The 70,673-nt window shown below is 49.0% G+C and overlaps 14 non-coding genes across 14 annotated transcripts; all 14 read right to left on the bottom strand.

Annotated features, from left to right (window-relative positions):
- Nucleotides 1–31,185: 31,185 nt before the first annotated feature.
- Nucleotides 31,186–31,257, bottom strand: TRNAQ-UUG (transfer RNA glutamine (anticodon UUG)). The gene has a single exon. It is a non-coding gene; the product is annotated as a tRNA-Gln (tRNA).
- Nucleotides 31,258–31,262: 5 nt separating this feature from the next.
- TRNAE-CUC (transfer RNA glutamic acid (anticodon CUC)) lies at nucleotides 31,263–31,334 on the bottom strand. The gene has a single exon. It is a non-coding gene; the product is annotated as a tRNA-Glu (tRNA).
- A 6,768-nt stretch (nucleotides 31,335–38,102) lies between these two features.
- TRNAQ-CUG (transfer RNA glutamine (anticodon CUG)) lies at nucleotides 38,103–38,174 on the bottom strand. Its single transcript has one exon. It is a non-coding gene; the product is annotated as a tRNA-Gln (tRNA).
- Nucleotides 38,175–38,179: 5 nt separating this feature from the next.
- Nucleotides 38,180–38,251, bottom strand: TRNAE-CUC (transfer RNA glutamic acid (anticodon CUC)). Its single transcript has one exon. It is a non-coding gene; the product is annotated as a tRNA-Glu (tRNA).
- A 250-nt stretch (nucleotides 38,252–38,501) lies between these two features.
- Nucleotides 38,502–38,573, bottom strand: TRNAQ-CUG (transfer RNA glutamine (anticodon CUG)). Its single transcript has one exon. It is a non-coding gene; the product is annotated as a tRNA-Gln (tRNA).
- A 5-nt stretch (nucleotides 38,574–38,578) lies between these two features.
- TRNAE-CUC (transfer RNA glutamic acid (anticodon CUC)) lies at nucleotides 38,579–38,650 on the bottom strand. Its single transcript has one exon. It is a non-coding gene; the product is annotated as a tRNA-Glu (tRNA).
- A 259-nt stretch (nucleotides 38,651–38,909) lies between these two features.
- TRNAQ-CUG (transfer RNA glutamine (anticodon CUG)) lies at nucleotides 38,910–38,983 on the bottom strand. The gene has a single exon. It is a non-coding gene; the product is annotated as a tRNA-Gln (tRNA).
- Nucleotides 38,984–38,986: 3 nt separating this feature from the next.
- On the bottom strand, nucleotides 38,987–39,058 carry TRNAE-CUC (transfer RNA glutamic acid (anticodon CUC)). Its single transcript has one exon. It is a non-coding gene; the product is annotated as a tRNA-Glu (tRNA).
- Nucleotides 39,059–39,309: 251 nt separating this feature from the next.
- On the bottom strand, nucleotides 39,310–39,381 carry TRNAQ-CUG (transfer RNA glutamine (anticodon CUG)). Its single transcript has one exon. It is a non-coding gene; the product is annotated as a tRNA-Gln (tRNA).
- Nucleotides 39,382–39,386: 5 nt separating this feature from the next.
- On the bottom strand, nucleotides 39,387–39,458 carry TRNAE-CUC (transfer RNA glutamic acid (anticodon CUC)). Its single transcript has one exon. It is a non-coding gene; the product is annotated as a tRNA-Glu (tRNA).
- A 251-nt stretch (nucleotides 39,459–39,709) lies between these two features.
- Nucleotides 39,710–39,781, bottom strand: TRNAQ-CUG (transfer RNA glutamine (anticodon CUG)). Its single transcript has one exon. It is a non-coding gene; the product is annotated as a tRNA-Gln (tRNA).
- Nucleotides 39,782–39,786: 5 nt separating this feature from the next.
- TRNAE-CUC (transfer RNA glutamic acid (anticodon CUC)) lies at nucleotides 39,787–39,858 on the bottom strand. Its single transcript has one exon. It is a non-coding gene; the product is annotated as a tRNA-Glu (tRNA).
- Nucleotides 39,859–40,117: 259 nt separating this feature from the next.
- On the bottom strand, nucleotides 40,118–40,189 carry TRNAQ-CUG (transfer RNA glutamine (anticodon CUG)). Its single transcript has one exon. It is a non-coding gene; the product is annotated as a tRNA-Gln (tRNA).
- A 5-nt stretch (nucleotides 40,190–40,194) lies between these two features.
- On the bottom strand, nucleotides 40,195–40,266 carry TRNAE-CUC (transfer RNA glutamic acid (anticodon CUC)). The gene has a single exon. It is a non-coding gene; the product is annotated as a tRNA-Glu (tRNA).
- Nucleotides 40,267–70,673: the final 30,407 nt, after the last annotated feature.

The raw sequence follows: 70,673 nt of genomic DNA, 5'->3' as shown, positions 1-70,673 counted from the left end.
AAAATTTAGTTATTCTACTCGCACCGCTTTGTTTCCTTAATTTCCATTCCGATTTCCTCAAGCTCTCTCAAAATTCGTGGTTTTCTTTTTCACTCAGAGTCCTCTCAATTTATGAGCCGGGTGAGATAAACCTGGATGAGATTTTCCCTGTTCGAATCTGCACCAAACCCTGGACAATCCCCCATCGTGGGTATGTGCCATCGTATTTGAGGCAAAAACAACAACAGCAACACACATAGTAGAGTAAAAGAAAGGTATCACCGAGATTTGAACTTGGATCGCTGGATTCAGAGTCCAGAGTGCTAACCATGACTCCATGAGACCCCAAATTCCGACGCCGGGAGTCTAAAAAGAGAAAAGGAGCTCAACTAATAGCCAAGCACAATTATGTTACCCTCAGTCGGTTGTGCTTTGATGCAACGCACTAAAGAAAAAAAAAACGGGACGTGCGCGGCGTGCACACACAAGAGAGGATCGAGCAAAAGAAAGGACTCATCGAGATTTGAACTCGGATCGCTGGGTTCAGAGTCCAGAGGGCTGACCATTACACCATGAGACCCCAAACTCCGACGCCGGGAATCGAACCCGGGCCTCCTGGGAGAGGGCCAGGCATCTTAACTGGCTACTAGGCCACTTTTTTTTCTTTATTGCCTGACTTTGACATAAAAGCATAAAAATAACCGGAACGCACGCGAACATATATACACAGCGTTGGAACAGCCTAAATCCCACGAGGGGCAGGTATTGTCATGCTAAAACTCCTTGAGTACAGTCAAGGGAAACATGGTTGTAATTTCACCGTCTCCAGCCAAATCTTTACGCTTTCATAGAAATGCATGCATGTCGGTCTTGCATCCGAATCACAGTGATAACCGGCCATTCGAGAGCGCCATATACTGTGGAGGCACAGCAACATAACCTGTTCTAATGGGACATGATGCTGGTTATCCTAAAAGAACGTCTTCTTGGGCGAGTAGGTCACAATTCATCTTAGGTACTAGCGCGAACACACACACACACACACACACACACACACACACACACACACACACACACACACACACACACACACACACACACACACACACACACACACACACACACACACACACACACACACACACACACACACACACACACACACACACACACACACACACACACACACACACACACACACACACACACACACACACACACACACACACACACACACACACACACACACACACGCACGCACGCACTGGCACTGGCACGCAGACCACGGCTCCTGGGCTGAAGGGGTGGTCCTTGACTTGCCATCTGGGACGAGGCTCGTGCGAGGAAGGTCGTGCAGCAGCGTGTAGGGAGGGTCAGCGCCAAGCAGCCGCCGCCTCTTCGTGAGATTTGCGGCCAATGATGGTTCTTGCGAATCTTTTAACTGAGTCGTAGCCTAATTTCACCGATAATTTGTTTTAACCAAAAATCGGTGGGAAATAGTGGCTGTATTGATACGTGGTCAAAGGCGAGAACAACGCAAGAATGCCCCGGGCACAGCACACAGGCCGAGAGCACAGGGCCAGCACAGAGCACAGCACAGAGCACCCAAGCCCAGAACGTGCGCACCACCGAGACACTTCGTTCACTTCCCTTACGCTAACAATATCCGTTGCACGGCCCCCGGTCACAAAAACAGTCTCGGTGTACATTAGGGCGTGGCCAGCGGTGGCGAGAGGTAGGGCTTGAAACGAGAGACGTGGACAACGTCACGCTTAGCTGCACGGGAGGTGCTCTCCGGGAAGGCCGGGGCGATCTCGTAGGTGACAGCGGTAACCGGGCGGAGCCAAAAGGCATAACTCTGAACTGATACAACCCATCAGGTGTCACAAACGCGGTTTTCTCATGTTCCTGTTGTGGGATACACTGGTATCCCCTCCTCGTCCCCCGCGATCGTGACTTACACATGCGTGCTGGCACCCAGGAATGTGCAGAGAAGGCACCCCTGCGACTCTGCTCATTTCCGCCCCAGCACTGACGTGACGTCACGGCAGCGCGCTGCCTTCTGCGGAGAGGGTAGCATGCCTAAGCTTGACGGCAACGATTTGCTGCTAGGGAGGCAATGACCGAGGGGATAAAAGGGGGAACGCGCGGCGTGAAGGGGACTCTTGCTGCCGGACCTGACCTAAGTGCCCCAAGGACTCCTTTCGCTGGCCGCCGGCCCCCGAACACCAACACCGGTCGACGTGAACGACTTGGTGAGCTGCTGAACATCTATTTTACGGATAGAACATTCTTCCGCAGTGTCTTTACCTCGCGTTAGGATAATAAACTATTTCCTAGCGTGCCCTGCCGTTGCCTATTTCGTCCGGACCTGCCGTGGCTGCGACTCTGCGCCACAGGTCGGGGAAGCGTGTTGCGTACTTGAATAACGCTTGCGTGTAGCTGGTACGGAAGCTCGCCTTCCCGACCGGCTGGACGCAGAGTGACCCCATACTGCTCATCCACTGCTGTCTGCTAATAGCCGGAGCGATGATCTGTGGAGAAGAATTTGGCGCCGTAGAGGCAATCAAGGGCGTCGTCGATGCGCAGGAGGGGGTACACGTCCTTTTTGGTTATCTTGTTCAGGTGGCGACAGTCAACACAAAAACGCCATGAGCCATCCTTTTTCTTCACAAGGACGACTGGTGAGGTCCATGGGCTGTAGGAAGGTTCGATAATGTTCTTAGCAAGCATCTTCGTAACCTCGGCGGTAATGACCTGGCGCTTAGCGTGGGAGACTCGGTATGGTTAACGACGGATAGAAGAGGCAGCCTCGGTGTCGATGTGGTGCTTGGCAGAGAGAGCTTGCCCCGGCGGAATATTATTTAGATCCAAAATGCCCGAAAAAGATTCGAGAATGGCTCGAAGTTGAGCAGTTTTGGCGGGACACAGGTCGGAGGGCATCATGGTCGTGAAGGCGTCGGTAGAGAGAGAGGTAGGCTGGGGATGGGCTGCGGGATCTTGAGAAGGGGCGGTGTCGAATGTAGGGACTTGGCACAGTGCGAGGGGGGAAATCGTAGCAACGCAAATGCCGGACGAACTTGACGGACGAACTTGACGCAAATGCCGGACGGAAAAACTTGAGGAGAGAAGCCGAAGTTGAGGGATGGCAGAGACAGTGCGTTCGCCTTGACAGAGGTGATGGTACAGGGCAGAGCAACGTTGCGGGTCGGGAGGAGTCTGGTACTAGGAGCAACGGGGTAGTCGCCATCGGGAAAGGGGAGAGGAGGTGTCAGCAGTGCAACGAAGGAGGCGGTTTGAGACGGAGGGCGAGCATAGTCTGCATTGAACAGGCGGAGAGAGGGATCGACGTGCCCGGAACTGAGTTGTGGGAGCTCAAGTTGTAGAGCACCCTGAGAGCAGTCAATCCGAGCTGAATGGTCGGGGGTGAAATCCACGCCGAGAATGATGTCATGGGCGCAGGTGGACAAAACGGTGAACTGAACCGGGGTACTGTGGTAGGCAACATTGATGCGAGCAGTACATAGCCCGCCGACAGCAGGTGTGCCTCCATCCGCCACGCGCACACAGGACGTTGCAGGCGTGAGCATTTTGCGGAGACGACGGCGAAGGGCAGAACTCATCACAGATACGTGCGCACCGGTGCCAATGAGGGCGAGCACAGGAAAACCGTCGACTGTGACGTCGAGTAAGTTCGGTCGGGTGGTCAGTTGAGGATTTCTCGTGGGGGGCATTGATGAAGCGTCACCTCCAGGGGCTGCATCAGCTAGTTTTTCAAAGCGGAGCGGACGTAGGGGGCAGCTGCCGAAAGACGGGGCGGCTGCAGTGAGCGTGAGCGACGGCATTGGGGCGACGGAGAGCGGGAATTGCGGAAGGAGGGTTCAGACTAGTCGGGCTGTGAGCGGGGCGAGAAGCGGCGCTGAGGGTCAGGACGGTAGTTGGAGAAGCCAACGCGGGGAAGCGAAGACTAAGGGCTGCGGCAATCTCGAGAAATGTGTCCAACGCGGGAGCAGAGAAAGCAGATGGGTCTGTCTTCAGCCATGCACCATTCCGCCGGATTGCGGTAACGGGGCGTGGTGTAGTAGGTGGGGCAGAAAGCAGTGGAAGGAGGCTGGCGGACGGCTGGGTGGCCAATAAGACACACCAGCGAAAAAAGATCCATGTTTGCTAGTTCTTGCTTGACGACGGCCTCAATAAGCGACACGACGGGCAGCGTCGTATCAGGGACATGTGGTGGGGATATCACATATGCGAGGGCCTCCAGTTCACGTCGGACGATCCGCGTGACCGAATCGGTGACGGCAGGAGTGTCCGAGGGCGCGCGGGATGGAGATCGCCTGTGTTCACAAGAAGATGTGGCTGCGTTAGGAACACGGGAAAATGGTTGCGGAATGCGGCTGCCTTTCTCTTGCTCAAATCGACGGCACTCTTTAATAATGGAGTCAATAGTGGAACCGTCTTTGCAAACAAGCAGATGGAAAGCAACGTCTGCAATGCCTTTGAGCACGTGGCCCACCTTGTCTGTCTCACTCATGGCAGCGTCGACCTTGTGGCAAAGAGCCAAGATGTTCTGAATGTAGGCCACGTAGCTTTCTGTCGAAGATTGGGCTCGAGGCGCAAGCTGTTTTTTGGCGGTGAACTGCCGGTCATCAGGCCTACCAAATAGCGTCCTCAACTTCTCCTTAAAGGTGCCCCAGCTTGTTAGCTCGTCCTCGTGGGTTTCGTACCACACTCGTTCTGTGCCACTGAGGTAAAATATGACATTGGCGAGCATTAATTTAGGGTGCCACCTGTTATAGTTGCTGACGCGTTCGTAGAGGCTAAGCCAGTCTTCCACATCCGCGCCATCAGTGCCAGAAAAGGTGCCGGGTAGCGAGGAGGAGCCATGATCACGAAAGGAGCGGTAGTGGGGCTCCTCGACCCGCCGGGTGGTAGCCATGGTGGTAGACCCGGCCTGACGACCACTACGAAGCTGCGTGGTGTGCTCAGCGTAAAATCCGCACCTCCACCAAAGATGTTACGTGGTCCAAGGCGAGAACGACGCAAAAACGCCCCGGGCACAGCACACAGACCGAGAGCACAGGGCCAGCGCAGAGCACAGAGCACCAAAGCCCAGAACACGCGCACCACGGAGACACTTCGTTCACTTCCTCTTCACTAACAATATCCGTTGGAGTATGAAATACTGAGCAGTTCACTTTTTGATTTGTCTTGTATTTCTCTCAACACCGTGCGGTTTTAAATTGGGGAAAAATACGTATGTATTCTCCTCTCGTACGCGGTTGGCAGACAAGCTACCACCTCACACCGTGATCGCGAGCGCGAAATCGCGAAATCCGATCGCTGTGGACCGTGCCCTCGGAAGCAGAGGAATGCGAGAATCTGCTGACACAAGCGGCATTTATTGCTACAGAAACAAAAGACACCAACTAGCAGCAAAAAAAAAAACGGTTGTTCTTCTAAAATGCTACGCTAGAGTCAAGAACCTACGAGCCACCGTAGTGTCTGGCGAATGTTCTCTCGGCTGGGCGATGCCGTTGCTGCAATGCTCGACGGAGCGAACTCGTGAGATTCGCTCCACGAACCTACATTCAGCTGGCGAAGAGCGGGACCGCGCGTGGTCGGTCCTCCGCGCACTTGAAGACACCCGAGACCAAAACCAGATATCACTTTTTTCCTGTGCCAGCGTGGCGCTCGCTACGTGGGCAGAGGCGATGCTCTTCCTTGCTAGCCAGCGCAGCCGTAGCTAAGTAAAGAAGGACGGGGCTTGTTGTAGGAAGGGGTTGCTGAAAAGCTCAATTGCATGGGATGGGCGTCTGCAGAGTCCCCACATCTCAAACACCCACTTTCGCCAGCATTTCAGTGTCTATACCAAATTCAAGAAAGGCACAAAGAATATAGTCGATGCTTCACGGCATACCCTCTGGTCAGCAATCATTGTTGATGAAGTTCGTTGAACACTGACCATGCTCAAAAAAGAATGGCGTTTCGAGACTGCTGCCTTGTTCACAGTGAGGAAATCGGCGGACGCGTCCGGATTTTTGTAGCCCTTGGAAGCGCTTTAAGTGACTTGGCATAAATCGCATGCAAGGTGCCATTGTTCCTCTTAAGCGTGTTAGGCATTGCCTGTAACAAGAGGGACTCGAGGTTCTTCCGGGATAATACGTTCTTTCGAGGTCACTGTCTTCCTCCCTGTTAATCTTGTGGCTACTGTTCTGAGCACACTCGGCGATTGCGTTCGTTGTTATTTTTTGTTTCGCACGCCGTTCCGGTGTTCTCTCAGGCGTCTCGTGAAATAGTTTGTTTTGTCTTACGCTGATGAACAACCGACGCTGTCAGTTTCGCAAACGACGCCAGGAAACTTGCCACGGTGGAGCTGGCCTTTCAGGTGAACACGCTCCTCCCGTATGTTGCTTGCTGTGACATGCGCAATACTTACACTATGCTTGCGGAAAATACGCGCAAGCACCTGGCTTGTTCCTGTTACATAGGATAACAGAGGCTCGTTTAGTTTTTGTTCTTTCATTACTTCTACTTTTATCGGAAGCAGGATGCTTCGAGAATGCGGAGGAGGAGGTGGAGGAGGATCCAAGAGGTGCTAGTCGCCATCGCCAAAGCGTCCACAGAAGCTACTGGAGTCGTGGGCTGAGGACCTCGTCCACAATCCGCTCCGGTGTTCTTTTATATAATAAAGTTTTAATCATCTCTCTCTCTCTCCCTCTCCGGATGAATAAAAGGGGATAGCCAACCCGTATGCATCCGCCGGTTGCCTCACTGTGAAGAAGGCAGCCGTAGCTCTCCCGAAACGTCGTTCTTTTTTCACCATGGTCAATCATCAGTGAACTACCGACAAAGAAGGAGAGTCGACCAGAATTTTAACGAAACTCAGACAGGGGCATCGTAGACTTGGCATCATGGTCTAATAATCTTGCCGTAGTCCAAAAAAAGTTTTTCTTTTTAGGCTTGTGACACAAAGCCTTTTAAACATATCGTAAGATTTCGCTGCTACATTGTTTTTTAGATGTTCCTGTATGTTTAGCCGCATTACAACGTAATTGTACAATATACTCTTACATTACATATGTGGAATTACGATCCAAAATTTATCACGGGGGCGCACGTGCTCGACCGGCTAGAAGAAGAAAAGTAGCGGAAACAAAAGAAGCACAGAGGTCTTATGCTAGAATGTGAATTCACAGCTTTTTTATTTCCGTTTTTATCACCTTTTTTAATCTAGATTCGAGCCTTCCGCACAAAATTATCCAATTAATCCACTCCTTACCCATGTGTGCGTTTGTATCAGCAATGCACCCTGGCCAATACCCCGCCGTGGGTACGTGCCATTCAGCCCTGAGGACATCATCATCATCATCCTCGCAGAGGTCACGCTAATGGCCTCTTAGGCGCCCGCTTTACGAGGCCTCGTTTTTGTTTCCGCGCCACTGTGGACTCTTAAACCGTGTCAGGGCTGGACGCCTCCACCGTACTGGCCCTTTTCCACACCTTCAGGGAACTCTCAGGAGGATCTACTCATCTGATCGAAAGCCGTGGTCGCCTCTGGAGCAATGCATCATAGATCTGCAGTCGAGACTCCCTGGCCCGCACTTCTCAGTAACTGCCTTGACCTTCCAGACGCTTCCATGCACACCTGGTAAATTCCACTCAGTAAGTGACCAGACGCTCAAGAACTTGCTGGTAAGCTGGTGCAGTTGAAATCTAGCGCGCATAGGAAAAAACAAGCGTTTCAGTAGCGTCGAAAACGCCAGTTATATTACTGATGAAAAGACGAGCGGCTGACGGCACTGCGATGAATGCAGGAGGTCCGGAATTCCCGAAAAAGACGGCATTGAAGCCGGAAGAAATGCTTATTGTTCGATCTCTGCAACAACTTCAGATTAATGAACTGGACTGGCAGCAAAGAGACAGAACAAAGAGGCGGCGACATGCTTCAGCGACGAAAGAAGGCTGCTCTGAAGAAGCGGGCACTTCTCGTACAGCTCAAGAAATGTCAATGGAAGATGGCACTGGATCGAGAAAGAAGGCGAAGAGAACGCCGAGGGGAGTCAAAAGGTCGTCGTCCATGGACACGAATGTGATCCTTTCTAAGGCGAAGAAGGTCACCGAGGAAAACACTGCCCCTGATGCTAAATCAAATCCCCTTCCCGCCTATGGAAGGAAGCCGTAGTCATGAAGCCCGGTGGCCAGGAAGGTGACCTGGACCAAGCACTCCTCTTGCAGTCACCGGAAGAAGTAAAAGGATAAAGGACAGCTGGGCGACCAGCGACCCAGAAGGCCCTTCTAGCATTAGGAGCTCAACATGTGTCGTCGGATGTCACAGACTGAGGTGTAGTGATGCAACTTTTTGGTGCTTTAATCGCAGAAGTAACAGCTTGCACGTCCGAATGTCTTGTGAAAAAATTTTTTCACATTTTTTTGTTTCAGCACGACAGGGAATAAATGATTATGAAGCAGCCCTTCTTCCGAGTATCAAAATTTCTCAAAATTTTGGAAATCTTAAAAATTTCAAACGTCATTCTAGCGTTTCTTGCTGGTAGGTGCGTGCATATGGCATCTAGAGTTACAAATTCGCGTTTTATATTGTGTTTCAGCTGCTTCTATACGACTCTGAAACCCCAGGACGTGAACGAAAAACGTCGCAACAGTCTTATGTGAACTAATCTGTGCCACATATAGGTTAATGTACTCTGTGACATTTTGACGCTCTCCATAAAAACAAATCTCTCAGCATTATTCTGGACGCGCTCGAGCATGTCACATAACTAAGCAAACTGGGGGTCCCATACAGGGCAGGCATATTCAAAAATTGGTTGTATGTAAGCGAAATACAGGAGTTGTTTGACATTGGACTGCGCTTTATTAAAATTTCATTAAAAAATTAAGCATTCAGCAGGCTTTGGATGTAATATACTCAACTTGCCTCGTCCACGTTACGTTAGATGTAAAATAAACACAGATATACTTATATTCAAGTACTTTTTGCAAGGCAACATTAGGTAATGAGTAACTTGTTTGTAAAGGGGAACGCTTTCGAGTGAAAGAGATAAATTGGCATTTTGTAGCGTTCAAAGATATTTGCCATTTTGAGCACCAGCAGTGGATGGAATCCAAGTTTCGCTGAAGTTTTAACGCATCAGATGAACTTTCCACAGCATTGCGAACGACACAGTCGTCAGCATATAGCCGAGCTTTGCAGGTAAGATCCAAAATAATATAATTGATTTAAATAAGAAAAAGAAGCGGTCCAAGAACAGACCACTGCAGTACACCTGAGGAAACATTTACATAATCTCAGTGTGAACCATTAATCAAAACACACTGCATGCGGCGCTGAAGATACGAATGAAGCCAATCGAGGACAGTGGGGTGCGGACCAAGACAACTTAACTTATGCAATAATAGTGAAATGAAGTACAGAGTCAAAGGCTTTCTTAAAATCTAGAAATACGCAGTCTATTTGAGAGCCACGGTCGAAGGAAGAAAACAAATCATTACTAAACTCAAGCAACTGAGTAGTACAGGAAATACCTGACCTAAATCCATGCTGAACATTTTTAAAGTTATTTGCAAGATGTCCTAGTTGAAAATCGGGTCTCAGCAGTCGACAAAGTTATGTTCGATGGTCTAAGGATATTTTGCACAGTATGCAGTTGACGGTCCATGGTACGAAAATGCCTTTATCGGTTAGCCATGTTTTCACCGGAAGGGTACCAGAATGAAGTTTAAAGAAAAAGGATTTGATGGTCGGTCTTACCGGCATCTTCTTAACTCGATTAGCACACTTTTGCCTGGGCCTCCGCAGTAAAAGGATCGGTATAAGTGTGCAGGTATAAAGATATCTAGCAAATCCTTGTACAATTTTTTCTTGGGTACAACACTCAGATACCCTGTCGAAAAATGAGCGCTCAAAGTGCGAAAGGCAGCCACAACTTCACGTAAAAAAACCTGTTACAGCACGATTCGTGGCTAGGAAACTGGACGCAACAAATTCTGGTAACACATTGCCTAAGCGCACCTGCAACATTGCGCGCAACAAAGGGTTGGTTTGATCACGTACAAACAAAAATCTTGAGTCAACTTGTTTCAGAAACAAATTAGAAAGTCCAAGCCCCCCCCCCCCCCCCCCCCCCCCCTTTTGACCGGAAGGAACAGATTAGCTCGACTTGTTCGCTCCCAATTTTAGCTCCAAATAAAAAAATAGGCAGTGGCTTAGCTCTGGTTAAGCCTGGATATACAAGCGAAAAGCTTGTAACAGCGAGTATTGGGATTTTCCTCTTCTTACTCTCTTGTTTCCTCTTCTTCACTCGCTTGGCTGCTACTGGCTGAAGATGCGGCGAAGACACACTTTTCGGCTTCTTTCCGACGTCGTTTAGCAAGGCGTACTTCCCGTTGTTCAGGCGTTTCGGCTGCACGTTCAGCCTTGCTTTATCATTTTTTTTCGCTTTTGTGCAGCCAACTCCCAAGCGAGTACTTCTGGATCGGACGAATTTAGTTTCTCTGCTTTTCTGCGTAGTTTAGCAGCAGCCGCACTCTCCTTCCCTTCGATGTCGAGTGCGCACGCCTATTCAATGGCAAGCGCATTATATAGCCTCCTTGCGCATGCACATGACGCACATGTGCAGTGGCGCTGCCGAAAGGTCAGGCGACGGCTGCGGCAGCGGCGAGGAGCGACCACCTGCGCGGCGCGTGACGTCTCTCGTTTTCGCGGATGCGCATAACTCACCAGTTCGGCTCACACGAAGCTCGACTCTGACCCGCGTTGTGAAGCTTTTCCGCTTCAATATCTTTTTCTTCCTTTTTATTGTAGCGGAAGCTACAATAGGCTACCAGTCGAGCATTCGCGGTACAATGCGAGACGCTAGTTGTGCTCATGCGCCATTACATGGCAACCGGGGAGGAGTGGGTGCGCCGCGCCTTTCCTCAAAACGTCACTCGTGCTCCGATATACGCCGGCTCGCGCGAAGCGCGCTGCTGACTAGTGTAGTGAAGCTTTTCGCTTCAAAACAGCAAACACTCTATGCAGCTTCTGCACGTTTTTTTTTGGGTAATGAGCAAGAACTGCAACAAATACCAAATCCTGGCTATTAAAAATACATTGCACACACTTGCGCGCGCGAGAACAGAAAGGTCACGTCCTTTCCATCCATCCGCTTTTTTCCTTGCACCTCTGCGTTATCTCACCCCACAAATTTGTACTGTTCTTAAAGTGCTCCAAGGGTACCCCCAATTACTTCGCAGGGGAGGTCGTCGTTCATTGCATGTTAGCAAACACTGCAGGTGTGCTCTCCCAATCACTGTGCCAAAATCCAAAGCACTTATCCCAGTTAATTTCGCACCCGGTCCTTTTGCAATAGTCCCCCGCCACTTTCATAGCTTCTTTAACGCTTTTTCTTGGTCCGCGCAAAAAAAAAACAGCGGTATCATCAGCGTAAGCAAGCACTTTTACTTGCACCGACTGAAGAGTGAAACCGCAAATCCATCACTGTGTAACAGCGATAACAGAAAAGGCTCAAGGTAGATCGCTAAGAGCAGAGGCGAGAACGGGCAACCCGCTGCCCGGGTAACAGACAGGCAGGGGTTCAGTAAGCTGTTTGGTCTTAATACGCGTAACGCCGTTTTCGCACGCCATCTGTACACCTTGTAATATCACAGAGCCGATGTTGGCATGTTCTAGATTGGCGAAAAGAATTTCGTGTGACACGCGATAAAAGGCCTTTGCAAGGTCAAGCTGCATCATGGCAACTCGGCCCACAAAGGCATCGCCACATTCAAGAACAGTTCTAGCAATGTGCACATTTGTTCCAATGGTGCGACCTTTATTAACTCACGTTTGGTGCGGCCCTACAAGGTCCTTTATAACCTTTTGCAGTCTATTGGCAAGAATCTTCATAAACACTTTATAGTCAACGTTGGTGAGGCTTATCGGCCAATAAGCCCCAATGGACAGCAGTTTAGCCTGGTTCTCACTTTTGGGTACTAAAACCACGTGTGCTGTTTTAGGTGACGGTGGCATTCTCTTTGTTTCATACAATTCGGTGAAGACGCAGTGGATAGCTTGGGTGAGTTCTGCTTTTAAACTGTTATAAATATCACTGCCTAGGCCATCAGGACCAGGAGATTTTCGGCACTCAGCTCTTCAATTGCTCTTCCAACTTCGCTTACGCTGACTGGTACCTCCAGCCCTTGATTTATTTCGTCTCCAAGCTTTGGCATACGAGGCAAGAACATATTTGTCAAACCCTCTTCAAGCCGACGTCGCCCAAACAATTCCCGATACTGCTCACCAAAAGCTAACTGAATCACATTGCTATCATTCGTTACCTCGTTTCCGTACCTCTCCCCGCAGGGGGGCGTCTGCAGCTTGCAGGCGTTGGTGAGTGGTGACACCACGGGTTACCGAGCATCCGCAGGGACATCACCGCAGGGGGATGAGGGTGAACAGCACATCACCACGGACCCGAGCACCCGCGCTTCGCCGTGCGTGGCATCGCCGTGACCGGGGAAAAGGGGTACTGGTGGTTGAGCCGAGGCCGAGCGTTTGGACCTTTAAGTCCCCTCAGCGGAGGCAACCCACCACTTTGGCTCCAGCTTCCTGTAGACGGCACTTCCGGCCTGACCCGACCGGGGGAAATCGGCAGTCGCCTTTTCCTATCCTCCCCTCTATCTTTAACTTTGCTACCCTTTCTCACAACTATTCTGTCTCCTACTCACTTCTTCATTTTTCCTTCTTTCCTGGCGGCGAGGGTTACCCTTGTGTGGCCAACCAGTCTGAGTTGCGTCATATTTGGTTATAGTTAAGGTGTACAGCTGGCGTGGGCAGGCCTTCCTTGCAAGTTCCTGTCCCGTCCCCTAGTTGGGCTTCATGGTGGGTGGCTGGCACCATGACCGAAAAACATAATTTTTTATGGCTTCCCGACTTTCAGAACCTGACCGCTCTCTGAAAAGAGGGCGGAACGAAGCAGACCATTTTTTATCAGAAAAGAAACCTACATTCTCAAAGTTCCATGTCATACACAGTCAACGTGAAGAAAAGCAAGCTCGTATAATATCCCCATTTTCTCGTGTCCAAGTGCTTAACCGATACCTTGGGCCTCGGCTACAAGGTCTCAAAAAGGGCCAGCGGTGACTTACTGCTTCAATCCCATGACAGCACCCAGTGTTCCAAACTCTCAAACACTGCGTCTATGGAGGACATCTCTGTCTCCGTGACCCCCCCCCCTAATCGATCTCTCAACACAGTCCGAGGCGTAATCTCTGAAACTGACATTATCCATCTGACAGACGCCGAAATGCCTCAAGGACTATCTGAACGAAATGTAATTGACGTTCATAGAATCAAAATCCGCAAGGACAACAAGGAAATAGATACCAAACAAATGGTCCTTACATTTAACACCAGCACCTTGCCCGAAACTATCGAAGTTGGATATCTGAAGGTCAACGTGAGACAGTACATACCAAATCCCCGCCGATGTGTCAATTGTCAGAAGTTTGGCTACGGCTCAAAAAGTTGCCGCGGCCGAAAAATTTGCGCGAAATGCGCTTCGAAGGACCCCCATTCTGAGGAATGTGACGCAGCACTACGCTGCGCAAACTGCGAAGGAGACCACGTTGCGTACTCCAGGGCGTGTCCGTCCGGGAAAAAGGAAAAGAAAATAATCAGCATAAAGACGAAAGAAAATATTTCATTTAAAGAAGTGAGGAGGCGATTTGCCCTCACCAATACATTCCCTTCACAGCGAAACCCAACTTCGCTGATGTGGTGCGCAGGGGCGTAGCACAACACATCACTCCGGTGCCTGCCAAGGCCGCTTCTACCGAGGCGATGGCAGGGCCATCCACGCCCCAGGCAGGGACAGCGAAGGCTTCTCTGCCACCCTCAAAGCAGGGAGCACCGGTCCATGTGTCGCCATCCCGCAGGACTCTCCCCACCCCCCACCCCCCCTCAGGGGAGGCCTGAAAGTAACACAACCGCGGCCTCTCCGCGGTCCTCCAGCACCGCTGGTGAGGTGATGGATACAACTCCCTCTCCGCCTGCTTTACAGCGGCGGAACAGCTCTCTTGAGCGAAAAAAAGACAGACCCCTCATAGTGGGTCCAGAGCATAAGTAAACCCCATAACGTTCACACCCCAAAACACAAACATCGCTTTTTTAGTTCAGTGGAACTGTAGAGGCATGTTGAGAAATTACAGTGACATAACAGATATTTTCGGGTCAATGTTGCCCGTAGCCTTATGTCTTGAGGAAACCCATCTAGGTCCACAACATATGAATATCCTGAAATATTATAAAACTTTTAGACGCGATCGCGAGCAGGCAAGTCGACTATCGGGAAGCGTCGCGATTGTCGTTCAAAGTGGCATCCCTGCTCGAGAAATCAAAATAAAAACAAAACTTGACGCCGTTGCGGTCAGCATCGTCACCTATAAAACAATTACTATCTGTTCTATATATATTTCTCCACATCTTACAGTAACAGTTCATGACCTACAAGAACTCATCCATGAGCTTTCAGAACCATATCTAGTAGTTGGTAATTTTAACGCTAACTCCCCTTTTTGGGGAAGCGAGCGCCGTGACTCTAGGGGCCAAATAATCGAAGATTTTATCCTCACAAATAATGTATGTCTCTTAAATACGAAAAAGGCCACATAATGCTCCCCTACCTTGGGGAAAATAACCTGTCTAGATTTGTCGTTTACTTCACTTTCTGTTTCCAACGATTTTAAATGGAATGTCATTGACAACCCGTATGGTAGCGATCACCTCCCTGTACTAATCAGTTTAATTTCTCCACCGGAAATAATCCCCACAAAACCACGACGTTGGAAGCTGCATCTAGCACACTGGGAACTTTTTAGAGCAAAAGCCGCTTTATAATTATAGATTTAGAAAACCTGTGCATTAATCAGAGAAACGAAAAATTCGCGAACTGTATCTTAACTGCTGCAGAATTAGCTATTCCGCAGTCTTCTGGAGTAGTGGGACCGAATTACAAAGTGTGGTGGACAAAAGACTGCAAGGAAGAAAATAACAAAATAGACCTTGGGGTAAATTTTGCAGGTATCCGACACATGAAAATCTCGTAATTTTTAAAAGGCAAGAGCTAAAGCTCGGTACATCCGTCGCATTGCCGAGAAAGCTTCATGACAGAGTTACGTTTCATATATAAACAGACAAATCACATCTAAAAAATGTGGCAGCAGGTTCGAAAATTAAACGGCAACTTCTCACCATTCACAATTCCTTTTCTGACAACACCTGGCACAGAAACAAGCATAAGGGAACAGGCAGACATTTTGGGTGAACACTTCGCTGCAGTTTCCAGTTCATCGCAATATACGCAGTCATCTATAAAACGCAAAAATATAACCGATAAACAGACTTCAAATAGGGGGTACGAAAAGAACAATACAACAATTTAATTACTCTCTAAGAAGTAAACAGAGTACTGTCTGCCGGAAAAAGAACTGCTCCAGGACCCGACCAAATACACTATGAAACGCTTGCCCATCTTTCTGAGCCTGCCGTAGAAGCACTTTAGAGATTTTTTAACACAGTTTGGATATTAGGAAAAATACCTGAGGCCTGGAAAAAAGCTATTATTGTACCGTTTCTTAAACCTAATAAACCCCCAACCACCCCTACCAGTTATAGATCCATAGCCCTTACCAGCTGCGTCGCCAAATCCTTCGAAAGTGCCCTGAATATAAGATTAACTTTTGTCCTTTATTCCTGCGAACTTAGAGATATCCATCAATAAGGTTTTAGAAAGAGATGCGCCGCAACAGATCACCTTGTCCGTCTCGAAAATACTGCCAGAGAAGCTTTTACCCATAAACAACACTGTCTTGCAGTCTTTTTCGATTTAGAAAAAGCATATGATATAACCTGGAGGTTCGCTATTCTTCAGGACTTAGCTGAGCTCGGCATCCGTTGCAGAATGCTGAACTCCCTTAAATACCTGTTATCTAACCGTTCATTTAATGTCCGTCCTTTCGAGGAATTTTGTTCCAGAAAATGAAGTACCTCAAGGGTGTATTTTAAGCACCACCCTCTTTGTTGTAAAAAATGAACTCTTTGTAAAATAATCCCAAGGTCCGTTATGTACTCAGTCTATGTAGACGACCTTCAAATTGCTTGTACATCCTCCAATGTATCAACACGTGAAATGCAAATACAATTTACAATAAACAAACTAGCAGCATGGGCGGGTAAAAATGGTTTCCGGTTTTCCCCACAGGAATCAGTGGCAGTTCTGTTTCACTAAAACGAGGCATACATACAGATCCCACCCTTCATCTTAACGACATAGAGTTACCCGTAAAAAATGAACAAATTTCTAGGTATAACATTTGATAGAAAGCGTAGTTTCCTGCCTCACATTAATGCGTTAAAAAAGAAAGCCTCTCAGTCCCTGTGCATACTCAAAGTGCTTTCCCGAAAACACTGTGGTTCCGATAGGACATGTCTTCTACAAAGTTATCGCTCTGTAATACGCTGTACCTTAGATTATAGATGTATATTTTATGGCTCAGCGAGACCATCGTATCTTAAACGGCTGGATCCGATCCATAATTTAGGTTTGCATCTTTCCACTGGTGCATACAGGACGTCGGCCATAAGCAGTCTGTATGTAGAAACGAACGAACTATCGCTTGCAGACAGAAGAACGATGCTCACGTGTTCCTACAGCCTTAAAATTCGTTAACTACCTAAACACATCCGTCACCAAATAGTCACAAAGTGTCCATGCAGATGTTGTTTAACAACAAGCCGCAAAGTACCAGGCAACTGATCTTGCGTTTTGAAGAGATGTGCCAAAATATCGGCGTAATAGACACATTTCATGGCATTACTGGATGACGAGATCCACTTCCGCCATGGTACAATTTCCCGGAAATCCGTGATCTCACTGCCGTCAAATAGTAAGGCTTCCACAGTGTGCATCAATCTTCACTGCCGAATGTTACGCCGTCTATGTAGCCATTGAACAAATAGTAAAGCAGCACCTCAAAAACAGTATTATTTACACCGACTCGCTAAGTGTATTACAGCCCTTCACACCATAAATGCAGTCACTCATATACTTGGTGATATCATACACAACATAGTAATAACCACAGCTCAAGGACAAAACCTAAAACTCTGCTGGGTACCAAGCCATATCGAAATTAAAGGCAACGAGAGAGCAGGCTTATGCGCTGCTCAAGCACATGACAAGCAAATAAAGAAAGTAAATATTCCGTTCAAAGATTGCATTAACTTAATACATCATAACATAAGACAAATGGCAGTCCGCGTGGAACAACAAAGTAAAAAACAAACTACACAATGTGAAACCAGTTATAAGTGAATGGAAGTCTTGCACCCATCAGGAACGTTTTAAGGAAGTGATTATCTGCCGTCTTCGTATAATACACACGCACCTCAGGCACAATTTCCTACTGACGAAACAAGATCAACCTGTTTGCGAAGAATGCGGAGACGAAGTTACGATTAACCACATTTTATTGTCTTGTGCGAAACTAGAAAAACTAAGGAAAAAGTACTTTACTCAATTTTATACCGAATGCATTCCTTTTCATCCTGCACTGCTTTTAGGTGATGAGGCAATTACTGATATATCATGTATTTTTAGCTTTCTCAAACAAACCGGATTTTTCAAGAAGAATCTTTTACCCACTGGTCTGTTTGTATTTTAGTACACCTTAACCACTTTCTCATTCCGGAACAAAGGGCTGAGGTTGTTTTATTTGATTGGTTAGGGGCCTCCAGTCCTTGCCCAGCCAAGGACGGGTGATGAGGTTACCCGACCTTCTTTACAACATTTAATGTTAGAAATTTATAAATCTTGTTTTTGCTCTGAATACTGGCTACAAGGAAATAACTTTTCAAGCTTTCTACACCACCAAAATATTTTATCTGCAACATTCTGCAGAAAACAATTCGATACCTTGAGCTTGGCGCCTGATAGCCTTAGTTGCTTATGCGCCATTAAACCCAACACAACACAATACTCGTTTGTGTACCTCATTTGTTTTACTTCATTTTTAGTAGCGTACTTCTTTTCATCACTAATCAAGTGTTTAGTAGGCACTTGGTCAAGCCAGAGACGTTCAGCCGCCCCCGTATCACGGCAGCTGTATACTTGTTTTTTTTTTCCCTCGGTAATCTGAAGTTTACTTTTTGTTTCTCTTATTACTTTCTTATATCTTCCCGGCTGCGAACTTTCTAGACTTACGAGCAAGTCAAGTTGGCAATGTAGTTCTTTTTATTTAACACATTTATCGTGGCATCTAATGTTTGTGCTTTCAACCGCGTTTATTTGCATCGCCTTTTTGAAATATTCTCACCTAATTACCCAGTTCCGAGGCTCTGCTGATAGCAATGCTTTATACATTCATTAACTTTTATATCAAAACGTTCATCCTCGTGTAACTGTTCGTTAGACTTCCAAAGGTCCCACGAGAAATGCGATTTCTATTCTTTTACCCCCAGGGTAAACTTAACTAAGCTGTGGTCGGTAAATGACGTTTCACCTCGTAGTTGTTGCACGAAAGAATCAGATCAAGCAACAAATACGCTCTGTGAAGTCTCGCGTGGCTTTCACCCTGGAAGTGAGTAAAATGCGGCGTTACCGAAAGAACGTCAGCAACATTTTCTAAACAATTTTCTTGTATAATCGAATGAAACAATTCCGCACGTTTGTCACGGCGAATTATTATTGTAATTCTGTCCTCTGCTTTACATATGCAGTTAAAATCACCCAAAAGCACAATTAAACGCTCACAGCACACATATTGTTCAAGGCGCTAAAAAAATTCCTTGCTCTCGTTCTCCATATTAGGGGCATAAACACATATGACCCTCCATAGCAAATTGCAATAAAAAATCATCTACAAGCAAATGGCTAGTTGGAAACAGTTAAATTTTGTTCAGCAATCTCCATAGAATTCCTAATAAATGCAGGACAACCATCCGATGCGCCAGACGAATGGCACACACAAATGTTGCAGTATGTCGTAAGAGGCTGCACCATATATACCGTCCGCCTGTTCCTGTCTTTCGACTTTCGTCTCCTGTGCGGCTATTATGTCCAGTTCATTATCGAGGAACAGCCGGCTTAATCGGTACTGACGCTTCTTGGAAGACGGTCCCCTGACATCCATTGTTGCAATGCGCAACGCTCCAAGAGGTGTCGAAGCCATCTAGTTTAGTGCACAGGACCCATATGGTGCGTACCTAAGGACACAAGGCGACGGTGGAGGGCGACTTGCCTAGTCCATGGTGCTCGATGGGTACAGTGCAGGTATTCCAACGTCTCTTGCATAACTGCCTCATGCGTATGGGCTGGAAACCCAGCCCATGCAGTACGTCACCGAAAAAGGCCATCTCACGTCCACAGAAACCATTCACAGCTCACTCACTCAACTAAGGCGGCGGATTAGCCGCTGCTCGTTGATTGGCCTGTATATTCGGCCGCGGTTTCAGCGTCGCTCGCCTCACACCAACAGTATTCTGCGGTGGCTCGTCGCCTTCGCTCACTTCGGGCTCTCCCTTCGCACTGCGCTCGTGCGGTCGCTTCCCTGCTTGGTTGCTGGTTGACGCATCTGTTACTTCCATGTTGTCACCATGCTGCGGAACGACGGGAGCTGACGCCCCACCGCCCAAGACTTTGTCCGTTGACGCCTTAACTTCTGCCGGCTGCGCTACCTGTTGCTGCCGCTTACTGCAGGGTGTTGTGATCGGAGGCCCCGACAGCGGGAACAGACGAGCCCGGCAGGCGCCATCGAACTATGCTTGACCCAAAGGTGCTGTCGTCCTGAGAAGAGGATTAGGAACGGCTTCTGGCGACGGTGAGCTGTGACAAAAGGTCTCTCATCCCTTCGTCCGGAGTATGGAATGCGGCATTGTTCCCGAACTGCGCCCTCACGTGGACCGGCAGAAAGACGCGAACAAAGGCGCCGAACCCGCCTCGCTCGCTTGCACGTGCGGCCAGACAAAGCGGGGGCGGACACCGCTGATTCATCTTACCCTCTAGAATGCCTGGGGCTGTCAGGACGCCTCATTCCCACGGAGGGCATCACCACCTGCTAAGCCAACGACCTTGTGCACATGATCAACCCGTCGGAAAACACATTCCAGGACGCCTCTTTCCCACGGAGGGGGTCACCGCCTGCTAAGCCAAAGACCTTATGAACCTGCTCAATCGGTCGGAAACAATTCCAGGACCTCAAGGCGCCAGGATTCCTTATCGCCTGTGCACGTGTTTGTGGGGGCGGAGCGGTCACGGGGTTAGGGAAGAGACTATGAAGAGTGTGTCGGCCCTTTGGACGCTTGATCAGCCACCGGTTTCCCTAGCTAGGTGCCTAGGGAATATCCACTGTATTTAAGTCGCGATTTGGCTGGTTTCACAGCGCTCCATCTCTGACTTTTGGGTCTCCTTGCTTCTGTTGTAAATATGTAGCACTTCATCTCTGACTTTTGGTCTGCCTGCTTCTCTTGTAAATACGTAAATAAACCTTCAAGTTTTCCAACCCTCCTGAAGGCTTCCCTCCGTCGTCTACAGAGTTCATCGTCATGCGGTGAAGACCTCGGTCCCGATACCCAAGCATATCAACTGGTGGCAGCAGTGGGATGGTCTGCGCCTGGTCCTGACTCTGGTATGTACAAAAATTTTACAAACCAAGCCAATACACCACTCTTGGAGCATTGCCAGGTTTTACAACTTTGGAAGATTGTTAGCCTAGGTAATCGAAGGTTGGTATAAGAGGCAGCCGGGGCTCCTCTGACCACGTGAGTAGAGACTTGCCGTTGCTTAAATAGTCATGGACTGGAAGAAGCTGCGCAAACCAGACCTAATTCTCGTATGCGGGGAATTGGGCATTGATTGTGGGTCGATCCGTAGAAAACTTGAATTGATTAGGGCAATTGAGGATTTCGGTGCGGACGAGGAGGAGATAGTAGAATGTTGGGAGCTAATTAAGGAAAGGGAACAAAAGAAGCGAGAGGATGAACAAAGGAAGAGGGAAGAGCAGGAAAGGGAGCACGAAAGGAAGCGCGAAGAGCACGAGAGGAAGCGCGAAGAGCATGAAAGAGAGATCGAGAAAAAACGGCTCGATCTACAGATAGCCCAGGCTGCACAGGCAGAACGCACTAGGCTAGAGGTACCGAGCACAGTGGCAAGCCAGGCAGCATCAAAGATAAAAATAAAAGACCTCTTGCAACCGTTCAAACTTGGAGAGGACATAGGACTCTTTCTTGTGAACTTTGAGCGGGCATGTGAAAATGGCGAGTTCCCGACCGAGTCTTGGCCGCAGAAACTTCTGACCATTCTTCCATGTGAGGCGGCCCAAATACTCGCTCGTCTGGCAAAAGAAGAGGCGGCAGACTATACTAAAGTAAAGGCAGCACTCCTAAAAAAGTATCGCCTGTCCGCAGAGGCCTTTCGGCGCCGCTTCAGGGAAGCCAGAAAACAGCCTAATCAGTCATTTCCGGATTTTGCGTATAACCTTAAGGCAGACCTGAAGGAATGGCTAAAGGGAGAACAGGCTTACGGAACTCACGATAAAGTAATATTGGTGATCTGCCTGGAGCAGTTTTTTGGCTCTTTGAGGGAAGAAATGCGCGTGTGGGTGCAGGACAGGCCGGGAAATAAAACCCTAGAAAGTGCAGCAGAGCTGGCCGAAGAGTTCTATGCCAAGCGCGTAGCAGAGGGTGCGCGTGCCCCCGTAAGCCCCAAAGTAGAAAAAAAATTTCCACGGATCCAGACAGGAGGGGCAGCAAGCCGCTACTGGGAGCGGAACGAGGGCCACAAAGCAGAATCAAGCAACCCCACAAAGGGGGCGACCGAAAAAGAGAGGGATAAGGCTTTTGAAGCCAGAAAGAAACCAGTGTGTTTCCGTTGTCACGAGCCCGGTCACTTCGCCCACGCTTGCAGGAAGCAGGAAATCGTTCTCTCCTTGGTGGAGGCGGGCGATGAGAACATGCGCCTGCTAGAGCCATACCTGAAAGACATGCAGGTTAATGGAAAACCGTGCCGGGTTCTGAGGGACTCCGCGGCCACCATGGACGGAATCCACCCCACGTACGCGAACGCAGCGGATTTTACTGGGGAATGTGCAGGGATTAGGCAGGTGGCCGAAGAGAATAGCGCGTGCTTGCCGATCGCACGAGTTAGAATAGAGGGCCCGTTTGGCGTTCTGGAAACGGAGGCAGCGGTATCACCGAATCTGCCGGAAAATTTCCGTACCTCTTTTCAAATCGGTCGGAGCAGATGCTCCAAGAAGAGGGTCGTAGTTTCGGCGATCGAACCGTCCAGGCGCTCACTCCTGCGAAGGCTCGCGAGATTGCAGCTGAAGTAAATCGCAGGAAGAACGAAGGCTCTCCCACGACGGGTCAGGCAGGGGCAAACCCAGGAGGCGATGCTTCTGAGACGAGCGGAGAGGCTCGCGGCAGGAACAGATGCAACGCCGAGTACAAGGACTCAAAGGGGGTCCAGTTCGATCAGCTCGTGGTGCAGCAGAAATACCGCGCAGGCATTCTTAAATTGTGCCATGGTGTGGGTTGATCTTGCCACCTTGGAGTGAAGAAAACTAAAGCTAGGCTTCTACAGGAGTTTTATTGGCCTGGCTGCGTCAGGGATGTCAAGCAGTTTGTAAAGTCCTGCGACACCTGTCAGCGTGTCGGAAAGCCAGGGGATTTAAGGAAGGCTCCGATGAAGCTAGTGCCCGTGATTAGCGAACCCTTCCGTCGTTTGGTGGAGGACGTTGTCGGTCCTCTACCAGTGACTCAGTCGGGCTACCGCTACCGAAAAGGGCGGGAAAACGGGAATGCCGACGGTCTCAGCCGTAGCTTTCCTGCATAATCTGGCGTAAAATGCCCTAATGCTTGAGAAAAGCTACCGTATCATTTTTGGGTTTTGTTTTGTATTTTTTCTCTTGCTTCTCTGTACCTACCTCATTGCCGGAAAAAAAAGTTTTTTTACCAAATTTCAGACGCATGCCTTTTGCGAAAAAAGGAAAAACAAAGAGGAACTAGTTTTGGTTCAGCAGACTTCCGGGCGTGAGCTGTTGGCGAGGGTTAGTCATCCAAAATTTGAAGCCATATTGCTCTGTATTAAAGACCTGGCAATGTTCTGAGGCTGGCCGCGTGCTGCCTAACCGGAGGTAGGGGCTGAGCTCAGATCGGATCGCTAATGCTCCGTTAAGGACCCTTGCCAGCTGTGCAGGTCAAGTGGACTGACTACTACGAGGCCGACTGGGACTCTGACGCCCATTCGTGGTGCACCGACCAGCTGCACCCACTTCGTGGCGTCTTCTTGGCGGCGGATGGGTTGTTGTGATCGGAGGCCCCGACAGCGGGAACATACGAGCCCGGCAGGCGCCATCGAACTATGCTTGACCCAAAGGTGCTGTCGTCCTGAGAAGAGGATTAGGAACGGCTTCTGGCGACGGTGAGCTGTGACAAAAGGCCTCTCATCCCTTCGTCCGGAGTATGGAATGCGGCATTGTTCCCGAACTGCGCCCTCACGTGGACCGGCAGAAAGACGCGAACAAAGGCGCCGAACCCGCCTCGCTCGCTTGCACGTGCGGCCAGACAAAGCGAGGGCGGACACCGCTGATTCATCTTACCCTCTGGAATGCCCGGGGCCGTCAGGACGCCTCTTTCCCACGGAGGGCATCACCACCTGCTAAGCCAACGACCTTGTGCACATGATCAACCCGTCGGAAAACACATTCCAGGACGCCCCTTTCCCAAGGAGGGGGTCACCGCCTGCTAAGCCAACGACCTTATGAACCTGCTCAACCGGTCGGAAACAATTCCAGGACCTCAAGGAGCCAGGATTCCTTATCGCCTGTGCACGTGTTTGGGGGGGGGGGCGGAGCGGTCACGGGGTTAGGGAAGAGACTATGAAGAGTGTGTCTGCCCACTGGACGCTTTATCAGCCACCGGTTTCCCTAGCTAGGTGCCTAGGGAATATCCACTGTAAGCCGCGATTTGGCTGGTTTCACAGCACTCCATCTCTGACTTTTGGGTCTCCTTGCTTCTGTTGTAAATATGTAGCACTCCATCTCTGACTTTTGGGTCTCCCTGCTTCTGTTGTAAATATGTAGCACTTCATCTCTGAATTTTGGTCTCCCTGCTTCTCTTGTAAATATGTAAATAAACCTTCAAGTTTTCCAACCCTCCTGAAGGCTTCCCTCCGTCGTCTACAGAGTTCATCGTCATGCGGTGAAGACCTCGGTCCCGATACCCAAGCATATCAAGGGCTCCTCTACGCTTGTGGATGCTTCCGGAGGGGACACTGCTGGGGATTTCTCCTTCTCCACCCTGTCCTCTGCCTCTGCTGCAGCGTCTTCCGCGTCAGCCTCGTCCATGACAAGTTGGGACGAGATGTCAGTGTTGACTGGGACAGCAGCACTCGCGTACGTGCGTACGCAGCTGCTTTCTTCGTGGCCGTAGCGACGACAGGCGCCACATCGTGGAACCTTGCACTCACGGCGAATTTGCCCAGTACCGTGGCAGAGCAGACATAGCGGAGCTCTGCCCCGTACAACCACGAGAGCCAGCTCACCGCCAACCATGACTTCGTGAACGAACGAGCAGAGTCGTCTTCCTTGACTTCGTGAGAGAAGACGAGGAAGACGACGCTGCTCGTTCTGTTGTCACCTCAGCTCAGTAATTTTGCCTTGTTTTTTAGTTATTAACTAGGTTATTTCCATCCTTGGAAGACGGCCGCGTCTTTAAGGCGGTACTGTCCCTACGGGAAGGGTACGGCAGCTCCGGCTCCGGTATCCTTAAAGGGACAGCGCCATCCGAAGGAGCCCAGTGGGGTGGAGGCGGCCATGGCATCACATGGCGGGGATCTGCCAGTCATCAGGGACGTCCAGCAGTGCAGTGCGTCATCATCGCTCAGTGGGGACGACTCAACTATCGTCGCCTCTGACGAGGAAGTGGCTGACATGGCGGAAATGGACAACGATGACTTCAAAGTGGTGAGTCATCGGAAGCACCGGACAGTCGGCATCCCAGTGATAGTTCAGCCAAAAGAGAAAGGTGTTGACTTCAGAGAGTGGAACCCTATCAGGCTGTTCGATGATATTAAAGTACTACTGGGATCTGCTTCGATTCGCAGTCGCTTCACAACGCAAGGGGCTCTGCGTCTAGATATCTCAACGGAAGAGCAAGTAGACATTCTTCTGCGGTGCTCTCAGATCGGTGGCATACGAGTTCAAGCCCGGTTGCCACACTCCTACATGACTAACACATGTGTTATAAGGGGAGTACCAATGTGGTATTCGGAAAGTGCCCTTCTTGACTACTTGAAACCGCATGGAGTTCTGCACGTGCGACGGTTAATGCGCCGGGTGGAGCCTGGATAACAACAATGGGCAGCGAAGCCTACAAACTCTATTGTGCTAACGTTTGCTCCCAACACCGAGCGCCCTGGAATAATTGACCTTGGTTTCACTAAACATGCAGTCCACGAGTTCGTTGAAACTCCTCCCCGGTGCTGCAGGTGCCAACGCTTTGGACATGTAGCGAGAGTTTGCACCAAAGATCAACGTTGCAAGCGGTGTGGTGGTGGCCATGATTACAACGAGTGCAAGCAGATTTTGCTGGCGCTAATTGTGGAGGTGACCATCCAGCGAGTTTCAGTGGCTGCACATTCCGTGTAAGCGCCTTACACCGTCGCAAGTCCTTCATTAGTGGCCCCAAACCACAACCTACTGAGAAGCCGATACATGGAAGTGAAGAGTTCCCTGCGCTCGAGTCGGAAGCTCGGGACGTGGTAGCAAGCGACGTCGCTGCACGACCTGATCCGAGCAAGTCGGCAACGGCCTCCGAGGGTGAGCTGGCTGTTCGATCTGCTTCTGCAAAAAGTGTCCATGTTCCTCAGCGACCAGATCACAGCAAGACTCGACAACATGGAGGACATCCCCTTGCCTTAAAAGAGATGCAGACACCAGCTACCGTGGCCAAGAGTGGGTCCCAGTCCCCGTCTTTTGTCGAAGTGGTGCGCCAGTGCGTGCTGCAAAATAAGGAGCTCAAAAGCCGGAATCTCTCCGACCTTCTACGCGTTTTGTTTGATGTCCTGCGTTCATATAGCTAAGCGATGCAGCCTGGCACTTTGAAGAACTTTATACAGCTGGTGCTTTCCTTTGAGACCTTGATCACCGCCTTCGCAGAGAACTTCAACTCCTAGATGGCTAGTTTTCTTCAACCTGTTGCAACTAAAAACCCTAGAAAAGTGCCGTTTATCATGAAATGGAACTGCGCTGGGATTATAAGTCGATTAGCAGAACTAAAATTGTTCTTGAAAGAGACCTGTGTTCCAGTACTGGCCATCTCGGAGGCTGGCTTGCCAAGCGGGAGGTATTTGCCGGGATACGTCGCCCACAAGAATTGCAGCATAAAGTCTTTTCCCGCAGGAAGTGCCGCCCTTTACATACGAAGGGAGATTCCTCATGTGGCTTTGAACGTCATCGATCTTTGCACCGACAGTATTGAGGTAGTGGCTGTGAGGATTCGGCTCGCCTTCCGAACTCTGTCCATTGCATCAGTATACGTGTCCCCGCGGAAGAAGGTCGATATGGCTTTGTTCCTCCAGCATCTTTGTGACCGCTGCCCAGCACCCAGAATCATCTGCGGTGACTTCAACGCCCACCACCCTGCCTGGGGTGACAGGAACACAGATCCTCGCGGACACCAACTTGTAGAAGTCATCGACAGTTTGGACCTGTGCGTGGCCAATGACGGAAGTCCCACTTTCTTTCGGCCTCCAACCTCACCCACATCTATAGACCTAACCTTACATTCACCTGACGTCCGTGTGCAGTGGTCAACTAGAGCTGACCGAATGGGAAGTGATCACTACCCGATATTTGTGTTTACTGCCGACTTCCATCTGCGTGGTCCTAAAATTTGCCATGTTGTTAATTGGGGCAAATACAGGGAGCACTTAGCCTGTGTTTCCGGTGATGTGACAGAAAAAAATGATTTATGCTAAGATGGCTGCTACCACGGCGCTCAAGCTACCTGATCATTTTCCGACTCATGATTTAAAACTATGGAACCTCTGCGCAGCGCGCAGAAGGGCGGAGCGACAACTGTTGCGGAAGAAGGACGACAGAGCCTTGAAGACAACTTTCAACAGGCTCAACTCTGCCATTAGACGTCATGCGAGCAAGCTCTGTAGGTCCCAGTGGGCATCCTTTTGCGCTAGTTTGACTGTTTTCTCACCGATAACGAGAATTTGGCGTGTCGTTGGCAGTCTTGCTGGTGGCTCTCGTCCGTGTAAACCTTTCGAGGCGCTTGCATTGCGCACGCAGAAACATCTCGTGTGCTTGGCAGAGGAATTTGCGGATGCATTTGTAAATTCCAGACCGGGCATTCATCCCTGCGCTCTGCCTGCTTCGTCTCCGTCTGTTATGGACGCCCTGTTCACACTTCGAGAACTACAGACAGCGCTCCGCAGCCTGCGGTGTCGCTGTGCACCAGGTCCTGACGGCATTACCAATCAAATGTTACAGAACCTGCCTCTGGAACACCGGAAGATGCTCCTAACCTATCTCAATCGAGTGTGGGAGTCTGGTGACGTTCCCCCTTCATGGAAGGTGGCTTGTGTAGTCCCACTGGTGAAGGCCAGCAAAGAGATGACAGACGCGGCCTCGTATCTTCCTGTATCGCTGACGTCGTGTGTGGCTAAGCTCATGGAGAAGATGGCAAGTAAGCGTTTGCCTTGGTGGCTTGGGGATAGAAGGGCACTACTACCAACATGCATGACTGGATTGCGCACAGGTTTAAGCGTGCAAGATAGCGTCCTGGACTTGATAAGCCACATTGAGCATCAGAGTGCTTTTGGACTTTCAACACTAGCTATTTTCCTAGACGTATCAAAGGCTTATGATAGCGTCCTCCAGAGCTCAATACTGAATAGTCTGCAGGTCATAGGCGTACAGGGCTATCTTCTGCGATTCATTCACTCATTTCTCAGTGATCGTAAATTTCGAGTGCGGTTCGGCAGTACAATGAGCTCCGAAAGGGCGGTATCGCGAGGGGTCCCTCAGGGTAGTGTCCTGTCCCCAACGCTCTTTAATGTTGTCATGGCTGGTCTTCCCGCAAAAGTGCAAAAACATTGTAGGCATGTCCATATGTCGATATATGCAGACGACATTTGTCTTTGGTTAACCGGATATCAACACAAACGCTTAGCTCTATTAGCGCGACAGGCCGTGCTTTTTGAGTTAAAAGTTACCTTCAAGGTGTTGGGTTCATTCTCTCGGTGGAAAAATCTGGCTTCGTCCTGTTTCCAGGTAGGGGACGACGGTATGCGCGGCTGAGCGTAGACCTTGATCAGTCTTGCCTTCGTCAGGTTAGCCACATACGTTTTTTGGGCGTCACTATTGACTCACGTCTACAGTGGCGACGAGCTGTGGACTCGATTGTGGCTTCACTATCTTCGCGTCTCAATGTGCTTCGTAGAGTTGCTAGTGAGCAATGGGGAAACCATCCTGCTTCAATGATCAGGCTTACGATGCCCTGGTGACAAGTCGCATAATGTACCAGCTCCCTTTAATTTCCCCCTCGGTATCGCAGCTGGAACGCCTTGAGGTTTTGCACAGAATGGGACTAAGGAGGGCTCTCGGCGTTCCGCAGGCTGCTCCAAACAATGCAGTACTGTATGAGTCTCAATCGAAACCTCTTCGGCTAGCCGCTTCACAAAGACTTTTGCTGCAAATTGGCCGCCTCAGAGAGACTGTTGCCGGGAGAGCGCTTCTACAGCGCCTGCGAAAGAGATCTGAGTCCCGGGCGTACTTGGCTTTAAATACACTTCGTTCTCTGGGTCTCGACCTTCGAGATCGACCTAAGACGTTGAAGCCACCTTGGTCCTTTCCAAGCCTCGATTGTTCCTTGACAATTCCCCACGTTCGCGCTAAGCGGAATTCTCCTTTAGCGGCAATGCGTTCGCTCGTACTGGAACATCTTGAGACCGAATATGCCAGTCATCTTCAACTTTTTACAGACGGCTCTGTGGACAAGGTCACAGGATCTAGTGCAGCTGCTTTTCATATTCCGTCTTTGAAGTATGATTGGTCTGTTCGTTTTACTAAAGTCGTGTCCTCCACAATGGCCGAAAGCGTTGCCATTGAGGCAGCTCTAAAGAAGCTACGGTGTTGTACGCCTCAACCTACTGTCATAATTACGGATTCAAAATCTGCCCTTCAAAGGTTAGAGTACGGGTTCCCCACTGATGCCTTGAGTCTTAGATCCCTACGTTTGGTGCAGAATCTACATAGCAAAGGCTCCTCTATACGTTTTCAATGGGTGCCCTCGCACATATGTGTCTTAGGCAATGAGATAGCAGAGAACCTCGCCCATACAGCTCTCTCCGGGATTCCAGTACATGGAGTTCGTCATGAAGTCAAGCAAATGTTCAGAGAGGTGGTGTTGTGCCACTTCAGTTCTTTGTGGCGCTCTCCTCATCAGCCATGTGTGACCAAGGGTCTCAAAAGGTACCAAGCCACTTTGCTGCACAGCGTTCGCACGGATTCTGCTCGTACGCCGGCGTGGATGTATAAGACTGGCCTAGCGTTGTCACCATTGTGTTCAACGAGTGGTGTGTGTGGTGACATAGAACATTACCTCTTGTGCTGTACTTTTTACAACGCGGAACGGGCTGTGCTATTCGGATCCCTCAAGAAGGCAGGAGTTCCTCACAGTTCTCTTCAGGACATTGTTTTCCCGCGCGGGAGCCAGTCGAGTAGAATGGATGCTTCTCGCCTTCTTCTACTTTAATAATAATAATAATAATAATAATAATAATAATTGGTTTTTTGGGGAAAGAAAATGGCGCAGTATCTGTCTCATATATCTTTGGACACCTGAACCGCGCCGTAAGGGAAGGGATAAAGGAGGGAGTGAAAGACGAAAGGAAGAATAGGTGCCGTAGTGGAGGGCTCCGGCATAATTTAGACCACCTGGGGATCTTTAACGTGCACTGACATCGCCCAGCACACGGGCGCCTTAGCGTTTTTCCTCCATAAAAACGCAGCCGCCGCGGTCGGGTTCGAACCCGGGAACTCCGGATCAGTAGTCGAGCGCCCTAACCACTGAGCCACCGCGGCGGGGCTCTACTTTACCTGCAGGACACGGATTTGGCCTCCACATGGTGACCTCGTGAGTGTCTATTTGGGTTTTTGCGGACAGTGTTTCTGTGATTTCTATTTAGGTGTCGCTACGGTGGAGCAATTGCCGGCAGCAACTGCAAGGCTAATCCCACCGGTAGTTTACAACCACTGAACTCAACTCAAATGACTTTGTGAGGGAGGTCTTCCAGCTTCACGCCAGGATTCATTTTCAATGAAACCACGCGCGTCGCCGACCCCTTGCTGGCGACACCCTGGACGCGCCACCGTTCCTTAGTGACTTCGCTCACCTTGCCGTACGGAGCAAAGGCTACCCTCACGTCTTCGTCGGGCGCGTTGTGCAGTAGCCAGTGTAGCTTGACGCGGACGTCCGGGTTTGCCGGGTCGATGACGAGACAGCGGCGGTCCTTGACTTTCAGTTCGCCGGCAGAAAGAATTTTCGTCACCGCCTCAGCACTCGCGAAGGTAACAGCCCATACATGGCTCATACGATACGCCCCCGAGGCGATAACCTCGGGGAGCAGCATCAGCTGAGCCAGTGCATCCCTTAAATCTTCAACCCGATAAGGACGGGCTCGCACGTCAGTGTGCAGAAAAAAAACTGTTTAACACAACACGTCCTGTAGGAAGGGTAGGCTGAATCACTTGATATTACTCATTCGATGCAAAATACCTGTTTTCGCCGCCAGACATAGCCGCCGTAACCACGCCACTGGAGCCCTGCATGCTGCGTCCTTTCACTCGCGTAACCGGAAGCAGAATCCTCTAGACCACACCGGAACACGGCAAAGGCCAGGCGATTTAGGCATCTGTGGCCTCAGACATAACAAAAATGGCTGCCGGCTCTTATCCGCCTTGACCAAAAATAGACAAGTCTGAGATGAGAAGAAGAGCTGAAGTAATAGCAAAGCAGAATTATGGTACCCTCAGGCGGTTGTGGTCCGACGCAACGCACAAAAGAAAAAAAACATCAATTAGAAAAAAACGGGACATGCGCTGCGAGCACACACAAGAGAGGATCCAGTAAAAGAGAGGTCTCACCGAGATTTGAACTCGGATCGCTGGATTCAAAGTCCAGAGTGCTAACCATTACACCATGAGACCCCAAATTCCGACGCCGGGAATCGAACCCGGGCCTCCTGGGTGAGAGCCAGGTATCCTAGCCACTAGACCACGCCGGAACACGGCAAAGGGAAAGCGACGCAAGCATTTGTGGCCTCAGGAATTACATAAAAGTGCTGTCTGTCTGCGGTTATCCACCACCTTACAAAAACAAAGGTTCTAAAACTCGAAAATGAGCGAAGTGAATAGTAACGCACAATTAAGTTAAGCGGCTGTGCAGCGATTCATCGCACGAAAGGACAAGACAAGAACTAAAAAAGACGAGACGCGACACGCATATTTAGTGGCGTAAAAGAAGGATATCATTGAGATTTGAACTGGGATCGCTGGATTAAGAGTCCAGGGTGCTAATGATTACTTTTTCTTTATTACCGGACATAAACATAGTACAAAGTCATACATAAAACAATAAGGCAGCTCGCAGCCAAATATTCACGTAGTAATGATAGTAGTAAGGAAGCCGTCATCCTTAAGTGGGATGACGTTGTCGAGTTAAAATTCTCTCAAATGAATCAAGGGTTCTAATCTTGACAGTCATTCTGGCACTGTGCACTTCAATTTGTGCATTTCAACAAATGCGTGTATACTCTCACGAAAGTAAAGCCTTGCAGGGCGGGCATTGGGGTCGAAATGAAACCCAGCCATCCGGCAGAGGCTGTGTAGAGCAATTAACATGACGGTGTCAAAAGGTACGCCACCTTCATTATCTGTTTATAGGAAAATTATGTGTGTATCCAACGGTACGTCTTCCTTAAGGATTCTTTGTAACAATTCCCAAAAATAAACCCTATAGTGTCTATTGTATCAGGCTCTTTGCATATTAAACAAAGTGACCCCCATGGCAGAAGAAAAAAAAGCTGTCCTGAAGAAATATTTGATAGATAACGTTCCAGTATGCAGCTTAATAAAAAACGTTTTTACTCCCGGGAAAACTGGCATCCTTTTGGCCGGCTTCAATAGATCTTGACCCGGGCGACCGTTGTACAATGCTGTGTTCACAGGAACGGAGAAAAAGTCATCGCGCACATTCTTATACAATTTTTTTCTTTTTGACTGAACACAAGTATTCCATCTAAAAACTAGGTGTCAAAATTCTAACACTGTTTACGATCTCTTTGAAAAAAACCAAACAGACGCCCTGGCATGCTTTCTGTGGTAACAAGAAAATTTGGCAACACCCGCTTGAGCCTTACTTGGCAAACCGTGCGCAAAAAAGAATCAGTGACGTCGTGAGTAAGTAATTGGTTTTTTGGGGAAATGAAATGGCGCAGTATATGTCTCATATATCGTTGGACACCTGAACCGCGCCGTTAGGGAAGGGATGAGGGAGGGAGTGAAAGAAGAAAGGAAGAAGGAGGTGCCGTAGTGGAGGGCTCCGGAATAATTTCGACCACCTGGGGATCTTTAACGTGCACTGACATCGCACAGCACATGGGCGCCTTAGCGTTTTTCCTCCATAAAAACGCAGCCGCCGCGGTCGGGTTCGGTTGTGGAAGAAAATAAACCTGTTTACGAGGTGTCCGGCGAATCGGTGTGCTAGCCCAAGCCCCCCGCCTTCGACACGCCGAAGCAAGTTGTCCCATCTACACCTTTCCCAATTCGTCGCCCAAACAAAAACGACAAAAACCCGATGCAGCATTTTGAATGTTTATCCTGGAACAGTGAAGAGCTTGCATAACTTAGAACAACTTGGCAACAAACAGATTACACACCGCTGCGCGTGCAAGGCTTGCCAGCCTTCTCATGTTTTTCTTGGTCTTGGTCGCGTAAAAATGGCTCACTGTCTTCATAGAATTGTAGCAGCACACCCAAGTACTTAACCGGTGTTGTGACCCAGGCCACATTTGCAAAAGTGTCAGGCGTCGATGGCCACTCTCCGTGCAAAAACCCGAGACACTTTTCCCAATTAACTGGGATTGCAGTGGTCGCGCTGAAATCTTTCATGGCTTCGACTGCCACTCTAACGCTCGCTTTATTCGCACAGAAGACGGCTACGCCTTCAGCATATGCCAAGAGTTTGACCTCCAGCATGCGCTCTTGGAAGCCCTATACAGATTCATTCTAAACGATATACAGGCGTGAAGTTTAAATATTAATGCAGAATAGAAGCGGTCTGAGGATGCAACCCTGACTCTCCGACCATCAAACGTTTATGGGTGCACCAAGTTCCTTTTTGACAATGAATATCGTAGTGCAGTTTGGTGCACCAGGGCGACGCCCTCGCTGATAACAGAACCCACATTAATGTAATCTAGAACTGCAGACAAGGCATCATGTGAAACACAATCAAAAACTTTTTCAAGATCAAGCTGGAGAACCGCGAAGCTAGAGCATGTTGCGTCACAACACTCTAGTACGCATCTTGCCTTGTGTATGTTGGTAGTAATGGTCCGTCCCTTTATCGCGCTAGTCTGGTGGGTGCCGACAATCTCTTTAATAATGGTCTGTAATCTGGCTACTGCTACCTTCATTAGTGTCTTGTAATCAACATTTGTGAGAGCTTAAGGTCTGTATGACGTCACTAATCTCAATTTCTCCGTTTGTTCTGTTTTAGGTGTTAGTACAGTATGTGGCGACGCAAAAGAAGGCGGCAACAAGTTAAGATCGCAGCCTTCGTTAAATACCGCAGCTAACAATAGGGACAGTACTTTTTAAATGCTTTGTAAAAAGCCGCGCTCAAACCATCAGGCCCTGGCGACTTTCGTGGGTTTAGATTATCGATGACACGTGCAATTCCGTGTTCGGAAATTGGCAGCTCCAACCTTTCTGTTGTGTCAGTATCTAGTCGAGGCAAGGAAGAAAGAAACACCCGCTTCAACCTGTCCATGTTCATGTCGCGAATGCAAACAGTTGCTGATAGTATTCGAGAAACCCATGTGCAATGCCATCTTTCTATGTCACGAGGTTGCCATTCCATTCTATTTCTGGCATGTCGTTTCGACGAGCATGCGCTTTCTCGAGACCAAGAGCCCGTTTATTGGGCGTTTCGGCAGCTGCCCATCTTTCGACCCTGGCACGAACGAGCGCTCCTCGCTACCGATCCTCATCTAATAACTCAGTTTTCTTTTGCAGTTTTCTGATATCATCATCATATACCCCTTTTTGCATTCGTGTGCTATTAACTGATTATTAACATGCTTCTGCTCGCTTTTCGTCATGCCGAATACAACTGGATCTTTCTACAGCTTTCATCTTAATTTCGTGTTTGCACCATTCCCACTGCTCTCCAATGGTGGTGCAAGGCCGTTGCTGCATCTCTTAAAGTTTCTCTGCAATTACTTCAACTAAAGTTTTGTCTTCTAAAAGTTTGGAGTTTAGCTTTCACAGTCCCCACAAAAAATTTTCCCTTTGGTTTCTAGTGCCGATTGTGCATTTCACGACACGATGATCCAAAAAGGACACTGACATAACGACATAATATTGGCATATCGGAATGACAACCAACGATAAATAAATTAGGTCGAGTCGAGCATGACTAGAACCTTGGAAATGCGTGTATTTCACGCTGCACGCTCCCTCCAAACACTCTGCCACATCTTCTAGTGCAAATTCGCCAATTAGCTGCGACAAAAGATCTGTGTTTGCGTCTCTAAACGGGCGTCTACTTGTCTCATCTCGAGCAATTAAGACACAATTAAAATCGGCCATGAAGGCGAGGTGTCGCTTAGTATTTAGATATCGCTGGATGCATATCGCTGGCTGGCTGGCTGGCTGGCTGGACGGACGGACGGACGGACGGACGGACGAATAAGGCTGAAACCTTAAAATCGGGCGGTGGTTCAAGCCACCTAGGAATGACTTGTGAAATTTTGCTCTTGTCTTGATTTTAGCCGCCAATCAGATAACCTTCCCTTGGTTACTTCTACCCGCTTAAAATGTACTTTTCCTTCACTGTCCTTACAGCCCAATGCTTTCGCGTTTAGTAAGTCGCTATAGACGCTTGCAGAAGCCCCGCCGCCATTACGTTTATCGGGCTTGAAGTGCTGCGAGCGAGGCTTTTCGGCTGCCCTCCGGCCCGCCACAATGTTAGGTAGCGGTCTGGAGGACGGTCGCCGTCCCTGTGCTGTTTTCGTTCGTGGTTCCTCGGCGTTTGCGGGGGCCTGCTTATCCGCCCCGTCACTGGCGTCGGCGCGCGGGCACTTCGGCGCACTGCCAGCGGTCGTTGACCGACCGTCTTTTTCCGCACTGGTGTTCACAGCCGCCATTGGCTCTGGAACACTTCAACCTTGAAGGGGCGCGTCCTCACTCACAGGCGCCTCCGAAGCAACAGATGACAGTGCCTGTTCCTTGTTGAAGTCCTCGCGCCCCTGAGGGCCACCGCAGAGCTTTCCACACCTTTGGTTCCTTTGGTAAAGCTTCTATGATCAAACCAAAATTGCCATTAACGGTTACTTTATTAATTTCCTGTGCTGCAAACCCGGTGAAAATTTCGTCTTTCAGAAGCTTATTGTTGAATTTCTAGAGGTCCCACAGGAAAGAGTTTGTACGTTTTACCGCGCAGTGGTCCGAGAAAGTTGTAGGAACAACATCGTAGCTGTGACACTTTGGCGACAGGTCGACCGATACATATATTCTATCGAGGCGGGCATGGCTACTTCGTTGGAAGTGGGTGAACATCATGCCACGCTTGTATACCACACATTCAGTCACGTCCTCCAATGCAAACTTGTCGATCAAGCGACGGAGAAGTTCGGTGCTTTCATCACGGTGGGACCGCGTGCTGGTTTTGTCAGGAGCGCTCAAGACACAATTAAAATCTCCTAACAATATCAGGTGTTTTTCTGTGCTTAAGAAACGCTGAATGCTCTCAAAAAAGCTACCCTACCCTCGCCCACGTTAGGTGCGTAAACGCAAATTAGTCGCCATTCAGAGCAGGCAAAAGAAAAATCCACTACTACACAACGACCCGAAGGGCACGATGTGTACGCTTGCACCTCGAGGCTAGGCAGCTTTTTTATAAACACAATGCATCCGGAAGATGTGCCGACGGCATGGCTCACGACCGCATAGAATCTTGACGTAAAACGTTGCACAATGCTCTCGGTGTCTTGTTCCCCTTCCACTTTCGTTTCCTGAATAGCAAGCCGATCGATATTATGATCTGTTAACATGCGGTGTACTTGGCTCTGCTTCTTCTTAGCGGCAAAACCGCTGACATTGAGCGTTGCAAAATTCAAGGAGGTAGCAGAAGCCATATTCAAAACGTGTGAAGACGCCGAGAGCACCGTGCTCAGCTTTCACGTCTAGCGCGAAGCTAGACGCCGTTGCCACCATCGGAGCGGTCAGCAGCGGAGGCCTGGTTCTGCTGCGGAGGCAGTGGCGGCGCCTTCTCGGCGACCCGCTTGCCTGCCGCAAGGTTGGGCGTTGGCCTGAGTGTTGATCGCCTGGACTGGGCTGTTTTTGCTGGCGGCTCCTCAATGCCACCAGCTGCGGGCTTTTCTCCTTCGTTGTCGGTCAGTTTGTGAGTTCGCTTGGCTGGGGCGGCGACGGTCGTCACACGGGCGCCGCTCTGGTCCATCTGTTCCTCGCTGGTCGGTGGTTGGTCGACATTTTTAGCCGGATGACTGGTCCCGTCGCTGGATGACCCTTCATTTGTCCCAGCAGGAATTACCGTCCCCGGTTCCTTCCCATCGCCGCTGGCCGTGTTTCCGTCGCCACTCGGGTGCCCAGAAGACTCCGTCGTCACCGTCGGTTTCACGTCGGTTCCCTTTGCCGCCTCTTCTGTCTCGACGACGTCCATAATGTGCTCCGGCGTGTCGACTCCCATTGCCAGCCCGGTTGCCACTGCGTATGTGCAGACGCAGTCGCTGTTGGCGTGGCCGTAACGCCTGCATTTCGAACACCAGGGCACTTTACACTCTCGCCGAACGTGGCCCGTGCCATGACAGCGCAAGCACTGCATCGGTCGCCCCGGCGCCACAAGGGCCAACTCCCCGGCGACACGTATCTGGTGAGGCAGATCGTCGACCTTCAAACCAGGTTTCAGTTTTAGGAGCACAGTTCGTGTTGTAGATCCCTTGTCGTGGACGCCTTGGACGCGCCACCGTTCCCTGGTAACTTCGGTTACCTTCCCGAACGCAGCAAAAGCCGTCCGGATGTCTTCGTCGGCCACGCCTTCCAGCATCCAGTGGAGCCGTAGCTTGACTTGTTGGTCTTCCGGATCGACGATAAGACATCGCCGTCCTTTCACTTTCAGTTCCTTGAAGGCGAGAAGCCTCTTGGCTCCTTAAGCGGTCTTGAAAGTCACAGCCCAAACGTGGTTGATTTTGTACGCCCCAAAGCCACCACGTCAGGGAGCGACCCAGCCTGGGCCAGCGCATCACGAAAATCCTCGACCCGAAAGGGCCTAACACGAACATCACCGTGCAGAAAAAGTGTGTTTAAAACCACACGTCCGATAGGCAGCTGTGGCAAGATCACCTGATAAACCGTATCTTCGTTTCCCTCGATCCTGTTTCCGCGGCCAGCTAAGGCCGCTGTCACCGCTCCGCCGGAACTCATGATCCTGCGTCCGTCACGCTCGGTGGCCGGAAGTAGAATGATCCTAGCCACTAGACCACGCCGGGACGCGGCCATTGCCAGGCGACGTAGCCATTTTTGGCCTCAGACATTACATGAGAATGGCTGCCGGCTCTTATCCGCCCTGACCTAAAATAGACAACTCTAAAAAGAGAAAATGAGCTGAATGAATAGCAAAGCACAATTAAGTTACCCTCAGTCGGCTGTGCTCCGATGCAGCGCACTAAATGGGAAAAATATATAAATTAGAAAAAAACAAAACGGGACGTGCGCGGCGTGCACACACAAGATAGGATCGATTAAAAGAAAGGCCTCTCCGAGACTTGAACTCGGATCGCTGGATTCAGAGTCCAGAGTGCTAACCATTACACCATGAGACCCCAAATTCCGACGCCGGGAATCGAACCCGGGCCTCCTGGGTGAGAGCCAGGTATCCTAGCCACTAGACCACGCCGGAACACGACCATGGCCAGGCGACGTAGCCATTTGTGGCCTCAGACATTACATGAGAATGACTGCCGGGTCTTATCCGCCCTGACCTAAAATAGACAACTCTAAAAGAGAAAATGAGCTGATTTAATAGCAAAGGACAATTAAGTTACCCTCAGTCGGCTGTGCTCCGATGCAACGCACTAAAGGAAAAAAATATATAAATTAGAAAAAACAAAACGAGACGTGCACACACAAGACAGGATCGATTAAATGAAAGGCCTCACAGAGACTTGAACTCGGATCGCTGGATTCAGAGTCCAGAGTGCTAACCATTACACCATGAGACCCCAAATTCCGACGCCGGGAATCGAACCCGGGCTTCCTGGGTGAGAGCCAGGTATCCTGGCCACTAGACCACGCCGGAACACGACCATGGCCAGGCGACGTAGCCATTTGTGGCCTCAGACATTACATGAGAATGACTGCCGGGTCTTATCCGCCCTGACCTAAAATAGACAACTGTAAAAGAGAAAATGAGCTGAATTAATAGCAAAGCACAATTCAGTAACCCTCAGTCGGCTGTGCTCCGGTGCAACGCACTAAAGGAAAAAAATATATAAATTAGAAAAAACAAAACGGGACGTGCGCGGCGTGCATACAAAAGAGATGATCGATTAAAAGAAAGGCCTCACCGAGACTTGAACTCGGATCGCTGGATTCAGAGTCCAGAGTGCTAACCATTACACCATGAGACGCCAAATTCCGACGCCGGGAATCGAACCCGGGCCTCCTGGGTGAGAGCCAGGTATCCTAGCCACTAGACCATGCCGGAACACGACCATGGCCAGGCGACGTAGCCATTTGTGGCCTCAGACATTACATGAGAATGACTGCCGGGTCTTATCCGCCCTGACCTAAAATAGACAACTCTAAAAAGAGAAAATGAGCTGATTTAATAGCAAAGGACAATTAAGTTACCCTCAGTCGGCTGTGCTCCGATGCAACGCACTAAAGGAAAAAAATATTTAAATTAGAAAAAACAAAACGAGACGTGCACACACAAGACAGGATCGATTAAATGAAAGGCCTCACAGAGACTTGAACTCGGATCGCTGGATTCAGAGTCCAGAGTGCTAACCATTACACCATGAGACCCCAAATTCCGACGCCGGGAATCGAACCCGGGCTTCCTGGGTGAGAGCCAGGTATCCTGGCCACTAGACCACGCCGGAACGCGACCACGGCCAGGCGACGTAGCCATTTGTGGCCTCAGACATTACATGAGAATGACTGCCGGGTCTTATCCGCCCTGACCTAAAATAGACAACTCTAAAAAGAGAAAATGAGCTGATTTAATAGCAAAGGACAATTAAGTTACCCTCAGTCGGCTGTGCTACGATGCAACGCACTAAAGGAAAAAAATATATAAATTAGAAAAAACAAAACGAGACGTGCACACACAAGACAGGATCGATTAAATGAAAGGCCTCACAGAGACTTGAACTCGGATCGCTGGATTCAGAGTCCAGAGTGCTAACCATTACACCATGAGACCCCAAATTCCGACGCCGGGAATCGAACCCGGGCTTCCTGGGTGAGAGCCAGGTATCCTGGCCACTAGACCACGCCGGAACGCGACCACGGCCAGGCGACGTAGCCATTTGTGGCCTCAGACATTACATGAGAATGACTGCCGGGTCTTATCCGCCCTGACCTAAAATAGACAACTGTAAAAGAGAAAATGAGCTGAAATAATAGCAAAGCACAATTCAGTAACCCTCAGTCGGCTGTGCTCCGGTGCAACGCACTAAAGGAAAAAAATATATAAATTAGAAAAAACAAAACGGGACGTGCGCGGCGTGCATACAAAAGAGATGATCGATTAAAAGAAAGGCCTCACCGAGACTTGAACTCGGATCGCTGGATTCAGAGTCCAGAGTGCTAACCATTACACCATGAGACCCCAAATTCCGACGCCGGGAATCGAACCCGGGCCTCCTGGGTGAGAGCCAGGTATCCTAGCCACTAGACCACGCCGGAACGCGGCCATGGCCAGGCAACGCAGGCATTTGTGGCCTCAGGAATTATGAATGCATGAATGCACATAAAAGTGGCTGCCTGCTGTTATACGCCGCTGACCAAATATAAAGAGTTGAAGTTTATCGCACATAGGCAACGAAGACCATCACGTGCCATACACAAAGTTTGATGTGTTGTTTAGTGGGAATGAAATGAAAAGTTTAAATATATATATAAGCTATTTAGGATCCTTGCTTCGTTTAGGAAGCTAAGAGCAAACGAAATCGCAGCAATTCAATTTTCTCCTAAAATGAAGGTGGGGTGGAAAGGGATGGGGTTATTGTGGAATGGAGTGAAATATTTTTTTCTTAGCTTTTCCAGTTGGGTGAATCAGAAGAAAATGTGGTTTACCATCATGCCTTCTGCACCTTTTTCACTCCATCTATCTCGACATTTCTCGAGACCCTATAGAATCTTATCGTGTTCTCTTGTGTTGTGTCTTTTTCTTTGTTTTGAATGGGGCTTGCAACTAAGTGTTATGCGGTATTTTTAATATGCACTACTCTGAGTAAGCGAAGGGAATCGGCGTAGATTATGCTATTTTTGATATCCTGAATTGTTATTTTGTCTACAGCTACGCAGGCAGCATAACATTAAGCGGTAAGTACAGATGCACAGTTTGTTAGCCTTGCTAATATTTCACAGTTACCTTGTAGCTCTTCCAACGTAACTTTCTGTTTATGAACCACCTGCATAAAATTGTGTGTAGATCGTGTACCAGATGTTTCAAGGAAGAGTTTCAGAAATTTCCAAAAATAGTCTTCTTGGGGTAAAAATATGTCTTTTACGGCATAGTATTACCAGTGTTGGCGGACACAAGAAAAGCGGTGACTCGTTTCATGTAGTAAGCTGGTTAACAAATTTTTAATAATTACCTTCTTAACCATTAGAGTTCAAGCCTATTTGTAATTAGAGATTTGTAGCCGGTCGCTAGTGATAGCCATATTGGTTTTTAGAATTTCGAAAACGCGATTATCCTCGGCGCTCTGGCTCGATAAATCTAGCTACATCGTGCCGAAATACATGCGCTTTCGAAGAGCATGGAGGCGAAGCAACCGTTCCAGTGCACGCAACCAGTAAAGAAATTGTTTAATTTTTATGGCGCAAGGGCATCTGTGGTCAAAGAGCGCTATGGTACAAGGTTTTTTTTTTCTACTCAAGGTGGGGTCAAAGACCCATTTCCCAAGCATTTCATCCTAAAGAAGCCAAGCACCAGGCAGGGGAAAGCTTGTATCCATTGTATTACCGGTGGCTCCCGGCGGTACTGGGGATCCAACCCTGCACCTGCCGCATGCGAAGCGGATTCTCAAACGACTAGTCCACCGCTGCGGCAACTAGTAAAAAAAAACAAATTTTGCCGAGCCACAGCGCCAAGGGCACTCGCGCTTTCTAAATTATAAAAACTGATATTGCTATTACTAACGACCGGCTTCAAATATCGAATTACAAGTAGGCACCAAACTGTAATAGTTAGAGTTATTAAAATTAGTTAACCAGCTTACTACTCGAAACGATTCACCGCTTTTTTGGTGTCCGCCAACACTGGTAATATTAGGTTGAGAAAGCCTTATTTTTACCTTAAAACAAAAACTTATTTTGGAGAAGTGCTTTCTTCCCTGAAACACCTGATATACTCGCCAGAAGCTAATCTCCATGTGGCGCTGGTTTTTCCGACATTCGTTTAAAAAAATGGGACGCAAGCCTCTGTCGTACAGCGTTACGGTTGGTGTCATACGATTTCTCGTTGCATATAGCTTACATGTGCTAGTCAAATTGAAGGCTAGCTTGCCAGAGGGATTAGAACCGACGACATATGCGCCTTAAAATGTATGCCTTCCCAGACTTTAGTATCAAAATAGCAATGCAACCACTCGTCGTACAGTGTTCTGGGTGGCATCGTACGCGAGCGCGCGTATGTGGGTAGGTGTCAGTGCATCCAGGGACTGTAATGCTTTCTCATTTCGACACGCAAGCAGTCTTAAGTGTCCCTGCCGAATTTTTTTTCAACTTCGGATCCGAATATCTTAGTAATAAATGCATCTTTTGCTGCCCGACAAGCGGCAACAAAGCCACGAAATGACGAACTATTGGATTTTGGTAACCAAAAAATTCGACAGAGCTGTCCCCAGTGTCCTTTTAAAAGAAAAATAAAAAAAACCTTAACCGCGCCGGAACTCGGCGAAAGGCAGTCAATGCAGACATAAGTGGGCTCTTGACACTTTGACTAGGACGGAGTTCTTCATAAATAATGAAGAGAGTAAATGAAAAGCAGAATTTAACGCAGGAAAGTTAGCAGCAGCTAGTTCTAGTTAGCCCCGTCTCACGACGCGAATAAAGATTACAGGGATGCTGACGACCAACTGATGTTGTGCTTATATCTATCGACTACCTCGGGTAAAGGAAAAATAGGGTAGTTTCACTGAAAAGCAGTCCTTATATAAGCTAGAAAATCTAAAAAAAGTACTGGTACCACGCTTCACGCCATTTTCACAAGTGAACTAAGATGACAAGCACGTCTGTGTTTGAGGATTTTACGACTAGACCGGCTAGACCGGAACAGATTTTACGGCTAGAACAAACCAATTCCAGCCAGCGATCCATATCGACGTCATCATGAATGTCACGAGTTTAAACTTAGCGAGGGCAAATATATTCCATTTTGAACTCAGAATTTCCCTGCAGATCTATACGTCCTTTTCTGCCGAACTAACGACAACACATCCACAAAAAGCAACGCAGTTTAAATCTACGAGGAAAAAAAATGAGTGGAGCTGTTCTCAGTGCCCTTTATGTGAATTCAAGATGATAGGAGTAAAGAGGTCGAGAAAGAGCAGTGGAGCATTTAAGAAATGTTCAGGTCTTGGTGCGGGCCAGGAAAGAAGGAATGATCAGGGTTGAGAGGCGTCGTATTGTGTTTGAATTATGTTTACGTACTTCTTCGAAGGGGCCCTGAAACCCCATCCTTGGCTTTTACCTGAGTCTATTTTATTCTCTCTTTTTTTCTCCTCCAAGCTTTTTCCTATGGTCCACTTGCATCCCGTCAATCCAGCTGAACGTGGACATTGCCCGGTCTTCTCGTGCAGCTGGAGAAAGGAGCGCGGCTAAGAGCGCATCTCCAAGAAAAATGTGGGAAAATATAAGGCGGTCGCACACACCCTGCACTGCGTATGTGTCGATGCTATCGTGCCACTGAGCAACCAAAGACTACTGCAGATGTTCACTTGGGTCGCGATAAAAGCGAGATGACGTTCTAAACTAGCGGACGCGCGTCTGACATAAGGCGTATTACAATTGGCGATCCAGAGCAAGTTTTCTTGCTTCGCGAAACAGAAGGGCGGGTTTCAACGACCGATTTAGATTTAGGTTCCCAGTTCTGATTGGACCTCCCAGTCTAATCAACATTGGAGGTACGCAGTGGAGAACCGCTGATTGGCCAGCCGGAGTGGGGTGCAGTTATATCTGTCGAGCCCTGGGGCTTTGAGCCCGCTACACGGTCCCGCGGGACCGTAGTGATCCTCTCAAACTGCTTTCGTTAGCGCCCAGATGGACAGCCCTCACGGGGGACTCGACCGCTGAAAACCGGGAGATATTCCCGTTCGTATCTTTGGCGTGCACTGCTTCATAATCGGAGACATCTACATATGTGCTTAGGAGGACCAACGATGTTTTCATAAAAGCGGAAAGTATATCAGATCGAGGATCAGAAATGCGAAGTTTGTGACCCCGTAAAGCTGCGCGCCCGATAGTTGATCTGCGATGAGCCGTGAGCGCCGATATTTGTGTGTGGTGCACTGAGCCCTCATTGTACGAATTATGGAACAGTATTTTCGTTAAGGCTGAAAAAAGAGAGTTCTAGAGAACAGCAACAGCAATAGCAGCAGTAGCAGTTCATGATTTTGCCCGTTTTGTATTGTGAAAGTTTTGAATGATATGAACACTTGCCGTCGTCTCGGGCAATTTGTGCCGTTGAAAGTCGTGTCATTGGCTGATTTTCAGGAATGTTTGTCATTTAGTTTGCACACCCGCTTGTCTCTATTCGCCGACAGGAGGCCAAAATGATCAGCGTCCCACCGTCATGAGCATAGCACTATATCCGATGTCTATGTTTGTTCTCAAGTCTGGCAGCTTAAAGGAAAGCTGCAGCTTGGTCGCCTCAACCGCAGACCCGAGCTTGAAGTAAGCTCCGGCTCACCTCCCTTTCCGATACGGAGCACACAGCGTGAGCGTCGTGTGAAGCCAAAGCTGTGGCGTTGTTGTGACTTTGAGGTGGTCCCATAGCTCTCGCCACCCGTTTTTGTGACAGAACGCTGCCAGCTAGCTCTCTTGTCAGTAGCGAAGACTCCGAGTCAGGCGTCGGTGAGAATAACAAAAAGGTATTTTATACATTATGTACGTACAAGCCATTATACAGGACAAGATCGGCACGGGGGCGAGAGCTAACAGCAAACGCGACTGTTCTCGCACGGCGACGTCCGGCGAGGCTCCAACGTGTCGCACATCTCACTCCACTCGTGAGCGGCACTCGGCTCACTGTGGGTCGGCCTCTCTGCAGATGGGGTGGGCCTTGGTGGATCGGGGTCCCTTAGATCGGTGAGCCAGGCGGCAGCGTTGGGGCTTATAAAGCCCCGAGAAACGGTTGTTACTCAAACGGCCCAATACAAAGCCAGAACTTGACGGTCGTCCGAGAGGTCCAACCAGCGACCGCGCTGGAAACCCGCTTCAAGTTTTCCGCGCGCGGTGACTTCCAGGGGAAAGGGAAACCGGCGCCTCGCTGTCTAGCAGTTTGCTGCACATTTGGACATGTCGCCCACCGATGATTCTCCATAGGGCGTCGCTGCCTGGCGGCGCAACATGTTAGCTTGTCAAGGAAGCGTTAGGGCGCTGTTGCCTTGCGGCCCAGCAGCGGGCTTATCAAAAGGGGCGGCGCAGCCTTTCGTCACACCGAGTGACGAAAGGCTGGAGAGAATGGAGAGAACTGTCCCGCACCGCTTCACGTGATACTTTTGTTCTCCAGTACGCTTGTGCGCGCAAAAAAAAAAAGACATTCCTTATTACGGGTCACCGCAAGCGACAACGAGCGAGTGACAGCCGTCCTCTTGAGTGGCTCAATGAGAGCAGCAATGTCAGGGACCAGCCGCGTGCCGCTATTCTGTTGTATTTTCAGCTGTCAGCCGAAAAGATACTCGTGGCTGTGTGCTATAGGTAGCAGGCAAACCAGCGCCGAGTGCTCTGCTTCCTTCCAGGATATGGCGCAACCGCTCTCGTCTGAATGCGGTCACTATAAACGCTAGGCTCTCGCGTGTTTCGTTTCTCATTGGACGCATATGTACCTACGTAGGTATACATACATGCGTGCGTCACGCCATTTACATGATCCCCATCCCTCCAAGTAAATATATAAAGGAAACGCCGGCAAGTCGGCTTGTCGGAACGAAATTTGCCTAGTACGCGTTTCATAGACACCTGGGGGTCGGGATCAGTTAACGTTGGGTTCGGCTGAGTGACCCATATGCCCGTATGCGGTAGGTTGGCTCAGCTCGACCCACCCGGTGAAGTGCATGCAAGCGCCGCTAGGTCGGATCGAGCCGGCAGTGCGCTGCAGCGCTGGGCCCGAAACTAACCCGGGAGTATCCGCTAACGCTGTGCTGTCTGGTCTCGAGCCACTGCGATCTGTGCCCACTTAGTGGTCCTGTAGGCGGGCTCAAAAAAGCGGGTTCACGCAAACGGGGTCAGGTAGAGATAAGCCAACACAACTTCTGACTCGACCCGCTCATGTGGAGTTCATGCACGTGCGTGAGTGTATTTCTTGTCCTCCCAGCTTACCGCACATGCCTGAGGTAAGCTCTGAATTTTTCCTTTTATGCGAAGCGCACCCGTCCAGCGCAGCGCCGCAACGCGCGGAGTCGGGACCAGTAGAACTACTGCTGGTGGGTGGCATGGTAATTGCGTGCACCCGGAGCCGTATTCCGAGTTTGTCATAATAAAAAGCGTCATAATCTGCCACGGCGGCCACACCTGATTGGCCGAAACGCCGGAAGCGGATGTCGGTTCTGTTGCGACTGTGAGCGGCGGCAGGATGTCACTGCATTACTGTTGCCGCAGTGAAACGTCCAGCGGCGGCATTATTCTCTTTGCCGAGAAATGGAACGCGACCAGACAAAAAATTCAGCCACGAATTTATTGCGCATCGGATTCCACTGTAAAGGTGTAATATCAAAGCTTTTTTTTTACCTAATGTATTCAACAAATAGAAACAATAGTTCAGATACTCTTTTCTCCACCGTAAAAGGTCGGAGGTGTACTTAAAAAAGAAAAATATTGTACGCATCTATGAATGGCTTTTCAGTGACCGAAGGTAACGGAAAATAAAAGGCAGCTAGGTCGTTCGCACAACACGGTGTTTTTCATTTATCTTGAGGAAAATTTCTGGCATGCGCTAACTCGCTGCACAATGCGCGCTCCGTGCCGTTCTGAACCAAGTGCGCCGTGACCACTTGCCGTCTGCAACATCGCTGAACGTAAGTTGGTGCTGTGATCGGACGGTTGTGCAGACGGAAATTTACGTTTTTCGTTCCTTTTATGCAGGAACAGCAAAAGCCGCGAAATGCCGCTGTTAAGTTTTTAATTCTTCTGCAGGTAATAAATAAAAGGGATGAGCTAAAACAACGGCCGTGGCTTAGCTTGGTTAAGCGTGGTGATTGCGAAGCAATAGTGTGTTATTCTCGGATCAGCTGGTAGTATGGCTGGTGGTAGTCTTGGGTTATGCTAGTGTTACGGCTTACAGTGAATCATCTAAGAGGAAGTCATCCGTCGAATCCGTGTATGCCGACAAACATTTCCCTCACCAGCGTGCCCATTACAAAATCTTCCAGTATCGATTGGCCGACGGTGCGGTAACACTCCATTTTCTCCGCGTCGTAAGATATGCCCACTCGGTGCTTGCAGTAGCGTTCGTTAAAGTACGGTAGCGTTACGCCGTAATAAATGTTGGGGTTATTGTCCCCGTCCAAAATGCGATACAGTTTGCTGTACGTCTCCTCGTCGTCTTCACGATGCATTAGCGGTAGCTTGTATGTTTCGGCCACGTTGTAGATGGCCAAGTTGTCTGCATAACACCCCCATCGTTCTTCGGTCATCTTAAGTTTGCCCCACTTGTGCATCTGCGTGTCCGGCGTGTCGCTGGTTGCTCCGGGGTCCGGCGGTAGACCCATCTTGCGTCTTACAATGTCGTTCTTGTAGCGCGGTACGCGCTCGTACGCGTCGCCTATAGAGACCTCGTCCAGGTAGCGAAACGCGTTTTTATTGTTTTTGTTGAACATGGTTCGAGTAGACCGCTTTATGGGGTTGGGCGGCGTCTTTGACGGACCGCCGAGACGACGGTATGGCTCGAACGGCGTGCACGACGTGGCTTCACACCCACTTTTCGTGAACAGGAATCGACCGTTGCTACACGTCAAACCGTCCGGGCACGGGTAATCCACTGGAAGGGGTTCCCACGTTACGGCGTGGTCTCCGAAAAACTTAGTCGTCGATTCCCTTGGCGCGCCAATGTTCGAGCAACTTCTGCCTTGGCGAGAGGAGCGGAGCTGTTTTATACAGCTGGTGTGACGTCACTCTGACCGTAGCGCCCCTGATGAGAGGAGCGGGAGTTAGGCCGCCATTGGTGGCTACCGCCTCGCCTCGCGACGGCGTGAGATGGGGCCCCGTTTTATGCGTTGCATATTGCAATCACTCAGTTGAGCCCTTGGGCGCGGCCGGGCAGCCACCATTGACCTTTAGCGCAACCACGTGACGTGACGTCACGACAGCCGGAGGAAAAGCTGGGCCCCAACTCGCGCGGTCGCGCGCGGCCGCAACCACCACCTGACTCCCGCTCCTCCCGCTATGGGCGCCGCGCCGGCGCGTGACGTCACGGAGGAAAAGCTGGGCCCCAACTCGCGCGGCCGCAGCCACCACCTGACTCCCGCTCCTCCCGCTAGGGGCGCTGCGCCGGCGCGTGACGTCACGGAGGAAAAGCTGGGCCCGAACTGGCGCGGTCGCGCGCGGCCGCAGCCACCACCTGACTCCCGCTCCAGACCGCGCAATATGCAACGCATTCTTGGCTTAACCAAGCTAAGCCTGGCCATTTTTTTACACAGCTGGTGTGACGTCACTCTAGGTCACGTGGTGTGACGTCACGCAGCGAGGTCACGCTAAAGGTCAATGGTGCCTACCACCGCCTCGCCACGGAAAGGGCTGAAGTGCGACCTAAAGTAGTATTGCTTCGCAATAAAAAAATCTCGTGCGTTGGGAGACTTCGCAGACGTTTTCATGGGTTGGCCATGGTACGAAGCGCACACATGCTCACACTGACTTCTGAGACAAACTTGCAAGCTAACTCGCGAGCTCAATGCAGAGCCACACCACCGCGGCTATCGAGAACCGTAAGGGACGCCGAAAAACCACCTCTGGCATGTCAAACGCGTCGGTATATAGCAGAGCGCCGATGGCGATTGACCGTCCGTACACATGAGCGGTTTCACGCTGGCAGACGTTACACACGATCATGCTTTCGGGCGCTTCAACAGCTTATGAAGAGTTCTAGAATAGAAAAAGCATGTTTGCGAAACGCAAGCATTTTGCGGGATTGTAGTTTAGATTTCATCATTAAACGTAGGCAGACGGGCTAACTCCGGAGATAGTGGCGCCGTCCGGTTTGAATGAAGAGGACAATTTCCACAACAAAGCGGTACTCGTTAGGCTTAGAAGCTACCGCATCGTCCAGCGAAATAAAAAGCAGGCCAAATTTACCGTCCATCTGATTTGATATAGGAGAGATAAGACGAAGCGAAAGCCCCATTCCCAGTTTATAGCCAGTTCACTTGCCGAAAAACGCAGTAACACCGACGAGTTCACTTCGAAGCGACAGGCTCCGCTTCAGAGCTCGCCGCCATGTATGGCTGTCCTTGAGCAAGACCTACTGAACTAGAGACCTGCCCACTTAATTGGCACTTCTCCAGCGCGCACCTTCTAGTTCATGCCTTTTGCCGCTAGAGAAGGGCAGCTACGGGCGGCGTGGCGCTACAATTAACCTGTTGAGCAAGTATCGTCGGTTGTGTTACTTCAAGGATGTAATAGTCTTGTCATTTGTCTACGTTTCGAGTATTCATAATTCATCCACTGCCTTCGCAAAGATGCCTGAAAAGTCTCACGCATGCATGCGCGCAAACAGAATATTCACCGCTAGGATTTAAAGGAATGTCATATTTGCATCGTTCATTACTAGGTTTCAAAATAATAAGACAGGACAAATGCACAGGGAGGAAGTGAGAGGAGAGAAATAATTTGTGAAAAGTAGACGATGATGATGATAATGACAAACAAACAGGTCAACCGAGCGCCCTCAACGACCAAAAAGTTAACGAAAGTTGGCGCACGCAGTCCCATAGGACCCCGCCAAGTGTGCAGGCCTCTAGTTCAGTAGGTCTTGTCCTTGAACATCTCCTGCGCACGCTAGGTGTTTGACGTCACAACATCGGTTTCTTCGAGGATAAGCAAGGAAGACCACTTTTGCATACGATAGTATGGACGCCAGGTCACGAAGGAGTGGTAGGCAACCAAGAGGCCGACAGGGTAGCTCGAGAGCATACGAAAAGCCGAGCTTCCCGCGTAGGCGGCCCCGAGGTTTTCGTACCTATCCCTCAGGGATATACGGCGATTTTAGATTATTTTAAGGGGGTCAGAAGACGATACCCCCCACCACACAAATCACTTAGCAGGGAAGAGGCTGTAGCTTGGAGACAGCTGCAAACGGGTACCTACCGTAACCTGCATATACTAAGCAAAATTCACCCCACGCAATATGAAGATACATGTCCATGCAGTAACGAAACGCCCACGCTATATCATATTTCGTGGGAATGCCCGAGAATACCCGTGGTCCCAGCCATACCAAACCCGAGTGCGGAGCAGTGGGAGGGATTGCTCTCCAGCGACCGCCGCTGCGACCAAATTGGTCTAATCCGGCGGGCCAAGCTGGCGGCGGCATCCAGCGGAGCCCTGGAATAGGGGCAGACGACCCTGTGCAAGAGAAGATGACCCAAGTCATCTGACACCGCAGACGAACAAAACTAGAGCAAAATAAAGTTTATTATCTCTCTCTCTCTCTTTCGACCCTTTTCGCTGCATCCGAACCACCACGTCCGCTTACGGCGTTTCGACCAGTGAGGTGTGGCCGCTGCGACAGATTATGACGCTTTTTATTATGACACAAACTCAGAATACGGACCCCGCTTTCTTTCGCTTGTCGCAAAACAATGCGAGCAGAAAGACACAGATGAAGGACCTCTGCGGCATGCGGTAAATAACATTGGCGACCGTATAGCAACCTGCTTTCATTCACCGAGCAGCGTTAAGCGACGATCTGCCCCCATTTTCGCATTTGAATACTGCTGCGCATCAAGAAGGAGGAGGAAAAAAAAATGGACTTAAAGCAACTTGTTCAGCCAGTGTGATTTAAGGAAGCTCAGCATAGTGAGGTGGTTTTTGGTCCTCAGTGGAACGGCACGTTTGCTTTGCGTGCGACAAAGCTGCCTCTATTGTTTATCCAAAATACCGGAGAAATCGGTGTGCTGTGTGTGTGGCGATTGTGCACATTACTTCGAGTATATGGCCAAGTAAACAGTCCCAGTATATCTTTTAAAGAGTGCCTTTTTGGTTTTAGGATTCAAATTATTCAAACGTTTTAGGATTCAAATTATAAATGCACTGCGCATTTATGCAAAATGCTTTCAGGAAGCAGGTTATGAATTAAGTCGCTGAAATGGCCCAACATCTTTTCATCTTGTGCGGAGACTGAGACGTCGGGAAGTGACACAAGCTGCCTGTGATCCGAGGGCGTAGTTCGCACGGCAAGGCTGAAAACGAGACCGGCCAAGCAATAATGATCAGTGTGCCAGCTTTCATGTATACAACCGTCTCTTAGCTGTCATCGTACTCATCGAAGGCATGGCGTCGGAAAGAGGAGCGATCGAGTCAAGGTGAAGCCCTGTACTAGTGCCACAACGCGCAGTTCCTGGTGCTGAAACGTATACACTACGCTGTATACTACTTATTTAGTATATCAACGTACCGCGAGTAGGCAACACCGTTAGTGCCAGCTGCATAAACTCCGCCGTTTCGCGGCCAGCTGCCAAGGTAAACAGACTCCAGAGAGTTTGCTCTCTGCTCTTGCGAAGGTAATTCTGGCGGATCAGCGATAAGTTTGATATTTAACGAAACATTACTGGATCCGATATCTAAGGCACTGCTCTTCTGGCGAGAAAACGAAAGAGAGAGAAAGAGAGGGAAATGAAGCGGGGCCCCTCTTGATGAAAGGGCCGCCCTGCCACGCACGAGAGCAAGCGCTAATCAAGGCTGTTTTCCACGCAGAATACATACATTACAGGCTGCGGACGGTTGCGGGGTGGTCCCATCGGGGCTCGGCTTGGCCTCGTGCGAGTCCCGCTGCCCAACGGGCCAGCCGACGGTGTAGTGCGGAACGGCGCCCTTCGATCGGCGCTGTTTTGCTTGCCTCTGCGGCTGAGTGCTGAGCACACTAGCCGAGAGCAATATATACCAGCGGCTTCGGTTAACGATCACGGCCTCCCTGGGACCCGAGCCTCTGTAGGCACTTGTCGCACGATGGACGATTCCTCCAAGGTTGTTCCGCCCGGGCTGCTCACTTTTCAGGCATATGAGACTCGCACGCCTTTTCGCTTTATTTATTTCTCTCCTTTCCTTTGGGGGCCCGGTTGCTCTTTCGCTGAGCTGCTGGTTGTCTGTTTTGGCGGCACGCCGGTAGGAGACAAATCGTCAACCTATACAAGCGGCGTGAAGCTTCTCGAAAAACGTGTGCTTGTAACGCGACGCTCCTCTATGGAATAATGAAACTTGGGCGAACTCGAGATTGCGCCGCCCTCTTCCCCCCCCCCCCCCTTATTTTTTCCTTCCAGCTATATGTCTAGTCGTTTTCCATGGCTTGGGATTGGCAGGCAAAGGATGAACGAAGCATGAAGGCCTGAGTGAAATGTCTTGGACGTGCCTGAAAAAGTTGCAGGCGTTCTTGTCAGGGCATGCGCGAGCGTCGCTGGGAGTCAGAACCTGGCTCGGAATATTATTTATCGTGTTGCTGCTTTCAACAGAACTCATGATGTAACAAAAGTCTCCGTTTACGGGCGTTATTAAATGTAAAGTACGTAAAAATGACATAGTTTCGAGATCGAATTACTCCGAAGCGCACCCTTACCAAAATGAGAATGGCCTTTGAATTCGAAGTTAACTGCCTAAAGGCAGTACGAGGCGACTGCCTTCGAACTTGCTGTGAACCAAAATTTGGCTCCTTCTCGTGAATTCAATCTCATTTTCCTTTCTTTGAACTGCCTTTCAAATTCTTCCAAATACACTAAAAAACATTCGGTCTAAAAAAAAGTCAGAACCAGAAAAAGCGCCATAAATATTGGCTAAGGAAACAAGAACAAAACAAGACTCCACCATCAGGATTCGAACCAATCACCTTGTGCCCCCTACCTTCCATGTTACCCAAACCGAACCAGTGACCTTCTGACTACTAACCTGACACACACCCACTGCATCACGGCGCCACTTGGAAGCTGACCACTTTATGGGCATGAAGACTGCTGCTCGAGTTGTCCGCTGGCTGCTTTCAGGCTTCCTGTGAATGTTGTCGACATTAGGAATTTTCACAAGCAGTGAAATAACCGTCTCCTCTTGTGTTATAACCTCCATGGCACCAGTTATTGGTCCATGAGATGTTGGTAGTGTTTTCTGCGCTCGTTTCGCTGGGCACTTGGCTCCGCCACAAAAATTCGTAGCAGTATGCTACCAGTCGCTTCATGATCAGCTAACGGTGCGGTAATTCAGGCAATTAAATTTCTACCAAATATTTTATAAATGTAAACACGCCACGCCTCGATTAGTAGGTACCTACATTGATGCAGGAAACAGCGCAAAAGTAAAGAAACAAGGAAGGAACTCTAGGGCAATTTTTATTTTTTATTACAAGTTGGTTTATTTCTTTTTTTTCCTGTGTGTGTATCGCTCCTTTCGCGCTGTTTTGAGTTTAGAATCAGTTTGAGTTTAGGATCACTACGCAGCTTGTTATCGAGCCAGTTCTGCGTATTCAGTTGTTTACGGCATTGTCTGATTGTCCTGATGCGTATCTTTTACGTTACCTGCAATAAAGCTCGGTAGTGTGTTGCGGTAAGCCAGGTTCACTTTGAATGGCAACTGATTCGTCAGTCAAGCCCGCCTGTTTAATCTGGGGAGCACAGGAAGGAAGCTGATGTGTATTTACTCTTACGTGAGGCTTAAATCTATGCCCAAACTGAAATTCTTCGGGTGAGAAAAAAATACCCAAACTAAGCCTATACACAGAGGAAGCAATAAGGCAGAATGCAACACAGACAAAATTCACAGACTGTCTTGCTTGTCGTCGAGAGTAGCTGTAAGCATGAACTGCAGTGCGGGAAAGGCGTGCCGTAATCAAGGACGGCTCATGTATAGATACCGACAGCCGCACACGAGTCTTGGGGAGCGTACCTTGTGAGCCGTTTTTTTTCTTTCCTTTAGCTTTTCCTCACGAAGGACAGCGTACCCGGCTTTCTTTTACGCTTTTTTGTACGGCGAGGAAGCTCATGCGATTTTTCTTCTACAAGAGGCTAAATAACCTACTCATACTGAAATTCTTCGATTCAGAAAATAAAATTCCAATATAAGCCTATGGTACAAGGAAGTGAAAAACAGAAGAAATTACATAGAAAGGAAAAAGCAAGGCCTTATTCTTTATTTTCATTAACTCAAGGACAAATGAGGACAAGTGCTGGTCTTTTTTTTTTCATATATGGCTGAACAAAGTCAGTTCAAACTGAGCTTCCTTCGGTCAGAATAAAAAAGAGTATTAACAGTCAGCTGAAAGTGGGCTTCCTTTTGTCCGAAGAAACGAAGTCTGTAACAGTCAGTTCAAAGTGGAATTCCTTTTGTCAGAAGGAGGGAAGTGCAAACAAGATCAGTTCAAAGTGAACTTCGTCGTCCGAAGGAAGTCTTAAAGTCGGTTAAAAGTGAATTTCCTCTGTTCAGAAGAAAGGAAAAGTATGTAGGAAGTCTGTTCAGGAAACAGAACGGAAAAAAATGTCTGTGGATTAGCTCTGGTTAAACCTGGAGTGACGCGATAGCTGCAGCTGACCGAGTGGAACTCGCTCAGTCGAACTGCAGTCAGTCTTTCGTCGCTGCATTTCGCTGGGCGTTCCTTCTTCATCTTCGTCCCTGGGCGTCAATTCACTCTCTCCCCCTCTCCACTACTCCGCCACTCGGTTTCGCCGCCACGCTGAAGGCTCGAAATGCTGGTGTAAGTAGGCGCGCGGCGCGTACTCCAGCTGTGTGCTCTGACGTCACTCCGCGCATGCGCACAACTGACGCGGGCAGTGTCTGCTCCGCCGTCGGCGCAGCGGCGAGGTGCGGGGTGCGCGCACCAACTGCGGGCTATGACGTCACTCCGCGCATGCGCACAGCTGGCGGAGTGGTGGTGCCATGGCTCAGCGCGCAGCCAAGCTGCCCTCGCGAAGTGGCTGGTGAAGTGTAGCTACCGCTACAAAAACAAAGGAAGTATAAAGGCAAAATTCATTTTATAAGGGGAGCATGATAGAATTTAGTAAGGTTGTAGTGTCCGTGCGTTACGCATCAATGGCAAAAAAACACACTGGGCCATCCGATCTCCGATGGAGAGAACTTAAGCGCTGTGCAACACGCCATATCGCTTTTCGATTACGTCTGGTTCCAGTCACGGGCGCCTTCTGTGCATCATTGGAATAATTCCGGGCCACTCCGGAACTAGAGGCATGTTTTGGCTGTGGAGTTTTGAGGAAAATATAGTTCAAGGCAACCTTTCGGACGTACAAGGAAGTATTAGGGCGTAAGGTCCCAGATCCTGACAACGGAACCTGCGTGATTACCTCGCAGCCGCTGTGCGAATTAAGTCCGCTGGATGAAATGGCAAAAAGGCTTGTTATTTGAAAAGCTGAGGAAGCGTGTAAAATACAGCAGCACCCGCTGTAGCGGAATAATGCGAACAACGAGGACCAAACAGCGTTGTAGCTTTGTGCATGACTGTTTACCGTTCCAATTGCGTTGGTAGTGCTACCGCTTGCTTGGAAGAGAACGGCTCCGAAAATTAATTGGGAACCTCTTTTTTTAATGTCTATAAGTTTGCTTTATCAGCGCGCCCTATTAAGCGCAGAGCGAACGAAGCCTTCAGATTCGCTGATGGAAATTAATTTGTTAATGCCCGTGCTGCTACAAAGCACAGAATGTATGCTTGCAACTTGTCGGAGATGGAAAACAGGCACAGTGAGCGCGAAGACGTTAGCGTTTTCGTTTTGCTGCTTTGTGTTCTGAAATTATTTTGTCTTAATTTTGTTAAAGTGAGTAACGGAAGACGCCCGACGTATGTAACTTCCCCCTCCTCAGCCTCACATTTTTTTTTTTGGTTTCCAACGTTACTTTGCAGAAGCGTCTTCTTTAATATCACACAACATCAGCGAATATAGCGCCCGCAAGACGGCCTATTCATGCCTTGCTTTTCGTGCTGATGTTGAAGAAATGTCCAACATTCTTGGACAGAAATTTAGAAAATTCGAAAACTGCAACGTACTGGTATAGAAATATTCAAGGTAATGGTCCATTCTTCCGATATGTAGGAAAAATCGGTATTTTATAGTCTTTCCATCGCTCGCATCGAGCAGTTAACGCAGCCATAGAAAACCACTGGGGAACGCTTTTGACGATAGCAAAACGTTAATAGGAAAAAAATTCAAGCCTGCCGACGGGAGATCAGCGGATATATTTATTGTTATAGTGAAATCTTTCCATATATGAAAAAATTGAGCTCATAAACTCTTTCTCATTCAAAAGTGCTTTTGTCCAGAATTGTTGGGTATGTGCTGGCATCATAAACAAAGAGCAACTTCAACTTCAACAAAGAGCATTTATCTCTTCGGCTGGGTTTTTCTTTCTGCAGTTTAATGTACCTGGTGCTTCAATGCTAAAGTCGTCGGGAAGACAGAGGATACACTAAATGGTGACATATGCGAGCTATTTGTTCCCTCCAGGTTCAATGTTTTCACTGAGTGAGCTTTGCGTTCCGGCGAACATACCTCCCGGTTGTGATGATCGTCTTAATGTTTTTCAAAACAAGATCAAGGACGAAACAGAAAAACTTTCCGGAGTACACGTAGCTTTGCTTCCGTGTGCCTTTTACCTGTAACACAAAACCCTGGGTAGGTGCACCTGAGATTGGAAAATGTGTCTGAATTAATGAGAGGCTTTGTTCCTCGATAGAAGCAGAGGATGACAGCACTAAAACAGGGAAATTTAGGGGCCATAACCAGGAAATTAAAACTGGGAGTTTATTTTTAGTACTAGGAGGAACAATATTACGAGTTCCTCGTTTCACCACAGCTAGAGTAACTGTATGCATAAACTTGCACTTCATATGGTCGCAGAAAGAAAGAAGAACGGAAAGACGTGTAGAAAGCTTGATGCGGGATAAAGGCACCAGCCATTAAACGAATCCAAAGCCGCATGGCTGGGGAAACCAGAGATCGCCATTGGGGTTTCCCGACGGTTCAGCATTTCTCACCTAACAGGTTGTTTCAAGAGCAATGAGCTGAATATAAAGTCAGCAGGCAGTTTGCCCGCAACAACCCAAGTGCCTCAGAATGCTTTGCGCAATCTATCCACAGAAAAAAGTAAAAAAAGAGGGGTGCCATTATGATGAAAAGCAGAACAAGCCTTTCAGACGGAAAAGGGCGAGTCAATATGCCTGTAAACAACTAAACGGCTTATCAACAAACCATCGTGCAGTATGCAAATGCTGGCTATGACACACATATCCCGTTAAAGGGCCCCAGAAAGGGGCTGTCAGTAAAGTTGCGATATTTCTGGGATGTTAAACGACGGCGCTTCACAATTATCCTCTAGCAAGAATTTTTTTAATGCGTTTTGTGGAAGCTGAGTTGTATGCGTACAACACTTGAACTTTCGCGTTCTTCGCGCCTTTCCCTCTCCACTCGCACGCCAAGGCGCTCCTCCGCCGACCCCACCCACACGGCCCCTCCCCTACCTTCTCTGGCTGCGGAGCGCGTGGAGAGACCGCGGCTGTGGTAGCGCGTGACGTCTGAAAGAATTTGGCGCTGTGAACCAATGATAACCTCCGGCTCCTGACGTCACTTGCACGATGTGACGTCGTATGCCACGTTTCGAGCGAAAGCCCGGCACCGCGCGTCGCCGCGAGGTGCTAAAGCGGGAGTTAAAAAAAAAATGTTTTGTAAGTTTCCCGCTTGGTTTTGAGGTCTCGTACGCGGCATGGACACTCGGTGGCCTGTACCTGACATAGCGCAAGCATTTTAAAGCCAACCTCAAACACCCCTTTCTGTGGCCCTTTAAGTCCATGGTGAAGAGAGGTTGGTCAGATGGTTCTTGATAATCACAAATTGAACAAGGGGGAGGAAACCGCAGGGTGCTTGCGAACTCTCGACAAGTGGACTTGTCTTCGTCTGGGCAAAGCGTTTATCATTGGTGGGGTTTAAATAGGGTCCTCCCTCCGAGCAGGAAGGACCGGTGAGGGGTAGGAGGGTGTGAAGGAATGGTGTTAGGATAGGGAGGGTGAACGTTGTCCAGGCATGATGGCTTCTAAAGTTGATTAACCGGTTGACCTGCAAGACTGTGAAATGAAAAAGGCCAGCTCAGCTGCGTGCGCACGCACTCACGCACGCACGCCCGCACGCACGCACGAACGCCCGCTCGCCCGCCCGCCCGCCCGCCCGCCCGCACGCACGCACGCACGCACGCACGCACGCACGCACGCAATACACCACAAATGAGAGGATACACAGATAATTGAGCGCTTAAACAATACCAAACTTTGGGATGCATCGGATTCAAGGTACGTTATTTCAAGGTTTTAGTGCAGAGAAGCCGGAACTTGATCGACAATAAATTACTTCGAAACAAAAACTTTCAGTTGTTGGCGTAAGACTTCTTTCTATGTATCAATAGATGATGCGTATACGTTTACGCGCTCATTTATAGGGAGAGTATTTAGTTCCTGAAGTTTGTTTGTGGCCCAGGCGTCATGAAAGCCTGTATTTATTAGCATCAGTTAGTTTTGGTTCCTTTGCTGTAGATATAATTTAACTTAGAATGACAAGCGGTACTGCCGGATGCATTGCACTGAATAATGCGACTGTGAATAAAGGGACAGCAACACGTAGCAACAAAATTTCTTGTTAATAAGTAAACTAACATCCTATAATTATTATATCGTGATGTCATATATGGTATCTATGGAGAGGGGCGTTGCAGCGGATCTTTAATACCATGGTTAATCACGGGCAGATTTTCTTTCTTATCGAGGTGAAACGAAGTTGAGATTTCAAGCAGCAATGTAAAAAGCGCCTAACAAAGAACATCAGCAATTTGCGAACACAGGATGCGGATGAACTGTATATTATAGGGAAATTCTTTCGACTCTGCCTGCTTCAGTAAACAGAACTTTTGCTTAATGGCACTGTCGACAGTTTGTTCTTGAGCTCTTGCGGGCTTATGTTAAGCACATTTAAACAATCAGTTAAGTCACTAATATCATTGAGAAGTGATAATGGCAGCGTAATCAGCGGAGTTAAGTAGAAGATTATAGAAAACCAGTAAGGTTAACAAATTATGTTAAAAACACAAACGTGCTATGGTGGAAGCTCGCGGAACTCGTCGGAGACGTTGCTTGATTGGTTTTGGCTGATCCATTGCGCACTCTCCGTCGCGGGACGTACGCGACTCGCAGGGTTGAATGTGTCCTTTCTAGTTTCGGACATTGCTCCGCACTTCCCTAAAGGGACCACTAAAAGATCAGCAAAACATACTCATTTATTCGCGCAGGGGAACATTAATCGTTCAAGAAGAGTGTTTGATTGATTCATTACTACGTATTTGTCTTCACGCAGTGTGCAAACGTCATCGTAACCTTGGCCGCAAGCTTTCGGGATTCAGAGCCGGAGCCTCAGCTTCAAGGAAAGCGTTTTGCTCAAGAACAGATCAAAATATGGAGTTGTTTAGAAAATACACCACCTTCTCGTGCACATGGCTTCGTGAGATGCTCTTTTATCATGAGTCGCAAGCAATGAGTTTTATTACTTCCGAGGCTTCAGCGTGCAAGGATCGCACCTATCTACGAGTTTCGCTTTCAGTGACACGCTTATTTCGATCCTCCCAGCCTGACATAATATGGCCACCTCGGCTGCACGACTGCCACTGCCCGCCACGATTCACACTATAGGTAGCGGCAGATTTGCCGCGAGAGCAGATTGTGCACAAGGGCTTTGCTGTGTTACATAACGTTTCTGGTTACTTTTACAGTGACAGCAGTATAGGGTGCAGTGGACAGGCGCAGATGGTATGCGAGGGGGTAAGTGGTATATGAAAAATAGTGCGAGTATGGCGGCTCCCATCGAAGGGCAGTCCTGTCATGTGTAAGTTGATCAATCACACCGCATTTGGAAGTTGCGCCTGGCTTCCTGATCGCTTTGTGCGGTGGATCACTTGGTGCGCCCGACAGAGCGCTGCAAGTCGCCAGTCTGCACGACATGTCGGCGCGGTGGCTTTGTATTAATCTGAGACGATTGATACGCTTGCAGTGCTTACGATGCACTAATTTAAGCCCCCTGACCACCAGTAGCCGAAGTTGGTCGAACGACTTGAAGGTACGCTACCGTTTCGGTGGGAAGCACAGCGTACGATTATAAACGAAGGGATGTCGGAAGACAAACGCACGCAAGGTACGGAGCTAATGTCTGTCTGTCTCCGTCCCCTTCGTCTTGGTTACGCGTTGTGCCTTCCACCAAGAATATCAAGCCTAGTGGCCCAAACTACTGCGCTACCTTCCCAGGCTTGTAGAGTTGCAATAGGTGGTATACCGGATATGACCTGTTTACTTCATTTGCAAGGTACGGTGGAGATTCCAATTTTTTTTTACTGTCCATTGTACAAGAGTTCAGAGCAGAAGGCAGGACAACGCGGCAGTTAAATCTAGCGCAAAGATTTCTTTCGTGATAGCGCCGATGTTGTGATGCGAGCGATGAACTTCTCATGGCAAGAACACTTAAAAATCAATGCGAGTAGCTCGTCCTGATGTTATTGTGTCTGAACTGTGAAAAATAAAAGTGGACCCAAGAAAACACATCAAAAGCCAGTTTATGTTAATTCGCAAACTTCGGAAACAGGAGAATTTGTGGAAGCGGCGACCATGCTGGCGGCGTGGGTTTTGCTGCCTTCACGCAGTCCTGACACTTCTCGCCCGCATATTGAAACTGCAATACTCTAAGTGAAGAGATAATCTATTCTACGAAGAACGGGAATGGATTAAACGCCGGCGCCCTTAGAGATATAATCACTGTGAATTCTAGGCGCCAATAAACGGCAGCAACAGATAAGTTAGAGGCGCCAGAGCGCCTCAAAGACTTGAGAACAAGCAAAAAAAAGTTACGAAACCCATTCAAAGAAAAAGTTGCGTAACTGCTCCTTCGTATCTTTTATTCTAACGTCACCTTGCTACGGTCGTCCCATGTCTTAAAGGAAAGTCTGTCCTTAAGCCCGCTTCTTGCGTTTTCTGGAGCCCACTGCGACCCGCACATACGTAATGGCGCTCCTAAGCGCGTTTGTGTTCCCACTTGCATTTGAGAAATGAACTAAAACGTCACTCGGTGCATCACACAAATAGAACAAGCAGCCACTTTAAGTCGAGGTGTCTTACATAACGTCTTCTTTTAACCCCGATGCATCGTCTAGGCGGACAAAGATGTCTAAGTGAGGATTGTACAGAAAACAAGTGGTACGGATATGACACTGCTCATGGCGGCTCAAGGGAACAAAATTTGGAAACACGAGCCTGAAAATGCGTAACACTGGAGCGGCAGTGAGCGGGACAGTGCCGAAAGAAATCTAAGCAAGAGACAGCGGGAGGGCAGCACCGAAGTTGCGCCGTACAACGCCCTTCTTTCTTTCGGTTCACGAAAGGGGAGCGAAGGTCCGGAGTGAGGGGCGCGCCTTGCAAAACCGGGATGTGCTTCACCCATGACAGAGAGCGCATTGCGCAACCAAGAGAGGGAGACAGACCCCGTGGGCTTCCATCTCGCTCTGCTTCCACTCGCCCCGACGGCCACTCCGTCTTCGCCGCGCTTCCCTAACAAATGTCCATTTCAACCTAGGCATGACAAACGACGTTTGCGGAGCGGACGCCGCGGCGAAGCGCGGCGCACTTCTAGCTCGCGTACACACGCACGCACGCGCGCACAGCCGCCGCCGCTGCTACAGCCCAACCTCCCCATTTCCCGGCCAGCTCTCGCGTGACGATGGGGCGCTTTTGAACTCTCGCCTGCGACTTTCTTTTCCTTTTCCTTTTTTTTCTTTTCTCGGAATAATTTCTCTTTACATCCACCTGCAATTGTACCTTGGTTGCTACGCCTTAGCTCCCCTCGAAAGGTCCCGACGATGACGCACGCCTGCTAGCGCACCTTTCTCCCCCCGCGAGAGCGGCTTTTCGTCACAGCCACCGTTGTCGCAGCTGATGATGCAGCATCCCCCCCCCCCCCCCCCCTTTCTACTTTCTTCCTCCGCTCCCACGCTCCCTCTTCTGTCGTTATTTTCTCCACCCCATTTTTCTATCCTTCCTGTCGTTCTGCGTTGCCAAGCTGCCATTTTTTTGTTTGTTTGCTGATTGCTGTTTCGTTCCATCGCATTTCGGCTCGGCAGTTCGTCAATGCTCTCGGGTGCCAGCCCGCGCCTGTGAAGTGCGTCTTGCGAAATCTTTCTGCTCCTCTCGTGGAATCTTGCTAGCCTTGTTTTTTCTCTCTCTCTCTCTCTCTCTCTCTCTCTCTCTCTCTCTCTGTCGTCCTCGCCGAGCGGAGGGCTTTTCGCGCTTCGTCTCGTTAAGCGGCATAGTCAAGAGTATGGCGCAAAGACGTTTTCTTCGCTTGCACGGCTTGCGAATGTTTGTATTCGTGATTCTCCAAGTACACACTGGCGTCCAGGATACAACAAGGAAATGAGAGTCGCGTTTCTGATTCTCGCGTCGACAAAAAAAGGCCCTGGTTCGATTCCGAGCCTCGGCACAGGTTTTTTTTTTATTCAGTTAGTGTGCGGGGGGTTGTGCGGGGGGTTTCAGTGGCTCCCATAGATGCCGCCACCGAACACGTTGGTTAGCGGTTAAGCACAGGCTCTGTTAAGGCGCGTTTATACTCTGGCGTAACGCGCGCGCGCGCGCTGCACGGCGACGTCACGTCGGCCAAAGCGAGACCCTCTATACTCCAACTGCGCTTGACCGCCGACGCGTTCGGCGGGATTGGCGCGCTCTGACCTCACTGGTGGAGACATGGAGCACGTCTCTATTTCGGCCGAGTGTGCCAGCCGCCGCCAGCCCGGCCAGACCGGTTCGGCTCCGCGGCGAGGCGCGCGTTGTGAAGTCATGTGCCTCCTCGGAGCACCGCCACGGCGAAATCGCAAGCTCGCGGCCAATAAAGCTTTCGCTTTAAAATACGAAAACGGCTTCAGCCATGTCTTTATAAACACCTCCAAGGTGTGGGTACAATTTATTTTGTCTATCTCACGCGCTTGATGCTCGATAGCACGCGAGGTTGTGCATACAACATTAAAGCTGGAGTTATTACTCACTGAGTTTCTTTGACACAGACCGCGATAGTTCAGAATCTTTTATCCGTTCTTGATGCAGTAGAAACCTTATCTGCGCGCATTTAGTCGCCGCAGAAACCTGCTTCTTCTCTTTGCACGCAGGGCGGCCGCGCTGTGAAGTGCAGCCCACCGGAGGGTTTAGCAACCGCCGTCCTCTGATTAGAGGCGTGACGCAGAGCGCAACCTACAGGAGTACATCACTGCGTCGGACGACGAAAGGCTTACTTCAATCACGAGAAGGCCATTTGGTAGTACGTCTCAGGAGAGAAACGCTGGGAAGGGCTCTTGACTGGCCACTTTTCACACTGTTTGAATCGCACTTGCAAGCTATTATCGAACTTGTTTTCCACATTTTAACAATCGGGCAGGGGCCGAATCCTTATTCAAAGGCTATTTACTTTATCTAAAACCTCTATGCCTCGGTGTTATTTTATATTGGTGGCCGCCCTTTCGTCTTCTGTCAGCAAAAAACAAAAAACAAACAAAATAGTGGTAGGGTTTAACGTAGTTAAACCAAGTAGACGTGAGAAAGCAAGCATGTGTTGTGTTTAGCCTTGTTGGCTCATGGTATTGCTTTGCTCGGTCGTCGGCACGTCTGGCGACGATATTAGTTCGATGGCAGTATTTGTTGATGACGACGACGATGTGCAGTGCACGGCGCGAGAGTGTGTTGCGGTTTAACAGAAGGCGTGATGGGCTGCGGCGATGGCATAGTGCTCCCGTGCAGTGGCCAGCGAACCCGATCCGTACGCGCCGCCGTGGGTTCGGATCGCAGTCGCGGGCAATGTCTGTATCATTTTTTAATGTTTGGCTAAGCCCACCCTGAAAGCCAAGCTTCACACAAACTCGGTGAGCGGTTAGGCCTAGCCAAGTAGTGCTTTCGCACTAATAGGATGAGTTGTAACTCGCGAAATAAGCATGGTTATATTCTACAGAGGAATGGAAGCAAAATGTGTTTCATGCTGCTGGAATTAAAATGGCTAGGAAGTTTTTCAAAGACATTTATACCGCTAAGTGATCGTCCTTGTCATGAGAATCACCTTGGGCCGCCGGATGATCCACCTGCACCAGCAAGGGCTCCCAGAAAGATATATTGCGCATAATTACTGACGCATAATCTGCCCTAAATATGCGTGCGTGTTTTGTTTTTTTGTTCGATTGTGACGGTTCTCTCGCGTTTCTCGGGTTGCCATTCAAAAAGTCCCGAGTCTGCGACTTTTCTGTGCTTAAATTATTTTTATTCGTTGACCTCAATTTAAAGTCCCCTGCGGCGAGCTATACAAGCCATTACATCGGGCACATAAGTGCTTTAATACTACCTTTTTGCTTTCATTTCGTAGGATTATTGTGGAACACTTGCTTAACTTACTGAGTCGCAGAGGATGGAAGCAAATACCATCTACATTTCCTCTTCCCTTTAAATAAATGACCGACTTCCCTAATCATTTCGTCCTCAGACATGACGGGCACTGCTATGTGCTTAGTGCAGGAGTGAAAGTACTGTGTAAAAAAAACGAGAGGAAAACAAACGAAAAAAAATACGAATTTCGTTTCTCATGTCTTCCTCTCGGACATCAGCCATGCATATACGACTCAACGTGCTGAGGGACTCGGGGTTTATGTTCACCGGCCGGAATTCCTTAACGTGCACCGGAAGCTTAAGGCATGGGCGCTCTCAGTTGGACCAGTATCATCGTTATCATCATAATAAGCCAAGTTAGGCCTGCAGCACGAACAATGCACTTACCACTTATTTCCACTTCGACCTTTCCTGAGACACCCGCGGCCAGCCTGTGCCCGCAAATATCTACCCTGTGCCGTCCCCGGCTGTGTTCCCGCCATTTGCATCCATTCCGTTGGCCTAAATAATAAGCGCTTATCTCTTCTTCGCAGCACATTCCTTCCCAAATCTATTTTCGCTTCCTCGTTCCAGCTAGGAGATCATTTGCTCGCGCTTGTTCTCTAATCCACGACGCTACCTGGCTCTCTTTTAACGTTACCAATTTCCTTTTCTATCAAGGGCCCATGAGTTGTTCTTAACCTGATTTAGAGCTTTCTTGCTTGCCTTCAGGTTTCAGACCTGCAGGTGAATACTGACAATACTGACAACACTGAACACTGACTTCATCCGTTATGCGCTTTCCATCTGAGGTACATCGGAGCACTTTCGTTGTAGTACGCATCCGTGACGTTTCGCATTTCGCCGCCATCAAAATGCTGCCGTCGTGACTTGAAATCGAACCCACGATTCCTTGCTCAGCAGCAGAACGTCACAGCGATGAACCACGGTGGCGGGAAAGGCAGGGTTCACAGACGGCGACATATTACTAGCGTTAATAAACACAAAGGACAGACTAGCGTCTGTCCTGTGTGTTTTCTGCTCTCTGTCCTTTGTGTTCTAGCGTCTGTCCTGTGTGTTTCTGCTCTCTGTCCTTTGTGTTCTAGCGTCTGTCACTCTGTGTTTCTGCTCTCTGTCCTTTGTGTTCTAGCGTCTGTCCTGTGTGTTTCTGCTCTCTGTCCTTTGTGTTCTAGCGTCTGTCCTGTGTGTTTCTGCTCTCTGTCCTTTGTGTTCTAGCGTCTGTCCTGTGTGTTTCTGCTCTCTGTCCTTTGTGTTCTAGCGTCTGTCCTGTGTGTTTCTGCTCTCTGTCCTTTGTGTTTATTAACGCTAGTAATATGCGCCGTCTGTGAATCAAAAGCACCAACTAGCCCAACTTAATTCTTTAGAAAGGCAGGGGAGAACGATGCGTGGCGATGCCACACACGAGGTGCCCACTTACGATGTAACGGTACGTTTAGTGCGATAGAGTTAAGACTTTGTTGTGCATAAAATTCAGTGTCGGCGTTGAGCGAAAAACCACGAGCATTACTCTGGCAGGCGGTGCCCAGAGAGCAAACTAGGAGCAAGGTGGGCCACCTGGGCCACGTGACCTTGCGGCGTCATCACACCCTGCCTCGGATAGTGAGCAAGCTGCCCACCGTGGCAGCTGGGAAGTTAAATTGTGTTAAATAATGATTGGTCGCTCGGGAACAGCAACCTGAGCCGCAAAAGGCCCACCCTGGGAGCACCTGCCATCGCAGGACAGTGGCGCATCGCTTAACCGCTGCACCACTGCGCCAAGAGAGGTATGCAGGACTCCCAGGGATCTAGAATGTAAATTAGAGAATGAACTTCGGCATACATGAGAATTAACCTGCTAGCCGTCATATCCTTAACACGGAGCTTAAGTGTTCCCTCCAATTTTTTGTCCTAACTAGCGTGCTTGTGCTCAAGCCACTTCAAGGATGAAACCGCCGTCGAAGGGTGGCTGCTGATGCGACATCAAAGGAGATACGCATTATGGCCTCCGATTGTGACATGCAATGTTGAGGCCGATAGCGAGCAATACACTGCAGAGTGGTAGGAGTGGTCCTCACAGATGACCCCCTTCTCTCTTCACCAGCCCCATGCTGCATCTTGTCTGCTAAGTGGCAGGCTGTCCCGCAGCCGCTGAAATGTCGGTGCTTTCAGCACGCATTAACATGCAGCCATAATCTGAGATGAAGGTAATCGTAGGTTCATAGAATTTTTGGCTGAACACGCAACGGGATATATCAGAAAGGCGAGCTCTGGGCACTGCTTTAGCCCTGCATCAACCCTGCAAAGGAGCCCCGTAGCTAGCAGGAAAACAAAGTAATTCGTCAACGTGGGTAGCGAGCTTGACTGTGATTTCCCGTCCCTTCTACATCACCAGGTTAGTTTTTCACCGGACACGTATGACCGGAAACCCGTTCAAGCCAGTTGCAAAGCCCACTACAGTGCTAGGAATTAAAGAGCAGAGTTCGAAAGCGAATCAGCGGTGTACGTTAGCGTTCAGGCATGACCCAAGATGCCGCGTCCGAAGCGTGACTCATTAGCGACGTGGTGCGTGCGCTCGGTACGAAGTAACATTTTAGTGCGGAAGCACTACTTCATTAGCAACACCTGAAGAAGCCGGTGATGAAATGACTTGAATACGGTGTGGCTTGGGGAAGTTCACGTGGAATGGTCTTGGACGACAATGTAATGCAATGTATAGGCGAGAGTTAAGCGAGTTCGAAGGATAAGTTAAGGCAATGTTTAGGAAATAATCAAGCTAATCGAAACGAAGTGCCTTGCACGTCATCATTGTTTCAACGGCATTAAATTGATTTTTTATTGCTTGACTTACATGCGTGTGGTGATTTTGAGGTTATATGGACGAGGAATTAACTTTACTGACTCATGCGCAAATCTTAGCCAGACGCATAATTAACTAGGTTCTGCAGAACATGTTGCGTTCTGTCAGAATGAATGCCGAGATGAGCTTCACTGACTTCACGGCTTACGGGGTTTACCGCTCTGAAGAGCCTTCGGTGACTAAAGTGGAAAGTCGTTTGGTGCTGCTGTGAATGGACCCGTTCCGTAACGCGCGTGCTTTCTCACATACTCACCTATAAGCTTGTGTATAGTAAACTTATTTGCTTCAACGTAACGCCTGTTAGTACTTCTTGGCAAACGCGGCAGGCTGTCCACAAGAGCGTGAATGGTTGTTCGAGGTAGCAGTTTGCGTGCGACTAATTAAGCTTATATTAATGCAATGGACCTCAAATAAATCTGGAATAAAAAAAACACATACCTGACTGGGAGCAACTGTGTTCTATGGTTGCTTTGCGTCTTCAGACAAGTTTTACCATTGACGGCTGTGCGCGTGCTCATCGCCCGTAGTCTATCTCCATCAACCACGGTCGGTGGTGCAGTTTTTTTCACCTATAAACTGCATTCCTCACCGATACCTTTTTTTTATCGCCTTCGCTTGATTCCAAGATATATTTCACTGCGTACTGTATCTGGCCACTAGGACGTAGTCAGTTTAGGACATGCAGCTTTATGGTGCTTCGTTCAAGGAAGGTCTCCAGATATTCGGGCACCAACCTGAAACGACGTCGACGCAGTCTAGGCTTCGTAGAAAGGCGATAAACTGTGAGTAGCTTTCCGACAGCAGTGCTTGGCGTATTAATTGGCTTCTTGTCATACAACGTTCGAAGTGTAAAAATCCCTGTGGTGTATAGAAAGTGCTGCTAAATTAATAAGAGATGAGACTCCCAACAGTGAAGATGTGCCCCTTTTTTACCGAGAACAGAGTTTGAATAAGCGAAGAAATTACGTAAAAAGGAAATACATGTTGTGGCACTCTTCGCCAATTTAGGTAACGGCCCCGGTCTTCAGGTGAAACCTTCGTAGGTCGCGATAAGTTCACTACTCCCGGAGCAGCACTGCTTGGACGGACAAGCACCGTTTAAGTAGAAGGAAAGCAGCGCGTCGAATGTTCCGATACTCGAGAATGGGAAACGTGCCTCGCTTTGCGAAACATGTCTCGCATTAAGAAGCGCGAGACATGGAAGCGCATGCTTTCGGCGTCTTTCGCGCCATTTCTTCACGGCGAGACGACCTTGTCTTCACAGCATGGACGCAGAAGATGCCTTCGTGGCGTCAAAAGCGGGTGAGCATCACGGTGGCGCTGGTTTTGATAAATATTGTAACAAAGGGTTGTCTCATATATTGGCCAAGCGGTTTAGTTTTCATGCTAATAATAAAATTAATAATTGGTTTTTTGGGAAAGGAAATTAATGGCGCAGTATCTGTCTCATATATCCGTGGACACATGAACCGCGCCGCAAGGGAAGGGATAAAGGAGAGAGTGAAAGAAGAAAGGAAGAAAGAGGTGCCGTAGTGGAGGGCTCCGAAATAATTTCGACCACCTGGGCATCTTCAATGTGCACCGATATCGCACAGCACACGGGCACCTTTGCGTTTCGCTTCCATCGAAACGCGGCCGCCGCGGTCGACTTCGAACCCGGGCACTCCGGATCAGTATCCGAGCGCCTTAATCGACTTTTCAATTTTTAATTTAAGGGCAAGATTATATAGCGAAATGAAGGCCATCAACATCGAAGACAAGACTAGTTTTAAAATTTTTGCGAGCGTTAAAAATACTTTTTTTTTAAAAGCTCATTGATTTGGCTTTCCCGTGTTGCAAAGTTACAATATGGCGTGGCTGCGCGTGGTATTGCCACCGAAATCACGTTAACTTCTTTTACATTACAAGATACACGAGCTGCGTCTCAATTTGCTGTATTAGAAATTCGAGTGACGCCATTTATCAAAATCAACGCTGGAAAGCCAACTTGACGAGCTTTCTAAGGCGCATTTTTCACACGGATTATTTTGGACCGCAATGATAATTCAGAAAACTGAAAAATTGAGCTCGCCTACGATGTTGATGGCCTTCAACTTCGCAATATAATCTCGCACAATTAAGAGCAAAAATTGAAATGTTGATTAGTTAATTTAGGTTATTAATCTAATATTAATTTTTATATATATATATATATATATATATATATATATATATATATATATATATATATATATATATATATATATATATATATATATATATATATATATATATATATATAAGGAAACCAACAGTTACCGAAAACCCAGGTGCATAGGGGAATTTTTTCTATTTTTTTATTTCTAGTGTCAATCAATTGCCTTCAAAGAAAATTACTTATAAAAGCAGCAGAAAAAACAACCATGCCGCCGGTGGGATTCGAAACTATGACCTCCGAATATCGCGTCCGGTGCTCTTATCAACTGAGTTACGGCGACGGCTGTCCAATCTGCTGCTTTCGTGGGTATTTATGTTTTGCGTGTAAGCGAACCTTGAGAGTGTTCACCAGCGCCACCCTCGTCCATAGTGGTGTACGTAGCATGTGCTGTAATACCGCAACTGTGACGTAGGACGTCATCTAATGGGGAGAGCAGAAACTGTGCGAGAGCCCTCTTATACTACCTATGGCATCAAGACTGCCAGAACCGAGGGGCTCGTTAAGCTATTAGCAGACAAACAAATGAAATGAGGGGCTCGTTCGACAAACATATTAAGGAAACCAACAGTCACCGAAGACCCAGGTGCATAGGGGAATTTTTTCTATTTTTTTATTTCTAGTGCCAATCAATTGCCTTCAAAGAAAATTACTTATAAAGCAGGAGAAAAAACAACCATGCCGCCGGTGGGATTCGAAACTATGACCTCCGAATATCGCGTCCGGTGCTCTTACCAACTGAGTTACGGCGACGGCTGTCCAATCTGCTGCTTTCGTGGGTATTTATGTTTTGCGTGTAAGCGAACCTTGAGAGTGTTCACCAGCGCCACCCTCGTCCATAGTGGTGTACGTAGCATGTGCTGTAATACCCCAACTGTGACGTAGAACGTCATCTAATGGGGAGAGCAGAAACTGTGCGAGAGCCCTCTTATGCTACCTATGGCATCAAGACTGCCAGAACCGAGACCACCGTCAAGCTATTAGCAGACAAACAAATGAAATGAGGGGCTCGTTCGACAAACATATTAAGGAAACCAACAGTCACCGAAGACCCAGGTGCATAGGGGAATTTTTTTAATTTTTTTATTTCTACTGCCAATCAATTGCCTTCAAAGAAAATTACTTATAAAGCAGCAGATAAAACAACCATGCCGCCGGTGGGATTCGAAACTATGACCTCCGAATATCGCGTCCGGTGCTCTTACCAA

The sequence above is a fragment of the Amblyomma americanum genome, chromosome 1 (genome assembly GCF_052857255.1).
Source record: "Amblyomma americanum isolate KBUSLIRL-KWMA chromosome 1, ASM5285725v1, whole genome shotgun sequence".
Taxonomy (NCBI): domain Eukaryota; kingdom Metazoa; phylum Arthropoda; class Arachnida; order Ixodida; family Ixodidae; genus Amblyomma; species Amblyomma americanum.
This window is presented reverse-complemented; position numbering and strand designations above follow the sequence as displayed.